The sequence below is a fragment of the Apis laboriosa genome, unplaced genomic scaffold (genome assembly GCF_014066325.1).
Source record: "Apis laboriosa isolate Shangri-la unplaced genomic scaffold, ASM1406632v1 scaffold5_cov152, whole genome shotgun sequence".
NCBI classification, from domain to species: domain Eukaryota; kingdom Metazoa; phylum Arthropoda; class Insecta; order Hymenoptera; family Apidae; genus Apis; species Apis laboriosa.
In genome coordinates, this window is record NW_025223857.1 from 4,551,120 (window position 1) to 4,623,208 (window position 72,089).

The 72,089-nt window shown below is 42.3% G+C and overlaps 1 protein-coding gene across 2 annotated transcripts; it reads left to right on the forward strand.

The window, feature by feature from the left end:
* The first annotated feature begins 2,609 nt into the window (after positions 1–2,609).
* On the forward strand, positions 2,610–53,549 carry LOC122718014 (protein apterous-like). 2 transcript variants are annotated; one of them, XM_043942645.1, is made up of 6 exons: positions 2,610–4,021; positions 18,183–18,474; positions 18,705–19,089; positions 42,031–42,560; positions 47,354–47,571; positions 51,713–53,549. In XM_043942645.1, the coding sequence occupies exons 1-6, from the start codon at positions 3,974–3,976 to the stop codon at positions 51,926–51,928; spliced, it is 1,689 nt and encodes a 562-aa protein (XP_043798580.1). In that variant the 5' UTR covers positions 2,610–3,973; the 3' UTR covers positions 51,929–53,549. The 2 variants fall into 2 exon arrangements, with proteins under 2 accessions (XP_043798580.1, XP_043798581.1); XM_043942646.1 differs by having other exon boundaries at positions 18,186–18,474.
* Positions 53,550–72,089: the final 18,540 nt, after the last annotated feature.

Consider the following 72,089-nt stretch of genomic DNA (forward strand, 5'->3'; position numbering starts at 1 on the left):
GTTAAAAATAAGAATTTTTATGGTTTAGCGAATTGTTGAAACTAATGAGCTGTTTAAGAAACACTTATGTTTTATGCCTCGCCTCGGTGAGGCACTTTACAGAAGAAGGTCTCGTTAGCCCGTTCTATTAATGTTTAAAGGATAGTTAGATTGCGAGAATTCGTTGTTGCTACCCCGTCCCCCGTGAAAATTCATTCTTCTTCTTCGTTCGGTCTAAAAAATGTAAACTGTTGAAATACACCTTTATTAATTTTATCATATTAATTTTAGTAGGAAAATTACTAGGAAACACGTTTAATTTAAAATTCACGATTTACACCGGGCGTTAAAATTTTTTGTTGGAAATAGATTTCTTCCAAGATTTTCAAGCAGAATCTATCCATCTATCCAAACGGCGGCATTTAAGGATTAATATCTCTTTTTACTGCTTTCCATGAGATTTTCTCGAACCGTTCGATGCATGTCTCTTCGATTATTATCCGCAAGATTGTAGTAAAAATCGTCGACGCGGGGCCATCATCGACGTATTCGCGAATTCCATCACCCAACGACGTTGGCAGCGGTTTCCGTCTACGTTGCAAATGAAACCGGTTCCTTTTTATGACGGAATATCGGACGGACGGTCGTCGTTCGGTTTCAGCTGGTCACTCCTCTCTTCTTTCCTTCTCTTTCTTTCTCTCTCTCTCTCTCTCTGTCTCCTCTCCTGTCCACCGACCGCCTCTATGTCGCCCTGCTCCTTCCTTGAAACCTGTCGTTTTTTCACCAACACGCAACACCGGACCAAGGAAGCGCTATACCTTGGCCAACGAGGAAAAACGATGAGAACCGGAAACTTTTTGTTGTATCGCTTCGATATATCGATCCCTTTTCGAGAGAATTCGGGTTACGGGAGAATTCGTGGCACGAATCGATAATTGTGGATGCTGAGGAAAATTAGGCTGAGGCGTGTTATTAGAGGATCGAAGTTGAGCATCGTCTTGAAATTTCGTCTTGAAATGAAAGTTTCCTTTTCTTTTTTTTTTTTTTTTTTTTTACACAATTATTTCTGTAATTATACGTAGTTTCGCTTTTGTGTTATATTTATTTCCGGTTTTGGGATCGAAGGTGAAGTTGAAGATATAGTCACGAAACTTTCACGGTTTGTCCAAATTCAGTTTCTGTCACTTTCTAATGGGACATTATATTTAATCTACGTAGAAAATCAGGAAAGAAATTATGATTTTTTTCTTAAAAAGGAATATTTGAAACGATATAGAAAATTTATTTAAAATACTTTCATTAAAATTCGAGGGAAGTCGTAATTTAATTATTATTGAGGATGACTCGGTTCTCGCACGATCTAATTTTGATATATTTATAAAAAAAAAATAAAATAGAGTGAAGAAATATGTTCTATACTTATTCATACCGTCGGAATATTTTAATAATTAATCTTGGGACATGATACATCTACAATGTTGCGTCTTGACAATATTCACACCTGTCTTCCCTCATTTATTCTCCTTCGATAATGAATGAAATATTCCACTTTGTTCGATCATGTAGATATTCGGTTCCTCATTCTTTAGATTTGCGACAACAGATATGTAATTCAACTTCATCAATATTCAAGTTATCACCATTATACACCTCCATAATTTTAACTTTCCATATCCTTGCTTCCATATTATTCCATACTTTCTCAAATATATTCAATATTTTGGAATTTAAAAGAGGTTGATTCGCCAAATGCAAAAGAGAATATATATATTTCATCGTCCAATGCATCATTGTTTCAGTGCATCATGGACACGAAGGACAAAGGCAACGAATATTAACTCAAGAATAAGAAAATTTGGTGAAAAAATGTCGAACAGAGTGACGAGCCAATTCTTCTGTTGCGCAGAAGAGGCTGCCATTATTTCGTCGAATCGACAAAATAAAAAAAGCCCAGATCCGTTGAAGACTATAGAAATTCGGATGCGACCGTTTCGTTGATTTTAGAATTCCTCGCGGATTCTTCGACCGAATTAAGCTCCATCTATCTTCGACTTCCTATTGCAAATGTTCTCGTGACAAAAAAAAAAAAAAAAAAAAATCACGGTTAAACGACGATCATTGGTATAAACGTCGCGTGACGAGAGGCAACGTGCAAATTGGTTGTTCATGCAAATGCCAGATGGTTGAGTGGATCGTTGGCCGAATGGTTACTGCCACCTTTTTTATCCCGAAATACGCGCAAAACGAGGGTAATGGCCCAGCGCGGACTTTCAATTTTGACGCGGAAACGAGGTGTCTCGGTTTCGGCTTGTTCAAGGTACTCCTGACACTTTGATCTCGTTCATTCCTACCACGAGGTTAATGGGCTCGTTGACAACGAGAACTTACTTTTTACCCTTCTCTTTGATCGATTACAGGTATGCGAGCGGAGGAAATTATAAGAGCATAAAACATTGGAATATTTAAGCCTATCATCCTCTACGATCTAACATTATTACCTTTCCGAAAGAACAATGATTCGATCGGCGAGCAACGTTCGGCATTACCCGTTCCGACATCCCCGATACATTCATTTCCGCGGTGACATAACAAAACGCCAAAGAACGCGGCCGTCCGAGCCACCAATTTAAAGTGTCTCTGTTCTACGAACCCGCGTATACGTAGCTGCCTACGCCACTGTGTGCCGCGCCAGAGTCGCTCTGTTCTCTCGCGCAGACGGTTCTTTGGAGCAGCGACGTGCGGCAAAGTAGTCGCTGTGCTCGAGACAAGGAGAGACGATGCATGGGCGAGGAACAGACAAGGAGGCGCGGTATCGAGTTTCGTGTCGGGGCGGGGCTTGTCGTTCCGCGTGAAAGCGGGAAGGGGTACCGATGGGCGGTCCTTCGTGGAACCGTGTCCGCCCCACCTTGTGACGCCGCTGTTTTCACGGTTCCACCGCGATGCGGCGCTGCCTATGGCTGGAACCAGTTGTAGCTGTGCCGGTTCCCTCACTCCGCATCGCGGCTTCGACACGGTAAACGGGCCTGTATTTACCGTGGCGCATCGTGCTCGCGCGTACCTCGTTTTCTGGCGTCGTTCTTCCCGACGTGTCGTCGTCGTCGCCGTCGTCGTCGTCGTCGTTGTCGTCGTCGTCGTGCTCGTCATCGTCGTATCTCGGTCCCGAATGTCACACGAGGGCACATGCGCCATGAAACGGGTCTGACGCGCGTTCTTTTCGTCCCGTCGAGAAAAAGAGCACGAAGTGGAGATCGATCCTCGCGCTGTCGATGCTCCAAGGACACCAGGACACCACGGTGGTAGTATTCGAGTGCAGGTGCGCGGACTAGCTGGGTGTCGCTTCTTCGTTCGTCCTAGTGCTTTGTGATCCCACGATGGAGCCAGGGATGAAGAAGGATCGTTCCAGGACTGCGTCCAATCGCCCCGACTCGCCGCGTCGATGAACCCTTCTTGCTTAGTGATTGTGTAACAGTGAGGGGTGTAACTTTTATACTGGGATAACGTGACTGTTTTGTACCGCGTTTTCGATCGTCAAGATATCGAGACGTAAGCCGTTGGTCCCGGGAGCGATACATTTCCACCGAGATGTGCCCGTGAGGGCGCGCTTACTTACCCTCTCAACCCCGGACGACGTAATAACAATCACAGTTCTGTCCAAGATCCTTTCGACCATACCGTACCTTGGAAATATACGATATTATACCGATATCGTAACCGAGCATTACGAGTGATAATAAGGAAAACTCGAAGAAAGAGTGGCGGAGTTGGCAGTGACGTTGTTGAGTGTTGAAAAGTTGTCGAGCCGAGGAAAGAACGAGAGGGTGAACCGAGCTGACGGTGGTGGTGGAGGAAGAAGAAGAGGAGGCAGAAGAAGGGAACTTGCGCAGCGGACGCCATCTCCGCGTTATCGGCAAGCGGATCCCCCGGGACTCCCCCCCAAGCAGCTTCGGCGTCGCGCACCCTCGGCGGGAACTACCCCGTGACAGCAGCCACCCTGATGGGAGTGTATGAGGAGCGCGCCCCTCCTACCACCGGCATGCACTGGGTGAGTGTCATCCCTCTGTTCCTTCTTTGCTTATTGGCCGTGTACGCATCACGGAACCATCGAGAGGGATCCTTTGTCACGCTGGGCCTCCATCATCACGATCCTTGCCCTTTCGATCCTTTCATCTCTCCTCCTCGACACTTACGCCTCGAGAGGAGGCGTTTTTTTTTACAATTTCCAGTAGAGGAGGTAAGGGGGTTTTTGTCGTTTGGACAATTGTTAAACTGAGATTTGAAGATGTATGGTCCGTCGATAATAGCCGGGCAAAATATTTACTTATTGAATTTCATGTTTTTCGGTATCTCGTTTACTAAGAAGATTGGTATCGTGCTACTACGTACAATTCTTCGAAATTCTATATCGTGCAATAATATACAATATCTATTACGTTCTTACTCGTCCAAATATCCTTGTCTCGAAATCACGACAGCGAACAACAACTCGTCGCTTTCTACATCAAACAGATCAATTAATCACTCCGCTTCGAAAATCACTCCTATATCCGAATATCCAATTTCCACCTGTCCCTTGAACATAAACTTTCCCTTTTCCCTATATCACTCTTACTTACCTCTACTCCGAATACCAATAAATCAATCCACGCCTTCGAAGATCGCCTCCAAGTTTCATTCAGCGTTCCGAGTTTTAAATCCTCTCTAATTAAAACCTCGAGTCGCGGAGGATAAGGGTGCCGCCCGATGGTAGTTCTCGGGTTACCTTGTTGCCGTTAATGGGTACAAATCCTAGCCGGATAATTCGATCCAACGATTTTATTGCCTCGGATTCCGTAATTGGAATATTGGCGAGTCGTGGACGAGTCCGACGCTTATCGGTATAACAGCCGGCTGATATATTCGCCGGCCGAGCGAGTGGAACGGGTTCCATGGATTCGCGACGTTGTAGATCGTCGCACGAACAGAAAAAAAAAAAAAAAAATAAAAGGAGAAAGAAAAGAAGAAAAACCCGGTTCGACGACAGATCTGCTCGCGTACACGCCGTGCCGTTTGACGGATCGCCGAGGTGAATTTTTCGAGTGTCACCTGCGTAATGGATCGCGACACGCGAATTCGAGTCGCGCCCCTGGTCCGTTTAATTGATATTCCTCTGAAAGGGGGTTGGAGATTCCGATCGGCTAAGAGGATTTTTCTTTCTTCGTCGAGGTCCAAGTATTTTGATATTTTCTTGGATTCAGAGGCGAAAGATTTTATCGGCATGGATGACATAAATTTCGGAGGTATATATACATATTTAGATATTTCAATGTAAGATATAGGTATAGTGAGATTTGGTAAGAGAATTAGTAAAGTGGTTAAGATGAACAGAGTAGATACGATTTTTTACTCGTGGAAATTCTTCGAGATATTGAATTGTCAGAATTAATTTTTTTTTTTTTTTTTTCAAGAAGGAATCATTATCGCGTTGTTCGTGACACTCGATTGGTTTCGATGATCGAGAAAAAAAATTATCGCGTCGCGTGTTCTGGCCATGATTTTTCAGTGAAGTTGTTATATATATTTTTTATACACGCGTATATCTTTCTTCTTTCGTGGCAGCAACGCGAATACGCGAACACTTTTTCCAAGCAAAAAATATGAATGAACGTCTTTATATTGTTTACTTCGAATAAAAAAGAAACGATAAAACGATGTTACACAGTGAAGTTGAACTCCGAAGCAAATATCTCGTATCTTGAAATTATCTTCTTAAACTTCACGTTTAATAAATTTCCACGGGTTATCGGATTGTACATGCGCGTACACCCGTATCTCGCACGATGATAGAGAAAATATTACCTAATCAATTTTTACAAATTTTTAGAAATAGAGAATCGAAATTTCTTTCTCTTCTACGCGAAATCCGTGAAACCGAAAGGGAGGAAAGGAAATGCGAAGGAGTGACGTCCGTTCCTTCAACTTACGACGGTTCGAAGCTGTGTCGAGCGAAATGTACGATCGGCGAAACCGGCGTTCATCTTCGAGGAATGTTAATTCCGTTTTAAACGACTGGTGAATGGCTGCGCCGTTAACGGGTACACCTTGTAAACAAACGTAATTGATTGTTCCGTGTCACCGCGATGCTCGCTAATTGAACCGATGCATTAACTCGTGGGTAACGCGGGCGAAACGAGGTGGATGTAAAACGCACGCTCCTCCCGTCCTTTCCTTCCTTATTTTCCTTTTTCCTCTTATTTTTTTTCCCCGAACGAAATTGAGTTTTAATCGAAACCGATATAAAACCGATCACCGAACCAGATTTCCGAACGAGACTTTCATTCATTCTCGAACTCCTTTCCATCTGAACTCGAATATGCGTCGGTTTCTTAGGAATTAAACCGCGAAATTCGCCACGAAATTCGCATCGAAAAGAAGGATATCGACAATTTGTTTTACGAGACGTGTTGCGCGTAAATTATTTTTATTTATATTTATTTTGGAAATCGTTAATCGAGGAAGAGATTGACGTTTATTTTTTCATCGAATTTTATTAACGCGATAACTCGTCTTGTACTAACATCGTCCTCTTTTTTTCTTTTTCTTCAATTTTCGTGGTAAACATTATGTTAATTCCAATTCTACAATATATATATATATATATATATTCATCCATAATCTCAGAAAATACATTATACGCCCGAAAACGAATTTCTTACTTCGTAACACGAAATTTTTTCCACGCGCGCCTACTCAATTTTAACGAGCCTGTATAATAACCTTCTTCTTCTTGCAAAAACTCATCTCGTAAAAATACTCCATCCTCGAAAATTCCGCCGTTCTGAACAAAATCGATCCTCTTTCACCCATCCCCTGAATTTCGTCAACCTCCGTCCATCCTCGAGACGAGACGAAATTCCTTCACCAAGTTTAGTTCAAACTTCATCTTCGGATCTTCTTCCTGCGAAATTTTCGAGGAGAGGGGTTCCAAGGGAGGAGGGAGGCAGGGGATACGTACGGCGGTAAATATTTTGTTGAACGAGGAATCGGTGGCCGATTAAAAGCGGAGGCGCCGCGTGCGTTAACCGTCCCCAATCTTGCTCGCAACGATTATTTTATCGCCGCGAATGGCGCAGCGTTTCTCGGGCCGCCCGATTTTCTGGTTGCGCAACCCGCGGATTTTCCTCCCTCTTTCGCGTCTGCGCGCGCGAGAATAATTCGATCTCGCGACGGGGGGGCTATACGGCGAAAATAAATAACAATTTCCGGGACAAGCGCGTGAATTACGAGCTCGACTTTTCACGCGTGTAACGGAATTATATACGTCGAATAATCTTGTTAGCCCGTCGACGTTTAACGGTCGATCGAGGTGGCGGCGAGGTTATATCATTGGATTGGAAAAAGTGATTGAAAGAGTTGGACAGAGTTTTACACGACGTTCTCTTTGACAAGTTGACGCGTTGGTTCGAGGAATTTGACAGCGTGTATAGATGGGTTGGTCTTTGATACTTTCGATTATTTATTTTATTATTGGCGTAAATTAGAATAGGAATAGTTAGGGGTTTTCTTCTTGTGCGAACAAGAGACTCGTTGAGGAGAGAGATTGAAAAATATTGGTCGAGTGCCGTTCCTACGTTGTGTCTATGTTATATCGCACAATTTCGATATTTCGACAATAATTGAATTGCAGGTTTACCAGCTTCAAAATTTCCTCGACGAGCTCGTTCAAACTTCCTTCGAACTCCTCCAATCCCCTCCCACAGAAATGACCACTTATCTCACTTTCTCTTTCCTCTTTTCAAATTTTTCAAAAATACTTCAGCTTCTTCGTTCTGAAACCGCTTCTTAAACCGTTCCAAACCAACACCCAAATCACTTTTTCACCGTTTCTCGTTTCCTTTTACTTTTCTCCAATTTTTTTTCGAAATCATTCCAATTTCTATCGGCCTCGTCAAATTACAATTGTCCCACCACAATTCTCTCCCCTCTTTTCGCAGAAATATCCAACTCCTTTCAACCTCTTCAAACTTTCTCAAACCTCAAATCTCTTTCCTCGAATAATTAAAAAAAAAAAAAAAAAATCTTTTCAATCAAAAAAGAAAAAAAAAGAGAAAAACGAAAGTTCTCGGCTTCTATCCTCGATAAGATTCCTCCCCGATTTTCACTGGAATTATATTGGATCGCCGTCGCGTATTCGGCGTCGTTTCGTCTCAGGACGCGTTCGATCTTTTTCAATGCACGCGGCCGGACGCGTGCGTCAGCGTGGAGCCGGACGAAGAGAGTGTGATTATTGTAACTTCGATGAGATAAGGGCGACGTGGCACGAACGTGTCTGCCCGTGATAGTGGTCCGTTTGTGTCGAGCGTAATTTATTAGCCGGCCCGGCCGAGATATATCCGCCGCGCCACGGCGGTCATCGCGGCCCGAATGTTTAATAAGCGCTCGCCCCGATCGATCTTTTGTTGTTTATTTACGGCATGCACGAACGATATGCACATACTTTGGCGAAACTGTCCACCAGACGTCCATCCTCCAACGAACTTTGTCGCATTTCTTCCGCGTTTCTTTTCCTTTCGTTGTCTTCTTTCGTTCGTTGAACGGAATTCTTCCAATTTTTTTTTCTTTTTTTCCTTTTTTCCTTTCTCTTTCTACAAAGATATTCCTCTCATTTAAATAATAAAAATGTTGGAAAGAAAGGGTAAGAAACTTTTTTTCAATCGGGATCATTTAATTTTTCCACGATTTTATTTCGAGGGCCACGGATTTTTGCGACAAAATTCGCGAAAAGTCGGGTCGGTCCAATTTATCGCACTTGTTAATCCTCCAAGAGCCTTGTTCACCGAAGATTCTCGGGAATAAAAAACCTGGCCGAGCACAATAGATCTTTTTAATCGCGGACTCCTAAATGAATTCGCTCCTCCACGCTCTTTCCCTCGCGATAAATTTATTATTCAACGAACAGGAAATTCGTTTCTCACCTCGTTCGACCTTCCGGGGAGGGGGCAGGGGGAAAAAATTTCTCTCCGCGTTTTCACTTTTTTTCAACGATATCGCAAAAAAAAAAAAACAAGTATAGTAAGCGTTACGTTTCCTTGCCGATTTTCTTCGAGGAGGAAGCCGACGAAAACGAAAAGAAGACCTTTTTTTTTTTTCGAAATTTCTCCGAGATGCATGAACGAGTGCGCGCAAAATGTCCGAGAAAATTCAATTTTCTCGTTTGTCGAGCCGAATGCGTCATTGTGTCGCGAAATTTTCGAAACCCGTCACGGCACGTCGCAACGTTTACTCATGCTTTCAGCGGCCCGATCACGGTTTTGCACGTGATTAATTGCGGTTGGATCGCGCGCCGTTTGGCAGAGAATACGCGATCTCTGAATTTTCGCGGAACGCCGCGAGGCCGAGAGAAAGAAAACGGTATCTCGGGGTCAGGTCGCGATTCTTGGCCTCCTCGACGTGTATCTCATTTATGACATGGACTCTCCGTCGAAGAAGACGCGTCTCTTCGTCGACCAATTTTTTCTTCTCCGCGTCTCCTCCATTCCTTCTCGTGATTTTTTGATCCTTCGCGCTCCAAGCAGCTTGGTAATACGTTCGCACGGTCAACTCCAAGGTTCTTTCTTTCTTCCATTATATAATTATTCGAGAGTAAAAACTTTATTTTTTTCATAAGGAGGGGGAAATCATTGTTGAGAATATGTTTGAAAGTAATGTAAAATTCACTCTCGACACGTTATATAGTATAGTTTCTCACTCTCGAATATATATATATATTCGTTTAAACGTTATAGTTTTACACGAGCGTGTCTTTCTTTAATATAAAGAAAGAACGTTCCACGTACATCGTAAGAAATAGAGTCCACGTTAAAAAACGTTAAAAAAGCAGATCCGTTCTCTCGTCGTCGTTAATTCGTATACTTCGTTTGAAAATTATTCGTGGTATCGGAATTGGACGCAATAAAAGAAAAAAATATCTTGTAGAGATTATCGATTTACCAGAGGAGTCGTCCAAATATTTTCATAATTTCTCGATTGTCGTTACGTACTCGTGGAATTGCATCGATACTCTTCTACGATTGTGCAACGATGCACCGGATGCGACGCAAGGACGACATTGTCGTATTTATAGGCAATGAAATATAATATTCCATCTTCGTTTTTTTTCCCTCTCTCTCTTTTATTGTTCTCCTCTTTTATAATATAATAATATATAATAATATGGAATATAATAATATATAATAATATTGATCGCAAAAAGGGGAAAAACGACTGATGGACGAAAAAGTTTTATCGGAGAGAAATTTGGAAATTCGTTTCGATCCTCGACGAGAGAAAGATCGAAGATCGAAAATACAAGGTGATTCATCGAAATTGCAAAATCGTTGAATGTTGCAATCCGCGCAATATTATTCGCATCGCGAATTAATATTCGTCGCGATCGGGATCGGCATGATGGAAAGGGAATGAGCGCCAGAAATGCGTGAAAATTCGAGCCAGATTGACGGTCGTGGTTGTGTTTCATAACGTAGATTAAAAGTCGGAAATGATAATTCGTTGTACGGGTTGAATGAAAATACTGTTTTCTGCACGATAACGTGGGAGGTCGAAGATTGATGATGATGGGTCGGTTTAAGTTTCGCTGGACACAGGGAATCGATTTATCTCGCTTGAAATTAGAATTTTTTTCTTTTTCTCTTTAGTCGAGCCTAACGCGCGATGTGATCTAAAAAAAAAAAAAAAAAGAAAAAATAATAGATATCAATAGTACAAAAAAGTATACTACATTTTATTAACACTTATATTCTATAAATTATTTAATGAGTTTATTAAATATGTATACATATATTGTATCCTCTTTTGGAATATTCCTCTCTACACTTACATTTATTATCTTTCACATATATATATAATTTCGCTCGAGAACATTAGATATAATTTTTCTCTATTACGCGACAAACATAAGATACAAACTTTCGTGAAAATTTACCGATATATACATATATATATATATATTTAAATTTATTTCTTCGCATCTCAAACCCAATCTCAAAGGGGTTGGAATCTATATTTAGGAGGTGGACCGGTGACTTGTTTCTCTCGATATTTTTTTCTCTTCTCTCTCTCTCTCTCTCTCTCTCTCTCTCTTTCTTCTCGGCCATCCCGGCCGAATAAACGTGGTGGCACAGTAGCACACACGAGCAGCCACGTTCTAATATTTTTTTCCCCTCGTGTCGCGAGTGGCATTCGGGTCCGGCCGGTTGGTAGCCGGTCGCCGCTGAGAAGTGCAGATAGCGAGCGGTTTATCGTTTTCTCTGCAGTGTTAAGCGTCGCCCACGCGTTTTAAGAGAGAAACCACAGGCTGCTGGTGCTGCAGCCCGAGTGGACGAGGCTGTTTATTGTTATCACTATCATGGCCGGCCAAGGGAAGCTGATACGCGGCAACACGGGACGCGCGTGTTTATAGAATCGACGGAGAGGGAAGGGAGGAAGAGAGAGAGAGAGAGAGAGAGTTGGATCGGACTCGGGCGAATTTCCTGGTTGATTTCTTGCGGTCTCGCAGTTTTAGCATCGATGGTCCCTGAAATGCCGAGACTCGTTGGGATTCGTGCCATCTACGCGTGCAGTCTGCCTGCCGCGATTTTTTTTTTTTTTAATTTTTACCTTTTACGGGATGCGTTTGTTGAGGAGGGCAATTTTTATTTTCGTTTCTTTTCTTTTTTTTTTTCTTTTTTTTTTTTGAGAATGTGTTTAGTTAGAATATATATTCACGAGTGGTGGAAAAAGGAAAGAAAATCAGATAATACGTACTTTATGCTTCGCTCGATTTTAAATATAATAAGTACGTTTTAATTCATATTTGATGTATTGGTAAATATTGGATATTTAATATGTAAATTGTATATTTTGTATAATATAAATCATGCAATTTATCGAATTATTGTTACGATCATATGTGTGTTATACATCAAAAATATGGGTCGTTTAGACTCGTTACTTGCAATGACAATGATATATCGTCCTATTTTCTTGGAACTATATTCGAATTGGATAATACTCGAGAAGAATTTCATAATCTGGGAGGTTGGTAGAAGAATTTTTCATGAAAGCGAACTTTATAAGTTGAATAAGATCAAGGCTGGTTCTCTACATTTTTTTTTTTTTTTTTTACATTTCTTCTTTTTCCTCTTGGAGACGACGGCCTCCTTCGTCACTCCTAAGCTTCTCTTCGATTATTTCGCAATCTGTTCTCGCTCGAGGAACGTTTCTTTTTTCTTTTTTTTTTTTCTTTCTTTTTGCTCCAATAAAATAATCGACTCGCCAACGAATCGTTCCACTCGAAGCGAAATCCGTTCCGAATAAATTTTACCAGTCCTCCAATACGACGTCCAATGCGACTTTTCCCGCCGCGCGGGGGACCCCCCACTCCCTCGTTTCCCATCCTCCTTAACGCGCGATCCGTTTTCGATCCGTTTTTCCCATGGCTCGAAGAGAGACGACCGCGAGCGACGATGGAAAGCCGGCCGTAAGAAAAATTCACGCCATCGTTCCCGATTCATACCGATGCCTTCTTGTAAATCATCGCGAGATCGTGTCGCGCGACAAAAAAAAAAAAAAAAAGAAGGAAAAAAGAATCGCGCTCCAATTACCCCGATCCGCGAAAACAAGGAAAAAGCCGAGGCTTGGGAAAAAGCGTCGCGCTCCGCGATTCGACTTTGTTGTTGCCCGCCGCGAGATAAACCACCGTGAAATAAAAGTTGGACACGGTTTCACGGCAGATATTTTTCGAGGAATCGCCGCATTCTTCTCGAGTTTAGGATCAAGATTATACGGCGAAATATAATTTTGGATAACTTCAACTTTCTTCTTTCCTTTCTTCTTGCGTTATATTTTCGTATTGTAACATTTTAATATTTTTTCGTTCTCGCGTTTCCAGTATAAGAATATTGAATTGCTTGCAACTTGAGAAACAAGCTTCCCTCGATGTTTAACGTTCCAATGTTTAAAATCGATCCTCCCAAAGGAAGCGCGACAAAAAAAATTAATCGATTTCGAATTTCGCCCAAATTTCTTCTTCCTCCCCTAGAAAATTTCAAAATTTTAATTACTCTACTCAACCGCATCCTCCCCGTAAAAAAATTTCCATTTCACTTGCCCGCATTCTGCCAACCGTAATCGTATCTCTCCTCCTCGATAACCGCTCGTTAACAGTTCCACGCAAGTTTTCCCGTCGGCAGAGCAGATGAATCATCGATATCACTTATCAATCCGAAAGTCGCGCCGCGAACTTTATAAATCACGCTCTTATCTCCCGAGCCGAGCTAGATCGCCGCCTCCTCTCTCGTCCTGGAAAAAAAAATGAATGAAATCAAAAAAGACAGAGAGAGAGAGAGAGAGAGAGAGAGAGAGAGAGAGAGAGAGAGAGAGAGAGAAGAAAGAAGCGGAAGAGAAACGATAAATGGGGACGCAAAGAGCGAAAAGAAAGAAAATGAAAGAATAATCAATAATGGCCGATATATAGCTGTTTCTCGTTCTGTCGCACGATTCGACGCTGCGTATCGTCGAGCCGGCATTTCTCGCGCAGGCATTCTACCGGCTTTCCGTGCCGGCATCCCGACGGATTCCGCGCTCGTTATTTACCTCACGTTTCGTGAAAATGAAAAAGGCGGAGCCTTGTGCAAGTCGAAGCCACGGGTGAAAGTCTGTCTGTACACAGTGGCACCGGCCTCCCGTGGCAGGTCCACTCTAAGAGATGGATAAGGATCTCCCCGCGGGCCCAGTGAAGATCGATCGACCGGTCGTGCCGTTTCGTGGGAAATTTATAGGATGCCCGTATCGATCTCTCCTGTTCTCCTTCGTCCTACGTACGCTCTTACGAAATCTAAGGTGGAAAATTCTACAAATGGAACTCGTCCGGCTTCGCCATCGGGGAGTTCCATCGGTTCGAGGAAATCTTTCAACCCGACTCTCTCGATCGAACCACCGTGTGACGGGTTCTTTCTATATGGCGAAAATACGGAAACGGAGAGAAGTGTGCAATGAGATCTTCTCACCTTTTTGGCTTCGTGGTTTGTTTCGAGATATATTCGACGAAGAGATATTCGAGTTTTGTTATTTTCTTTCTTTTTTTTTCTTTTTTTTTCTTTTTCTTTTTTTTTTTTTTGGTTTCTTTAGATTATTTACAAGATACGCAAGGCTTTCCAAGGATGTTGAATATTAACGTTTCAATTGAACTCGAATGAATATGGAATATTCACGGGGATCGTGGAAAAAGAATTTCGTAATAGTTTATACACGCTTCAAAAAGAAAAAAAAAAAAAAAAAAAAAAAAGAAAAAAAAAGAAAAAGAAAAAGAATTATACGTTTGAATAATAAAATTTCGCAATGTGCATCTATAAAAAAAAATATTTGCATATCGTTGTATTCATCGTGGCATTTAAATGTTAATTAATTAGATTCGAATATATTAAATTCCGTATCATTCGGATAGAAGAACTTTAATATAAACTAGAAAAAGAATTCGTTCCGTTAATAATGCCTATAAATACCAACGAGTTTTAGAAATGTAATAAAAAAGAAAAAAAGAAAATGTAAATATAATTAAATACGGAATTTAATTAAATATGGAATATTTACAGAAAGGAAGGATATTTTGTTGACATCGATGGATCATTCCTCCTCCGAGAACCAATAATCTGGATTAGTGGATTGGCAAAGGATTTAAATCGGTCGACCAACTTAATTAATTAATTCTCCACGAGTTAACTCTCACGAATCATGGTCATTAATGTTAATAACGCGTTACACATTTCTTTCTTTTATTTCTCTATTTACCGGTTCTCCGGTTAACCGTCTTCTTTCGCACAATCGTTAACATGTATGATCCATAAATCTTTCGTATGCGATTCCGTCTAAGAACGAGAACATTGTTCTTCCTGTTCACCTCTCGTTCTCCCCATATGCAACCATACCATACTTCCTCGACAACAACTAGTTCTCTCTTATTGTCCAAAGATCCTCGTTCGTCCATTCGTTGTTATCCCAACCGGGGATCCGGATTCCAAAGGAGAAGTTTGGAGGAGCAAGAAACCGCGGTGTCGGCTCGGTTTGGAAAAACGAGTTTCCAGCCCGAGTTTCTCCGTGGAAATATCTTTATTTGCATCCGCGCTTCTCCCGCCCCTACACGATGACACGAGTCGGTTGGGAAACACAGCGTCGAGGCGGTTCGAAGAAGAAAAACGGCGACCTATGCCTTCGTGCAACGAACATCTTTGCTTTCGAGCGCGAGCTCGGCACAATGGAGTGTTAAGAAATGCGGTGAAAAAAAAAGAAAAAAAGAAAGAAAAAACGTTTGCATTGTTCGAGCCGAGGTTAATAATGACATTAAGAGGGGAACAGCGTATGAAAACGGTGGTTGACTTCTTGCATCGATGCGCACTTGTGTTAACGGTGAACACGTTGTTTGACTAACAGAAAGGTCGAAGGATAATCTCGATGATACGATCCACTGCCTACGATGCAAACTCCACGAGAACGCTTCAACATTGATTGACTGGTACATAAATAATACTTGGTAACATGTACGCAGCGTTAACTCGATTCTTGGGGAAATTTATGGTTGTAAGTGCTCGATGCGACACCTCGGTTCTACAACTTGTCTCTCGACTTCATTCTCAATGTAATTAAACTTTGAATTATTTTTCTGGAAGATTATCTTCTAAGATAGAGGGTATCGTATCCGTATTCGCGTTCTGGTAAACGATGATCTTCGTTCCTTATAAAAATAATGGAGAAGAATACGAGCTACGTATTCGTCATCATCCTCCATTAATGTTCGGCTAATTGTAGCTGAATTCATCAACTCGTTCATCGAAACCAGCCGAAGAATCGAGTTCACCACTACGCGCAAGAAAAATTCGCCCAATCAAAGTTCCAATCGGAGGTTGATCAATGATCTTCGAAGGAAACGAGCCACGATTCTCGATAAGTTGCACGCCAGAAGCAGTTGGTCAGACACTTGGAAACTCGCGTTCCACGAATTCTTTCCGCGACCCGGTTTATTACATAAGAAACAACGGCCGCCGCGTAATCGTTACGTTCCACGGTGAAAATCCGCCGTGGAACAAACGAACGTGCCAATTTCTATTAGTTTTCCCTTGGCTGAGGAACGCGCAGCCCCGCGCATGCGCGCATTATCCGATCGATCTCTCCTCGCTGCTCCCTGGAACCATTATCGTTCGATGATCGAACGATCGACGATAAAAAAGAAAAGGAAGAGAACAAAGAAAGAAAGAAAGAAAGAAAGAAAAAGAAAAAAATAGAAAAGAAGCCAGAAACCGATCCGAAGAATCGGAATCTGTGTCGTAACTAGAATTTAATAAGAAGATCACGGAGATAATACTTGTTTCCTTCGCTATACGCTTGTTGCTAAATCACGTAGATTTATTAGAAAAGAAAAATGTTCGTCGAGGTATTATCGTTAAAATTCAATCGAGGTAACAAATCCTTAATTTTACGCGGTAAAAGAAATTAGATTAAGGAATGTAACAGGATTATTGCCTGAATCTCGCGGAGGTTAACAAAAATTCCCTAGACGTTCACCGAGCGATTCACCGTAAGAACTATGGACGAGGCTTAAATTCGTCACCAGAGGGCATCGTTATTCGCAGAGCAGTGATCTTTACGACTATTCTATACGCGCAGAAGTTAACCTCCCTTCGGGCCGCGATCGCTGCAAACGCGCCGCTTCGGCGGAGATGCAGTAAATACCGGTATCTGGTGTCGTAAAATGCGGCATCGGTTTTCCACAAGGAGGAGTGAGCCTGAAGAAGAGTGACTCTCTCTCTCTCTCTCTCTCTCTCTCTCTCTCTCTCTCTCTCTGACCTCTCTCTCGGGAAGGAGAAGGAAATGAGGGAAGAAAGGGTTCTCGGGGCGGAAAGCTGGAGAAGGACAGACGAGGAGTTTGTCGAAAGGGATCAAAAAGAGGGAGAGAAAGAGGGGGAGAAAGAGGGAGAGGAAAAAAAAGGGAGGCGGAAAGAGAGAGGGGCAAGGAGGAGAGGAGGACCAGGGCAGCTCGGCCACGTAATTTATGTCTCGAGCTTACCGCGGTACGCCGCAACCGCGTTGACAGTTGAAACACGGCGGCGGCTCGGATTGGTCGGCTCCGGGCGCCTTATAGGGTCGCGCGCATGCGCATACCGGCTTACGACATCCATCAGAGGCGACCGGCTACTGCCGTCAGCATGCCACTCTTTATCTTTCTCCTTTTCTCTAGCCCCCTTACCCTTTGCCGATGTCAACCGAGCCGTAATCCGCTGTCACTTTGGATACACAGTTTCCCCCGGTAGCCGTCTTGCTCTTCGTGCCTGTTAGGTTGTTGTCCTATTTCGCCTATTCCGGTTGTCGCGGCCTGACGGCAAACAGGAGAGGCCTATTCCACTGTGCGCGGTTCGCGACTGTCTTTCCGACCGATGTCCTTTACGGTCCCTCCTCGTTCACTTCGGTGGAAAGTGTCTTCGCCATCTTCGGATATGCGTTAGGTCGGTTACTTTTATCGATGAGCTGCTTCTTTCCCTCTCCCCCCCCTCCATCGCGTCTGTCGTTGGGAATTTATACGTTTTTCTTTTTTTTTTTTCCGGGGGAGCCGATCGTCGATGGCGCGCGCGTTGACGCGGCGTTTTTCGAACTCTTCTTTCACGATTCACCATCGATTCGTTTACTCTACGAATCTTTTATCCGCAGGGCTATCCTCCTTTCTTACTTTCACTTTGCGCGTCTCTCTCTCTCTCTCTCTCTCTCTCTCTCTCTCTCTCTCTCTCTCTCTCTCTTTTAATTTTTTATCTTCCATCTATATTCGTGTCTGTCTTTCTCTCTCTCTCTATCTCTCACTTTGCTAGGTGATTTCTCGCTAGTTTCTTTGTCTAAAACTGTTGACATAGTTTTTTTTTTGTCAACAGTCGTCTACGTTGGAGGTGTGAGAATTTCACTCGAGCGAATCGACCATGCTTCTTTTCAACGCGATCGCGGTTTCTTTTTTGGTTTTTTCGACGTAATACGAAAGATTACGAAATAGATGCGAGTGAAGAGAACGATCCAAAGTTATTATGGATCAACTTAATCCAGATCTCATTTCGAGAAGAAAATATTTCACTCGATCCTGTTCTCTTTCCTTTCCGCCATTTTATTGAATTTTCATCGTGGAAATTTTCTAATATTCCGGATGCGATTTGTTTCAGCAGCCGGCCAGCTCGCAGGAGCGTGGCAGCGGCTTGGCTGTGGGGCGTCAAGGGGGGCCCGGCAGTGCGGGGGGGCCCGGAGCAGTGGACCAGGCGAGGGACCTAAGTCCCTGCCTCCCTGCGTCTATGGGCGACGCTGCACGACCTACCACCTTACCGTGCAGTCCTCCTGCCGCCCACCATCACGGGCCCCATCATACACCCCTACATCAGACCCACTGCGGAACCAACAATAATTGCTACGACGGACCCACTACCCCCTACGACTCTAGAGACTACGATTCCCCCGGAGGTTAGTGTTTTCTATCCTTCTATTTTCTTCTTTTCTTGTTCTTTAGAATATCCACCGTAATACATTTAATTATTAATAATATCTTGCAAGATTTTTCAGATCGTTATTTATTCGGTTCAATTCAATTTCAACGTAATATACGATGGATAGATATTTTCTCGATAATTTATACGCGAAATTAACGGAAAAATTAATATAAAATTAATACAAATGAAATGGAAATACGTCAGGTGGGCAAGAGTACAGGAACAGCAGCAACTTTGAGAACCCAAGCGACCTGAGCATGCCCCCGCAAACGACCCACCACCACCATCACCACCATCACTCGCATCTGCATCCGCAGACTCACTCGCAGGAACAGCAGACCACCGAACACTTGCACGCTATCCCGAAACTGGAGCCGCCGCCCACCCCACCCGCGCAGTCCGACGATGTGCCGGGGGTGGTTTGCGCCGGATGCGGCCTCCGGATATCCGACAGGTTTTACCTTCAGGCGGTGGACAGGCGGTGGCACGCGGCCTGCCTTCAGTGCTCCCATTGCCGCCAGGGCCTCGACGGCGAAGTCACCTGTTTCAGCAGGGACGGAAACATTTACTGCAAGAAGGACTATTATCGGTGAGTCGAATGCAGACATTCATTCGTTACGGTGATTAACCCTCGACTGGTGGCCCAATCGTGGACGGTTACGTAAGCGGTCGAGGCCGATTTGATAGTGAAATGATAGTCGATGATATCTGGGGATAGTGATTGATAAGCTTCTCTTTTTTTTTGTTTTTTTTTTTTTTTAAATTGATATACGTAACTAGTCTAGGGTTTTTAGAGATTTTTTGTTAGGTGATATTTGTCGATTGTTCGATAGTTATTGTGTAGGATTTTTTTAATTTAAGTTGGGTAAGAAGAACATTTGATGATATCGAGGATTTTTAGATTAATGTTCAGAAATGTTTCGACAGAGGAGAATTTCGTTGAAAATGTTTGACGTGAAATTAAACGAGGGTTCTAATGGATTATTCTTCGCCGGGAAAATAAAAATTTGATAAAGGATTTATAACGATAATCGAAAAGAGGATCGTAAAAAAAAGTTTCGAATGTTCGGCTCTATCGTGAACCAATTGTCTAACGCTTCGGCCCAAATATTAAATAAATTACGCGTGTCGCATCGATAATAATAATTCTTTTACAACTGTATTTATATCTATATGAATCCTCGTGCAACCGCCTGGTGATATTCTCCGCTTAGGCAATTAAACGAAACCGCAGAGTACATTGTCTCTGTATATTTATCAGCGTTGCTTATCCCAAGGAAATTCGCAGTTCTGTGGTCGATTTCATATCGTTTCATTTATTTGATCTCAACTGCGTCGCCATATTTGAATTTCTCTTCTTTATTTTCGAATTCACAATCGCGATATTATTTACAAAAATTTGATAACTTTCTGAAGACAAAGAAGAATAGCTCGAGTCACGAGGGGCAAGTCAACCGCGAAGCGGCAATTTCTGTAATTCCAAATTGGCCATTCGAGGAGAGGCCATCCGTGATTCGAGAGCGCGCGTGATTTCAAAAAAAAAAAAAAAAAAAAAAATGACCGCGCTTGCGCAACGACCGAAGACCTCGAATCTCTTTAACGCCGCGACGATAAGGGCCCGTTTTATCGACGTGCACGCGATTGACAGTGAATTACCTTTGCACTCGGAGTGGCTCGGCTATGGAGAGACGAATCACGCACCGAGCAATAAAAAATTATCGCTACACAGCGGCTCGTGGAAAACAATGAGATACCGAGCGTTTATGTAAGTCGAGCTGCCTTTATTCGAAAACGCACGCCATTTCGAGAACATTTGGATTCCAAGGAAGAGCATTTCGTGTCGTGATTTTTATCATCGTATGAAACAATTAACTGATAAGAGCATTTTCACTTTCTAACCGAAAAGTTGGAAAATCAAAAACGATTCGAGAAGTTTTCTTCATTCGTCGAAATAAGATTATTCGATCTTTCGATCTTCTTTTGGAATAAAAAAAAAAAAAAAAAATTGTGAAAGATGAAATTTGTTACTTGGAAAGTGAAAATAAGAATACCTTCTACGTGTAGACAATTAATCGATCGTGCAGGATGATGGCAATAAATTGTGCAAGCCTATACGTCTTACCTAACAGCTATAATATCCCGAAACAGTGTTCGAACCAGGAAAACACTTGTTCGCGCGATCATCCTCTTCTCTCGGATGCACGAGACCTTTCCCTAGATTTCTATTCACCCGGTTCCTCAATTAGTCGACTTTCTCTATCGTATCTTATAAACGACGAATGCAAATTTGTAATAACTTACGCAACCTTGGCGATTTCTATACGGCAGAAAAAGTAGAAGTCGTGCACATTATCGGTTAACAATTTCTATCGAATTTCGCTACTTTCTCACGCGACGGGACGCGGACGAAATTCCCCAGATCGGCGTTCGGCACGCGCCAGAAACGAATTTGGCGAGGAATTCTTTCACGTCTCGTGCCGATGATTTCCATTCCGAGAAACAATTGCGCGCTCAGGAAATCACCCGTCTTGCCATATTTCGCGCATGTTTCAGACGCTAATCCTCTCCCTCTGACGCAGAGTTCACCGTGATTTCCCCTAGCTGCCGATCTTTCGGAACGAAAAATTGTTCGCGAGCCTTCTCCAAACAAGCTTTCGCGTCGCGATACATTTGGGAAAACGGCAGATTTCTCGGCGCAGGATGCTTGTGTACGGAGAAGTAAAAAAAAAATATGTTCGAACTCCAAGAACTGCACTTTGCCATACGGATTCGTAATAAAAAAATGGTGAGATTCCAAGAAATATACAATTCGAATTCGAATTAACACGGTCCCCGACGATAAAGAAGAAGAATTGTTCGTTCTGGAAAATAATTCGGATCGACTTTGTTCGCCTTTCACCAATCCATCATCGCCAAGCGTTCATCCTTCGAGCACCAACACGTCCCCAAAAACATTCGAGGCAACGAGTCCAAAGAAGTTCTTTCTTAAAAAAAAAAGATGAACACCAACAACTTCGATCATGGTTATCACCTTGGTTGGACGCTGATCCAACCACGAATCGACCAGCCCATAAATCATTTCCCCCGCGTATAAAGCGAAGCGCCATCAGAAATGAAAATATCAAGCAAGTAAGGCACACGGTATCGCGATCGGTCGTTCCCCCCTCGCGGCTCGATCGAAAAATAATTTAAAGGTTCATGCGAGGGAATATGGTCGGGGGGGATTCGTGGCCGAGAACATCGTGTTGGGCCGCGGCGGAGGCCTCACACGGCGCGGATATTAGCGTACTCCCTCGCTCGCCTCGATTCGCTGTCCTCTACAGCGCGGACTTGGCCAGTCCGTCGACTAATGGTCACGACTCGACCATTTACCTCCGGCGAAGCGTCGATTCTTGATAAGTAAATCACCGCCGATCTACATTTCACGAGCGACGGACGATATACAACGCGTGGTGGAACCGGGTGGACGTCATCGGTGGCGCAGCCACCGTCATCCCCCGGATCTGCACTTGCCCTTCCGCCTCTTTTTCTTTCTTCTTTCCTCTCTCTTTTTCGTTTCACGAAGAGAATCCTTCGATCTTCGACCCCTCTCTCTCTCTCTCTGCCACTGTTCTCTCTCGTATCGATCATACGCGAGACTTCTTCCCCTTCCTTCTTCGAACAGCTTCGTCTCCAATTTTTTTTCTACGGATCTCTGATTCCTAATGTTATTTCTCGGCCAAGTTGATTTATCGGTTTCAATTTTAATTGAAATTTTAATCCGGCGCGTGTCAATTTAAAGTCAAATCCCGTGTCGCGGGATAATTTATCCGGGCGCGGGTTCTAAATACGGATACGGCAACTTTACAGTTATCCACGGTTCAACGCATGGCCGCGAAGATCTTAGATAAACGTGATTCATTATTACATAAATCATTAAACGCGTGACAGAAGCGGCGCAGCTCGAGGCCGTGGCCAACCGTGTTGCAATTTCGGTAGCCGAGACGCGAGCCTCCTTTTGCTCTCGTCCTCTTTCGGCGTGCACTCTTTCTCGTGGACGCGGTGGTATGCCTCGAGAATCGCGCCAACCGATCTCTCAGCCCACGGTCGAGATCCCCCGGGATAAGGGGGCTGGTTTTATCGCGCGAACCGGGAGTGAAGACACCCTGTCGCAGCGACCAGATTAGAACGAAGAAGAGGGAGGGAAGAAGAAGTCGCGATGCTTCGTGCCGCGTTTCTTCCTCGCGATTTTAAGATTTTTTTTTTCGAAATCTGTAGAATGGCGGGCGACGACGATTATATCGATGAGATCGAGTCGTTCTTTACTAGATCGGATCAACGATCGAAATTTGGAATTATATCTTCGCGGAGTTGTTTCAATCAATTTTAGATTCCCAGTGATTTTATGCGGAATAAATATTGAAATTTTATACAGTAGAGTATCCGCGCTCTAATTATAACACGGTATTAATTTTGTTTTATTATCTTATGCCTCTTTGAAATTTTTCGAAAGCGGTTGACAGGCACATTTGATAATGCAATCAAGCACATACCGCTTTCGTATCTATTTTTCACTATCTCTTGATTAGTCAACGTTATCGAATGTTTCTCGATCTACGTGAAATCGATTTATCTTATCCCGATTGAATTTTTATAAAAGAGACCTCGCTTATCGACTGTATCGTGTTGACCGATACAGTGGCGCGTATGCAAAAGAGTAATACACGTATTGAACGTGTCCTCGAACGGCTATCAACCCAACAACGTTACAACGTTATCCCGGCAACGATTCCCGGCTCTTGAAAAGAGAGAGTGTACGTAAGTTTTCCATTGTCACCCTGTATAAGGACGTTATTTCCTCAGGGGATAGTGTGTCGGCGTTACGCGATATCCAGCGAGGAAAAGGAATAAATTTGTCGTTGGCGCGATGCTCGCCGCGATTCCCAGTGATTTACTCCCGCGGCACTCGTAAATTAAGCCTTGAAATTTGAGAACGTAGATTTCCCGTTGATGCGATTGTGTAAGACGAGAGTGAGCCGGCGGCCCTCCTCCGCCTCCCCCCCCCCCCCTTTTTTTTTCTTTTTCTCTTTGCACGCGCTCGGATCAACGTTGGATCCGTCGTTTCGTGCCCGAGATGCAAATGCCCCGCTCGCCGATTATGCGAGCGCACGGCGCGTATTCTCCACGAATCACCAGCAGATCGATCAACCGTCCGATAACAACGAGTCGTGTTTTTTTTTCCTTTCCAAAGTCGAGAAATTCTTTGAGATTTTCCTTCTTCAAGATCAAGTCTATCCGTGCATTGATAATTTTTGAAAAGGGGGATTCGTTTATTAGGGAAATTAATTGCGAAGTCTCTTGAACACAAATTACGGGTGTAAAGTGATGTTTTAACTTTTTTTCTAATAACGATTGCGAAACTGAAATTTCGTAGTAATTTTATGATAAAGAGATGATTGTTGGAATCGTTGGTAATTTGAATTATGGTAATTGTTATTATTACATGGAAGAGGTAATAACAATAATTATAAGGTTAAATTGCTATGAATTCCGCCAATCACGATTTAATAATCACTTCTAACTATTATTACGTGTAAAATAGATAATCTTTATTAAATATTCGCGATTCTCCGATGGCGAAAAATTTGGCGCCACGCGCCCATTTACCGGCTCTGATTCCCTTGAAAATTTCTCCATAATTCTCCAACCTATCGATTCTCCAAAATCGCTCAAAATCGACTGATCGAAATCTCGAAAAAAGCGAAAACCGAGAAACAATGAAACTTAATTCGTGTGTTCTGAGCACTTGCTTCGAATCCGACTCGTAAAAATCCTGGAGCAAAAATGGGGCGAACGAGAGAGCAATGAGATGGATTGGCCATCGTCGACCGATACGGACGCGCATTTTCCATACGCTCTCTCGAGGCGGGGCACACACGAGGCGCGTCATACGCGAGTGACAGGCAAGATGGAATAGCGCAGACATCCCGTCACGACACGACGACGGGGGCCCGAAACTCTCTTATCTCGGTGGCTCGCATGCACGATCTCTCCGTTGTCTGTCCGGCCTGTCGTTGCTGTTATTAGGCGACGCGCGTTCGCGTGTCCGTCCAGTGAACCCGGCTTTACGCGCGTGACACCCTTTCGCAACACCGCCGCGCGAGCTCTGCCCGAGATCGGAAGGAATTATTTCCAGCAGCGGGGCCCGGACTCGTTCGTCTGGCTCCGGGACCGAACGATCCACCGGCTCGTCGAACACGCTCCGATCCTTCGCCTTTCGATCCTCGCTTTCTACGATCGGGTTACGGGTTTCGTCGATGCGACCGATCGACAATGTTGAACCGAGACGGTAGACGAGTTCGAGTGTGATTCGGAAATTAATCGAACGTTGAACGGTTTAGAGTTTCGATTTTTGGTAGTTTGGAAGCGTTTAATAATCGATGTCGATGATTATTGGTGTCGAGAAGAGTTAAGAAAGAAGTATAGATGAGTTTCGGAAGGGAATTGATCGAAACGAGTTGTAAAGTAAAGTATTTATGCTTACGATTCTTTATATACGGATTGCAAATATATTTTAAAAACTGTATAGATTTTTCCATACTCTTCGATACTCACCAAATACTCATTCTTCCAAAAAGCAAAAAAGAAAGACACCTCTCGTCCATATCATGGTTAACCAGATCTTGATGTTTTGACACCGAACAGGATATAATTAGCAAAAAAAGAAGAAAGGGAAAGGATGGTCAAGACTTGGCGAAGCACAGGTGTAGTCGAAACATATCCATCTTATTCCTCCCGTTTTTGGACGAGCGTCGGCCGTTGCGTCGGCCGTCTTAACGAGCCACTTTCGAGCGGGATATGAGCGCAACGCACATTCGCCAGACGGTGGAACGTGGTCGAAAGTGGTTGGTCACCTCGCGTGTTAGCTCGGCCCGGCCCGGTGGCTCCGTCGTAAAAATTGCTTGCGCGTAAAGAGATCGTTGCTCTAAGAGCTTCCTCGATCTCTCTCTCTCTCTTTTCCACCGCTCCTCCTCTCTTCCTCCCGACAAAGGTCCCTCCCCCTGAAATTACTCTCTGCTTCTCCGCTCTCGCCGTTTCCTATTCTCGGGCCCACCATCTTTGCCGGGCCCGTGTCCGAGCCGTTAATACGAGGAACGAGTCGGTAATCGAAGCGTGTCCAGCCCCCTGATCGTTGATAAATTGCTCTAATGCGACTAATGAACTACCCGCAACAAGATTCAGACGCGAGCATGCTCGCGGATGCCTTCCAGCCGGGCATCCTTCGATGATTGCTCCCCGCCAGCACGCGCGCGCGTGTTCACGGCCAAGTTCAATGCCGGATGGTAATTAATTCGGGGGCCCCCGTCTCGCTTCGGGGACCGTTTGGAATTTCTTGCCCACGCCGAGCAAGAGGGGAATTCGTCCGCGGAGCTGCAGATCGGTTACGTGGGCGATTCGAATACGTTCGAATTCGTTCGGGGTTAAGGGCGGAGGGCGAGTACTTTGACGTCTCTGGATTGGAAGTTTGCGGACGGAAATCGCGGGATATTTGAAATTTTCGATTTTACTCTCTCGCTTTTGCCAAGGGGGATGAAAGTGGAGGAAAATCGACGTTTGAAAAATTTTTGTAATTTTTTTTCCAAGCGAATGAAAGAAATCGACAGAGGTCGAGGAGAATTGTAAATTGGATGGAAAGTTCGAATATTTCGAATTTTACTTTACTTAGACAATTTTTAAAATTTTTTCGAAGGAAGAAATATCCTTGCATAATAATTCGCAAAACTCGGTATTTATCATCCCTGTATCTCCACCTATGAATATTTTTTTACGGGAGAGGGGTTAAGCAAGGTGTCCAGGACCGGCGACTCATTATTTATCAAGCAAACTCGTAGCACCGGCCACGTGGGATGCTGGACACGCATAATTTATTGCCAACCTCTTTGCATACAGCGGAACGTATGAACTTCGACGAGCGGCCACGCGAACGTGTTCCGCGAATTGGACGAATTTTCGAGGCCCGTTCCAAATTGAACGACGATCATTGAAAATTGTAGTTCGTAAAAAACGCATGTTTATAATACTTTGTCCAGAATTTATAATAATTTGTTTCGTTAATTGCGTGCATATATATTTTTTTCGGTCGGATATTCGTGAGAAATTCGAACGAATATATTTTATACACGAGTTAATAAGATCAGAGCGATCGATTTAAAAGGCTTTCTATCGTTAATATATCGATACTTGTATTAAAATGTTAAATAAGATGACTCGTATATTTTTCACGATGAAAGATGATAACACGATCGTATAAAATTCACTTATTCGTCGTACAACGACGAGATATATATTTGAACCGGTTCAGAGGGGGGATATTCTGTGACCAGTTGTCGATGAATTCCGTTTCCTCGGGACTCGAACGATTTAATGTCATTTACCTCTCAGCCTTCATTTTATCATACTTGGACGCTTTCGAGTATCCTGTATAATTTTAATCTTTCTCCTGCGACCCGATTATTTTTCGATTTATTTCGATATCCTTCTCCTCGATCCTTCTCTCTCGGTCTTTCTGAATTATCGAAATCAGAAAGTTGAAGGATGTAAACATTCTCTCTGTATTCGTAATCGAGATACTCCTTCACTCTTGAGATTAAATTTTCGATTTTTCTTTAATTGGATCGTCGTTATTTGGCTCGATATTATCGATTTCGTACTTTGACAATTTTTCAGGTATTCAATCAAAAAACGACGATAAAAATAAACGAGGAGGATTAAATTGCGATTCTTGCAATCGTTTCTTCGATAACCAATAATATAGGGGGAAAAAGAAAGACGTACTTACTTTACCACCTTGGATACCACGAAGACGCGAATAGAAAAACTAACTTCCTCGACTTCTTTAAAATATAATTTTATTCAAACTTCGTACTCCATTCTTATACGAGATCCATCCATCATAAAATCTGCATATCTACCGCAAGATCGCCTCAAAACTCTTATAAAATTTGCCTCTTCTAAATGACGTTATTCCAGATCAGCTTGGATAAGAGGCAAGCATTACAACGTTCCTAATTATCACGCACGAAAAAAGAAAGGAACTGAAGAAAAAAAAGGAAAAAAAAAAAGAAAAGAAAAGGAAAAAAAAAAAAGAAAAAAGAAAGAGAAAGGAAAGGAAAAAAAAATGGGGGAAAAAAAGAAAACAAAGAGAGGGTTAAGGAAATCATCGCGGAATGAAGGTTGGCGAGCTCGACTTCCTGGATTTTCTGGAGGCTGGCCACCCGATTGGTGGTCATGCATCGTGGCCACGACTCGCATGTAAGCAAGCAAGGATTCATTCTCGCGCGATTCGCAGGCGCGTTCAAAGCGCATCTCCGCGTCGAGTATATTAGCAAACGTGGTTGTAGAGAAGAGGAAGAAGAGGGGTCGCGTGCGTGCCAACCACTTCGTGAATTCGATGAATTCTTGTCTCAGACATTGTCTTACCTCCGATCTAATTAACGAATCTCTCTCTCCTTTCCCGGATCATTTTCATTCTCTTCTTTGTTCTTGCGAACAACGAAGTTAAGAGATCATGGGAATCTTTGGAAAATGAGCTTTTACGACTCTTTTTAATGTTTGTTGCAGTTTTTAGTTAGGGGGATGTATAATTGGTCGACTAATTGGGCATGTTGGTACATTTGTGGGAAATTTATCTTTGTGAAAAAGATATGCAAAATGTAAAAAAAAAAAAATAATATCGTTAAAGGATAATACCAAAGATTCCATTTCTTTAGAATTCATAAAAAAACACGCATTAATACTAGAATTATCAAATATTTCGAATCGACAGGTTTAACACTTCTCCGATTTGAACCAATACTTTTAGAAAAATTAATATCGTTCTTTGTTGAAATATTGAGACGTTCATCCATCATCGTCAACATCCACGCGTTAAAATTACTTTTACGAGGAGAATAGAATTTTCGAAATAGATCCGTCCCCGATATTTTTTTCCAACGATTCTTTTTTTCAACGGAAAAATACACGTTCAAAAATTCACAGCATCTTTCCTCGCGCGTCAAAAATCTTTCGCGGCGATCGTAAGATTTTGGGCGAAGGTTGGAGCGAGGACAAGATCGCAGGGTTTAGATTACGATGCTAGGAAGAGAGTGCGTGCAGCCACTCTCTCGACACCGACCGACTATGTTTTACGATTTCCTCTCGATGGGACTACCGAAGTGGTCTGGCTGCAATTAACCCCTTATCTGATCGCATTAAATTTCGATTACGATCTCGCGTTTAAACGTCTCAATCCTTCGATGATGCGCTCGCGTGAAACCGCCGCCGCCGCCGTTGCAATTCGGCGGCTGTTGCACTCGGCAACTGTCGACACGATTATCCCTTATTATCTGATCCGTGAATCGTCGTCTGTCTCCTCGTGCAGCACCACGATGCGCACGTGTACATTGTTCTACGCGATCGTTTAGCCAAGTTGTGAATTTCCACCGTGAATTTTCGTTCCACGAATAGAAACTCGGACACGCGCGACGTGATTAAGGTGTGTTCTAACAGGTATGCTTGCGATTTGCATAACCGTAGTAAAGTTATGTACTCGTAAATTAGACGCGCATTCCTAACTAAACACGTGATTTTTTTCCATTAGACGATAATTCAGAAACCCTTCATAATTCTTATTTGCAACGAACTATTCGTTAGTAAGATCAATATCGTTATTTTTCGACCCGTGTAGAAAGTTTCGACTATGTAACTAATGAATAATATTCGTATATATTCGAAATTCGATTACAGGGGATGATAATTGGGATATATAATTTGAAAAATAAAAGTAGACGCGAATCGTCTGCGAGCAAATCTTTCTCGTTCGATTCTAAATTATTGGAAAGTTATATAAAATTATTTGAGAAAAAATTGAGAAGGGAAGGAAATGATGGGGTGTCGTTGAGATTTTCTACCGAACGGGAACGACGGAGGACGTCCTTTCGCGGGGCGCAGGAAGTGGCCGCCTTAAATCAACGGCTCGCAAAGGAAATAGCGAGTGGTAATTGAGCCATAACCCTCGGCCGGCGAACACACAAATATTTCAGCGCCGGGAGCTCGCTCATAATTTAGCCCTCATAATTAAGATGCGCCGCGCAGACTCCGGACCCGTTCGAACCCCCTGCTCGCGTCGCCGTACGCGCGAGAATCCTTGCTCGAAAAAGGAGGAGCACGACCCGAGTCGTCCCGAGAGAAACATCCTCACGAAAATAGATACGACGAAAACCACTCTCTTTCGGATACCACTTTTTCGGGAACCGATACGACACGAGCTCCACGAGTTTTTATTATTCAACGATTTCTTATCTTCCGATAAGAACGACTATCCAAATCTCTAGATTCGAGACACTTCTATCGAAAATTTATACATACCCTCGGTTAATTTAAAAATTCATCGATATATATATCTTTCGAATATCTATTTTTGTATTATTCACGATACGACGAAGGAAACTGAGTATAGCTAGTTAAAATTTTATTCTAACCAATAACCTTTGCTCGCAAATTTCTTTATTATTATTTTCCCGAGTTGCGACCGACAACGTATATTACTCCTCCCTGCGATGTTTCAACCTCGAACACCAAACACCGTCAATCGATCCCTCAAACATCGCGCTCCCTTTAGGGAGTAAAACTGAAAACACGTTTCCCGGTGTCACAATAAACCCGTCCAACGTAACGTGACAACCTCCTCGCCTGTATACACGTATACGTATGCGAACAATCGATACACAAAGGAAGGAGGAGGAAGCGAGCGCGTTCACAAAGCGAGCGCTCGAACTCGGGGGAAAAAGCGTTGCGTTCAACCAGGAGAGAGAGAGAGAGAGAGAGAGAGAGAGAGAGAGAGAGAGAGAGAGAGAGAGAGAGGGAAAGAGAGAGGCGTGCGCAACGATACAGGAGAGGTGGATGGCAGGCCACAGCGCAACGATAACGAGGCACGGGGGGACATAACTCGGTGCGTCCACCGTGTTACGATCTAAGAAAGGGGCCGAGAAATACTGCGACACCGGGACGGCTACCGATGATGCATGTCCCAGAAGTGGGCAAGAGAGGCTGTGCAAGCGTATTATGTTACCTGCCGCGACACACCACCACTCTCGTCCACCGGTACGTGCGTCCAGGTCGTGACTCTATCGTATTTATGTCCCTGGCCGGCCGTTCTCCTCCGCCGCCGGAGGAGGAAGAGACAGGGAAACGTCGAAATTCCGGGGGACAAGTATGGTTAGATGCGGGGCCCAGATAACAGAGGTGGAAGATCTTCGATGGACGTTCGGTTATCTCGTTCGTGATGCCTAATCAGTCCTCATCCCAGGGAACGTAGGGGGATGAGTGGCGATATTAGGAGGAGGAAAGAAAGGAACGGAAAGCCGCCTCGGCGTGCTTTAAGGGCCGATTTCGAAGATATCCTCGGGACACCGCATTCCAGCGCCAGTAATGGCAGCTGGTCTCACTTCTCTCGTCGAGTTTATCGAGGCGCTTCGTTGCCTCGTTAAACGACGTTTCTTTTTTTTTTTTTTTTCTCTCCCCACTTTTGGTGGGGATGGAGGGAAAGAGGGATCGATTTTTTTGGACAAGAACTTTTGAACTTTGGTTTCCTTCGGTGAAAGATATAGCGTGGAAGGGGTTTGAAACGAGATCGTCTGTTCGGATGTGAGTTGACGGATACGTAACAGGGGCGGTGGTCGAAGGAAGATGGAAAGGATGAACGACGCTCATTAGAGGTATTATTCGCGATTCAGATGAAGAAAGGAGAAAGGTAGAACTGGTAGAAAGTATGGAGGAAGTATTCGCGGGGAAGAGCAATAGTGACGATCTAACGTTGAGTCACGATCGTTCGATCCTATTGATTGGATTCGAATCAAAATATTTCTGTACGTATATTTTTTGATATCTATATATTTATCAACTAGGATTAGGATAGATAATGGATGCCAAGAGATTTGTAGACGTTCAGGAATTATTAAGGTAACCAAGAGATAAAAGATCTCTCGTTTCGAGAGTCAAGATGGGAGTGTCGCTTTTAAATCTTATCTCTTTTATCTGTAAATCTCTGTTGCTCCTTTCTTCCGAAAAACTTTTGGATATCAAAACTTTCTACTTCTGTCAACTTTCAATTTTCATTCCTCGACGGCATATCAAGGATTCGAATAACTTTTAACATGGAATCAATTTTCCATTAATTGATTCGTCATTAATTCACCTGGAATGATATGTAAACGTTTAGGATCTCGAATTACAACGAAAACAAAAAAAGAGAAAAGGGAGAACGAAAGATTTACGGTTTCATCCGACAAATCAGCAAAACGGATCGAGATATCGATAAGGATAAAGATATCCAACTCGATGCGAGCATACGCACGATACAAATAGATCATTGGTCGGCTCGAGATCGTTTGAAAAAAGAGACCGCCACGATATCTCGATGTCGTAGATCCCGCATGAGATACCTCGGCCAGCCGGTATTTGTCCAGCGACACCTGCACGCAGGACACTTCATGTATCAGCCGCAGGATGCGAACGGACGCAGCGAGAACACGAATGATAGCTTCTCCGAGCGACGATATACCTTCTCGCCATTATCAGATTCGCCAGCAATGGCGCCCCGCTAAGAGTCACTTGGCCGTTCGTGTTACAACTACCGTCACGTCGATTTTTTCTCACCTGTCCTTCCCGCCTGCGTATTAATTTTTTTCATAATCCTCCGTATCACACCGATCCTCCCCGCCGCGTTTAAATTTCCGCGTAAACCCCTCTAATATCGTTCGATAACGAATTCTCATCGCGCTCTGCCCTCCTCTCTTCGTTCATCTCCTTTTCTGGAGGAGACACAGCCTTCATCAACGTGGAATTAAGCGAGTCGAGAGAGAGAGAGAGAGATTTATCAATTTCGACGCCATAAATATTGAATATTGTCTCGCGAAAGTTAATCCTTTCCCTTTCTTTCCTTTTTAATTTTAACTTTTCGTTCAATTCCTTTCCCTCGCGTTTCCTTGTTGCTTATGAAGTAACTCGATTCTTTAATCCCTTCTCCGCGTAATTTAGAATCTCCGTGTATATAACAATAATATAAATTATGTAAAACTATGCAACGTATATCGACGATTTATGAAAATATTTGAAGCGATATATGATTTAAAGGGAAAAATTTCTCTCTCGCCCTCTCGTTTCGCGAGATTTCCCTCGTCGCGATTAAAAAATCTGGTCGTTGGAGCGATACGGCGTACGATCCGAGAGAGTGGTCGTTGGAGAAGTCGTTGTTCCCTCGTCGATATCCTCGGGCGGCCGTCCGGTCGAGGCTCTCGGTGGCCCTTAATTCGTACACGCATGCCGGGGACCGCGTTCCCGCGTATAAACTCGGCTGTGCAACACGGCTGTTGGTTCGTAGGCAGTTTTTACGAGTGGCACGGCCGTTGCTCATCGTTACTCCGTAAGAGGATTCGGCGTAGCCCGGCAGGGGGTCCATCTTGCGGGGCCCCGCAAGGTCACCGCGAGTCGTGTGTCTACCACGGAATTGCGAGTGTCACCACATAAACCATCCCCGCAAAAGTATCGGGTTACCGCGATACCCGGGGCCCTACGACTACCCTCTTTCTTCTTCCTGTTCCCTGTGTGGCGTCCCCGCCATCCTTGGACGTGTCCAGATGAACGGCTAGATTGTCCTCTCTTGCTCGTCGTGCTCGAGCTCTCCTAGTAATCGTTTCGTTACGACGCCTGTTTGCTATAATAATTTACAACTTTTATTCGATTTTAATAATTTTAATTATTTTTCTTTTCTTTCGAGGAATTTTTATCATTAAGAATTTTAGAGTTTTGAATATTATCATTAGGGGATGATAATTATTCTCCATCGCATTATTCGATCTTTAATTTTTGGAAAATTTTACAAGTCGCGCTAGATTGTCCTCTTTTGCTCATCGTATTCCTAGGTCTCCTAGTAACCGTTTCGTTACGATGCCTGCTTGCTATAATAATTTACAACTTTTATTCGATTTTAATAATTTTAATTATTTTTCTTTTCTTTCGAGAAATTTTTATCATTAAGAATTTTAGAGTTTTAAATATTATCATTAGGGGATGATAATTATTCTCCATCCACGCACTATTCGATCTTTAATTTTTGGAAAATTTTACAAGTCGCGCTAGATTGTCCTCTCTTGCTCGTCGTGCTCGAGGTCTCTTACTAACCGTTTCGTTACGACGCCTGTTTGCTATAATAATTTACAACTTTTATTCCGTTCGATTAAGGTTCGATAAATTTTAATTATTTTTCTTTTCTTTCCTTTTTTTCGAGGAATTTTTATCATTAAGAATTTTAGAGTTTTGAATATTATCATTAGGGGATGATAATTATTCTCCATCGTGGCACGATCGCACGATACGATCTTTAATTTTTGGAAAATTTTACAAGTCGCGGTGGATAGAAATAACGCGACGGGAATCGTATTTTGGTCGCGACACGGTTAAATCTTGGCAAATAAGAAGAATATGATATTTGATGTCCGTGCAAGTTTTGAGAACTGAGTCTGAGTAAAGGGGGGGCTCGGGCTCGGGCTCGTCATAAATTGCTGCGCTTACCGCTAGCGCGGCGGAGGCGCGGTTGAGTTACAGCCGCATAACATTGTAATCGTACGTATTTATTGCACCGGCGGAGATGAGCTACGTACCCTAAGGCTAGAGTAGGCCACATATCACGAGACGCGGCGCGTCTTCCCGCGCCAACTTTATATTTCCTCGGCCCGCCCCCCTTTTCCCTTTTTCCTGCGTCCTTCGTAGATCAATATTCCGATTAGACTGTTCGAGAGATAGGCACCGGTCCGCGAGTAATAATCGCGTGATTATTACATCGTGGTGGCGAACAAGATTTTATGCTCGATGGTCAAGGGTTGGCAACAGTTGCCAAGAGGAAGAAGACGAAGGAGAGGTCGAATTTCGACGAATATAAAAGAAATATATTACATTTTGAAAAAAGTAACATTATTATTATTTAAGATTATTACATTGAATTTCATATATATATATATATAAAAGTAACAAATTTTTAAGAATCGATATAGAGTAATTGGATAAAAAGAGAAAAGAGAACGACGACGATATATCATTTAACGAGGATACCATTCGTTCTCCAATATCTAATACACATTGAAGCATCTTGAAGACGGTCAAATATCAAAGACAAACGATGAGGAACAAACGAAAGGAAGCCCTCTCGATACATAATTTCTCTAGCTTCCCTTTCTCTGGCGATCACAGCCTTCGTACGAGATGATGGATGGTTAATCCAAGGCTGCTTCGACTGATCGTAAAAATCGTAGCGTACAGCCCTCTCGAGGCTAGCCCAACTCTCGAGGCTAATATTTCCTAAAACGAAAAGAAACCGTGGACATAAATTTTCCCCATAGGGCGTTGGATATATCTTAAATGGATAACACTGACCATTTTCGGCCGGGATCAATTCGTAATTCGCTCTTGTTCCACTTGTACCCTTAGAGTAACTAACGGTCGTGTGGTTCTCGCGTTCGATTCACGTTCGTTAGGCGAACGTAATCGGACTGTAAGCCGCGAAAGGCTGCGAAACGACAATCCGGATACAAATTCTCCATCAATGGTGTTTCTGCCCTTCTCTCTCTCTCTCTCTCTCTCTCCTCTTTTTTTTATCACAGTAATTCGAAAAACGTCGATGCTTCGAGGGATGAATTTCGAGAATGTTGAAATAAATTAAAAAAAAAAAAAAAAATATAATAGCATCTCGAGTATCCGACAACATTGATTGCACAACAATTGATAATTATAATCAGCTCTTGCATAGAATGTATTCGGAAATCTGTTTTACATTGAAATGAAAATAAAAATTGAAATCAAGTTTTTGCTTGAAAAATAAAAATCTCAATACTTGGCAGGATGAATCTGCACACTGAAGAAATAAATAAATAATATTACATTGTAGTATATATAATTGTACATTATTTGTATTATATTACTGTATTATGCAATTCGCACCGTTTTCTCAACGATTGTTTCATAAAATATCTATCTTGGCTGCTTGATTAACGTTGCCAACGCCAACGTTTTATCGATGCATCAGCGAAGTTTTCACGGTGCACGAGTACAAAGATGTTTTCCTTTTTGATTTCTTTGTTGCTCGCGGGGGCAAGATCGGAAGCGGCGATACGGGGGGAGGGGGGAGGGGAGGGGGCCGACTTGTCCGCTTTGTAGCATTATTGGCGTTGATATCGTCGAGTGTATGACATGTTTACGTCTAATCCGACAAACGATCTTCGCCATCGTGACGCCGATTGCCCTTGCAGAAATTTCTGCACGCCGTTGGAAATTTTCTTATCGAGAGAGTCTGAGAGCTTGTTACGATACGCTTCTGATACGGCACGACGGTGCTTCGAGTTCTGCCGCGTTTCCTGTCAGAAATGGAAGAAGATATTTTATCTATGAGAAGTCCCGTGTTCTCTCATTCTCACACAATAGCTTTCGATCCGTGTATTTCCATCTGTGTATCTCTTCGACATTGTTCTCCCAGTACAGTTTTTAAAGTATTATTCAACAAGTTTCTCGGACTCTTATTGCAATATTTTTCTCTCGAAATTTCCGAACAGATCCACTGGAATACACCGTTTCCATGGGATGAAAGTAACAAAAAAAAAAAAAAAAAAAATGGAAATTTGTAGCGATTTAAAGTCTCATTCTTTCGAAGATCAAAGCATATCTTAGTTAATTAGACGAGCAAGATGATTCGTATAATTCGTAAAACACGCTGGTGAAATTAAATTTGCGATCGAAGCAACAACTTACGATTCGAAATAATCTTTTGTCAGCCTAACTGCGCGAAAGAAGAAGAAATCGAACATTATTATCTATATTATCTTATTTGTCGAAACATCATCGATAATATTGATGGAGAGTCGCGAAAGAGTGGTCCTAATGTTCAAGAATCGAGCCCTCCACTTCCACGAGTGGCGCGTCCTCCACTTCCGTCGGGAGTAGATCCACGACGATATATCCTCGCGTTGCTACATTATTCATAAAAATAAAAGCGGGCGAGAAAATCAGCGAGAAAATGCAGCGAGCCGAGGCGGGCTTGAGCCGCTGTTACGAGAAGATTATTCAGCAGATCATTCAGCGGCCGTAGCCGCCACTTCCGCTTCAACCTCCTCCGTAATAAAGTGATACACGCTGCTTGTCAGCCTTCCGATGCTAACGAGACGCGCTCGAAAACGAGATTTTTCTTTTCCATATAAGTCTGACGGAAGGAAACCGATGGATGGATGGATGCAGGTAGATGAAGCTCGAATGTATAATTGTAAAAAAAGTGGATGGCGGGGGTCGAACAGATCGATCGATCGTAAAATTGGAAAAGATGGGATTGAGTTCTCGGGAATAAGATTTTCGACGCTGAGATTAAGGATAAGATTACGTTAAATTGATGGATAATTCGAGTCGAGTTTTACAATGTTTTCCAGTCTGAAAATTTAATTAAAGTATTTTTTTATACGATATAACGAGAGTTAAAAATTTTTTTTGAAAAATTTATAATCTATTTCTCTTCTCAACGAGAAAAAAAAAATATAAAAAAAATGATAGCTCGAACGTTACACGGTTTATATTTTAATTGAGAGTATCCCTAGATCTGGACACGTGAATTCTCCTTTCGAATATCTATAGATTGAAAAAAAATTGTTGGATACTTTTAAATAAATTTTTGCAGAATTATAAAATTATTTTATTAATTAGAAAAATATTGAATTAATAATTCAATAATTGCAAAAATAATGAATTAGAAAAATTATTTTAGATATTTAGAACATTAATAATATTTATCGAGCGAGGAGAACGGATCCAAAGGAGATTATCTCGCTCTCGAAGTACGTTTGTGTAATTAAACCAAAGCGAACAGAATTAAAAACAAACCGCCAATATACGTACGTACGTACGTACGTACGCAGATAAACATTCGTTCGCGATTCGTAGCAGACGCGTCTCGAAATCTCCTTTCATTCCCGTTTTCCCTTTCAACGACCCAAGTCACGTCTCGAGCGAGGACGGTAGCGGCGATCGTCGAATCTTCCCGATTAGATTCGCGATCCGCAGAAAGGACAGAAGCGGATCGTTTATCGGTGGGCTCATTAATTACGCCGGGGATTCCAGTCCGGGGAGGACAAGCTTTTATCTGCTCGAAATAATAATTTACAGCATCGCGGCTCCGCTTAATCCCGGCGCGGCTTGTCACCGGTCGCCGTTTTAATATATACGAGGATGCTGAACGAATAGAAGCTTTTTTCTTTTTTTTTCTTTTTTCGAACGTCCTCGAAGCTTGACAAATATTGACACAAGAATCTCGAGGGAGGGTTTCCCGAAAGATCTCTTTCCCGAAATTTTTGATTAATCGCGGGATCTTCGAATCGCGCGCAGATCTCGATGAGATCGATCGGGCAATTTTAACGCCCGAGGGAATTGTGAATCGTGACAATAATTGAATAATATTCCTAAGAGAATTCCTCGCACGATAATTATAATTTTTCAAGTGAAATTAATAATATTTTAAAATCGCAAGCATTCGTATTCCAAAGTAAATCCACTGCAAAAAGAAAAGTTCTCTCTTCAATGCGAAATCCTCAACCCCTTTACATGATTATTTCAAAAAGAAAAAGGAGGCGGAAAAAAGAAACACGGAATTTTACACGCTACGAAGAATCATCCCCAGAATAAGGAATAAAACTGCGGGGTTCAAGGATCGAGGATGAAGACGCGTGGATTCCGATTCGAGCGGCACGTGAGAAATCCTCTCGGGGGGCTCGTGTCCATATCTCGGACCCCGTACGAGCAAAGAAGAGGGGCCGAAAAGAAAGCAGTTCGCCAGGATTCGAGGCAGGAAAGAACCCGCGCAAAAGAAAAAGAAACGTGTATGAAAGAAAGAAAAAGAGAGATTCGCGTTAAAGGACTGGAAAACCTATGCAAAAAAGAGAGAGAAAGAGAGAGAGAGAGAGAGAGAGAGAGAGGATCCACGTGGTCGAAGGATGAAGCGAGTGTGCGAACGCGCGGCGAGTGGTCCGTCGCGCTTCATAAAAGATTTCCGACTCTTTGTGGCGGTTTCGGGTACGGATCCGTTTAGGCCACGCTTAGAATAACGCGGCAACTCGCATTGTGCAATAATGTATCGCATATGGCGCGTCTTGTAAAACTCTGCGGGCGTCCACCGTGCCCCGTGGAAGGACGGGTGGAAAAGGCCGGTGAATGAGGTTATTCCCGGTCGTGGAGCACGTTTCATTCATTCATCCATCGGTGGGCCAGCCCTCGTGGGGAGGCGGTGAAGACAGGCCCGGCCAACAAGGAATCGCCGAAACATCCTTGCTTCCCGGCCCCACTCACCTGGGGAGACGAGAGAATTTTTATCCTCGGTGTGTGAACATCTCGCCGGGTTTCTTCACGCTTTTGCCGAGGTGTTTGGACCTGGCGAAGATGTATGAGACCCTAAGGGGGCTAATGGGGTTAACGATGCTGAAAGCTTGGTTTTCTGGCTAGTTGCGTTCTGGATGATGGGTTCGTTGGGTCGTTCGATCGTGTAGATGGATTGGGAAATGGTATGAAAAATTTTGAGGAGATGTAGCTGAGCAAACAAATAATTGAATAAATGATAAAAAATATATACACATATACATATACTGCAAAGAAAATTTTTGGAATCGACGAAGAAACTACTTTTTTAGAGAATTCCTCAAGATCCTCGCATATTCACGAACATTGTGAACATACATGTAAACTCGACGCAACAAAGCCTCGTTGGACAACAAAAGCTCGGAAGAAAGGAAGAAAACAGCGATGCCTCGAAAGCGGGACGTTTTTATGGGTAAAAACGTTGTTGCGCAGGAATTCGAAAGAAGACCAGTCGATTACGCTCGAACGGATCCGATTAGGCGAAAATACGCATGGTTCGCCCGCTGGGCGAAAACCAGACTTACACGCACCAGCCATTGTCCTTGCTTGTGTAGCAGGATTGGTGGGTCCTGTCAATAGGATCAGGAACGATAACAATGTGTCTCGAGTCAAGAGACCCTCGAAGATCCGTGGATTCTCGTCTCGTGGCTAATCCATTAGATTAGGTTTAAGCTTTTGCCAGGGGGGCTCGAGATCCGAATCCCTTCGTCTCGAAGGGCTTTGGCAAACGTTCCATTCGTTGGAACGTTTGGCACCCATTGCGGGGACTGGGTGCCGAATGACTGGCTACTTTCGTCACGAGCCTCGCTCAGTGTCCCTGTGAAGAGGTGTTGACACGGCTTGACGCTAACTCCCGTCGACGTATGAATGGGACTTTGAATCGAGTCTACTTGTCGGCCTCGTTCCGGGGACCCAATATTTTTCTAACTCGATTCGAGGAGCCTGTTCAGTTGGATGTGAAATCGAGGAAGAGGATTAATTTGGTTCGAGGCAGAGGTTTTCGGGCAACGATGTTTTTGCGACGTTTTGTAGGGGTTAAGGAGGAAGATTGGGGAGGGGGTTAATTGGTTTGATGGATCCGTGACATGCGTTGAGAACAATTAACGATGTATTCTCGTATATAATAAGTGGAATTTCACTTTCGAACATCTTGATCGTCGAAACAATTTTTTAATGATCAATTTAGATGTATCTGAATAATTGTATAAAGGAGGAAAAAGAGAGATGAAGCTTTTCTCCTTTTTTGAAAATTAAGAACAAAATGAAAAAAATTTGAGGATACGAAGGATGGAAAAATTTCGTTTCATTGTTGTATACGAATAAGACCGGAATACATAATGCTCCCTTTCTGATACTTCAGAATACCGAACGGACCTAGTCGTGTGTTTCACGGAGAAACAACGAAACTCGTTACGCGGGGGTTCGTTGCTTGCTTTTCCATTATACGCGATATCTGATCGTTATTCCTCATTTTTTTTCGTTTTCCAATTGCCGAGACCGTTGCTCCACGATGCGTGCACGATTTCGCGTGGTCACATCCTCCTTTTGTTTTCCTCATGAATTTCCCCATTCAATTCCATCGATATCTGATGGATCTCTTAAAAAAATCATCGTGCAACTATTGATTCGAAAGGAGAAAAATATCAAAATTTCTCATACCATAATGATCCACACAATTTCCATTTTCAAAATCTGCACACCACTGTCACGATCTAATATAACACAATTTCTGATACTCGAAGAAATCTAAAAAAAAAAAAAAGAAAAGAAAAAAAGAAAACATGTTCAACATTCTTCTCAACAATTTACAATCCCTATTTTTCGTCGAGAAATTTCACGAATCGTCATCATCGTCTCTCCGCACACGTACGTGCGAAGAAAGAAAGAAAGAAAGAAAGAAAGAAAGAAAGAAAGAAAAAGGGACAGAAGAGGAACGGTCGCGCGTATACGTTGTTAAAGTAAAAGTTGTGGATCGCCGAGGCGGCATCGGGGTTATAAGATCGGCCACGTCTCTATCTAGGTTGTTTAGTACGGGCGCTGCTCGGGGGACGTAATATATTTGGGAGGAGGTGGAGAGTGAGATAGGTGGTTTAGGTAGGTAGCCGTGGTGGATGTCGGATAGATAGTCGGCCGGCTTCGGTAATGGAGACTGCAGGGTGCCGCTAATGCAGTAGCGATGTCACGGTGCCCGTTGCATCGGTATATCCCTTCTTCCCTTTCCGCCCTTTTGCTCCTCCGCGGTTTCACCGTGCCTCTCCCTCCCCTCCCCTCCCCCGCACGCACACCTCGGCGATATCAACCGAGTCTCTTCCTCCTCTTGCCGCGTGTGTGCCGCATCGGGTGTGCCCCGTGGATTCCACTTCGAATCCACGTTTCGTGCCGTGGACACTTCCCCTCGGCCGGTGGCTGCCGTTTATCTGAGTGGTCGCCTCACTTTTTTCTTCCTCCTCGCTTCTCCTCCTTCTCCCCCTCCCCCCCCTCCCCGCCTCCCGTCCGATTTAACGGAACCCTATCTACACGGGGACACGGGCGGATATCTGGATATGGGGGAGACGATGGGGAAACATTCCCCATCGCGGATGTGTTTGTATCGTTTAAAACGGAATGGAGAAATGGGCGCCGCCTGCATCCCGCAGTTACGATAATTTCTTGGTTATTTTTGTTATGGCCGCCGCCTCGTCCTCGCGATCCGACGATTTCAACTGTATCCGTTTTTGCACGGATGTCGCCCGATTTCTTCTTAATTGGTCAACTCCTCTTCTATCCCGGAGAGGAGATACGCTCCAAGGAGGAACGCGAAAATTTGGCGGATCGTCGCGTTTTGATTTCTACGATTCTTTGTCAATTGGAGTTTATCATGGATACGATAGTTCGCGTAGCTGGTATGACAGCAGGTTGACAGTATTTACAGGTTACGAGAATCGATTCGAAGTGGAATTTTAAAATTGAATAATATACAGAGAATATTTATTAACTTTGCGTAAAAACGAGTGGAAAATTGAAACAAATTCTTCTCGAATTTTCTTTTCTTTAATTTCCTCCGATCCATGTTCTTTTTTTTCTTCTTTCTTTCCAGGATGTTCGGCAGCATGAAGCGATGCGCCCGCTGCCACGCGGCGATCCTCGCCTCGGAGTTGGTGATGCGGGCCAGGGAACTGGTGTTCCACGTGCGTTGCTTCTCGTGCGCCGCTTGCGCGGTTCCACTGACCAAGGGCGATCACTTCGGGATGAGGGACGGCGCGGTGTTGTGCCGGTTGCACTACGAGATGGGCGCCGAGCTCCACCCCTCCCAGAGCCCTCCGGTCCCGGTTTATCCCCCCGGCCCCCACTACCCCGGCCAACCGTTCCCCTCGCCCGAATTCCTCCACCATCACCATCACCACCCCTCCCACCCACCGCACCCTCACCACTCGATGCACCCGCAACATCCCCACAGCCACGTGAGCCCGGTACCGCTCCAGCCGTCGACGCCGTCCGTCCCGGACGCGGGCTCACCACCCAAGGTACCCTACTTCAATGGCGCCGCCGTCGTCCCGCCGCCTAGACAAAAGGGCAGACCCAGGAAGAGGAAACCGAAGGATCTCGAAGCTATGACCGCCAACATAGGTGAGTACAGATTTGGGGGATTTGGGGGAGGGGTGTTGAAAGTGTTGAGGAGGGATCGCGAGGCACTTGTTCGATGTAACGTGGTATAGAGATATTTCGAGAATGCTTGATGAGAAGAAGAAGGATCGAAGATGTTGGAAAGATATGGATATAATTGTTTAATTCGTGAAAAAAGAAAAGTTTGTGTCGTTACGTTGGGTATATACTTGTGTTCTTCGCGAAGAAGGGTTTGTATTTCAGGGAAATGTTAGCTTAACTCTTAATATTATTATTTTCTCGAAATACATTTTGAGCTGTTGATCGTACGACCGAGACGTTGCCACGATTTCTTGAACATCGTTCTTGCTGCGAAGTGCTTGCTGATTCATTTGCTTTCTCGGTTGCGCGTGCCAGATTTATAAAAAGCGTTGCACGTTGTCGCGCGATGGATTCAAAAAGTTATTTTAGAAAAAAATTCTTCACGCGCGAATTAATATTCTGGCATTCGTGCACGTTTCAGTGATTCGATCGTGGCTCGAAGGTGAAACGTTTCGATAGAACATATGCAAATCGGAATAGAAACACGTTGCACGTGTTATTCTATACTAGAACGTATCACGCAATAATCGTGGCTCGCAATTAGAAAGCACCAGACGTGTAACTCCACCAATTTGCTGTATAGCTACGATTTTTGGACCGTGAATCGCTTCAACGTTTTTTTTTGCTTAATAGGAAAATTACTTTGTTAGCACGGAAGAAAGAGGTGCAAAGTATATCGTTGAACAAAAAAAAAAAAAAAAACAAAAAAATAAATCAATAGCAGGAAAAGTACGCGTATCATCAATAACTCGTTTAATTTAATGAACAACTCTATTGATCTTAAAATGATAAACGAAGACATCTTACTTGCATCTTTGTTTTGAATAATTCTTTCCGATATATATCGAACGTTCAAACTCCTTTCTCTTTTCATTTAACAATGTTCGTTGTAATTTATTCTTTGCCCATTTCCAAAAAATAATGTCAATTCAAATCAAATGTCCTTAAGGCGTTCTCTCTCTCTCTCTCTCTCTCTCTATCTGAAAATTAAAGCAAACCTAATTCCTCCATCTAAACCAAGACTAACTACCAGAAACGTTATCTATTTTCTTTTCATTCTACCTCACCGACATCTCCCCTAATTAACAGCGAGACAAGTTGTCCACCTAACCTCTTCTAATCGCTTCGATATAAACCCACCCCAATTACTCTACTCTTTCCAACCATTTCCTCTTTCATTCATTCGAGACAATTTCAATTTCGCGTCGAAGCAACAATCTCGATCGCGTGCACGAAAATTCTTAATCCTCTGAACGAGACAACTTGTCCATTCCAACCGAACCCATTCTAGTTCAACTTCTCCTACAATCAATCTACAATTAGAATAATTCCATCCATCGATTACATTTCCTCCTTCGTCCACGTTCTAAGAACCAAAAAAAAAAAAAAAAAAAAATCGTTAAAATACACGATAATTAAAACAAATTTCATTTATCATGCAGAAGGAATCATCAATTCCATTATCGTTGAACCCCAACCAATTCCTCTTTCATTCATCTTCTGAGAACGATTTCCAAGAGGTGCCTAGATCAAGGAACAAAACGATTTGAACCGCGTCGTAGCGAGAATCGCGATCGCGTGCACGAAAATTCTTTACAAGGGGTCCATCCTCGGGGGTCGGTCCACACGTAGTACGAGGCGCGCGGTCAGAGATCGCGCACGTAACACGACGACGAATCCTCCTCCTCCTCCTCCTCCTCCTCCTCCTTCGGAGGTGTGTGCCTCTCGTCGCCGTGATTTACGGCCCCGCGTGGGCGCGTGGTGTTTGCCACCGAACCCTGATAAAATTTGTCGCCGCGACATAAATTCACGAATCCAATCCCAACAAAGCGTGTACGTGTCGCGCGTGGGCAGCTCGCCGCGGCAGCTTCCTTCTCCGCCTTCGGAGAACTTAATTTCGATTGTTGACCGACCGTGGGAACAACGGACCGTGGACTAAGACGAAGACGAAGAAGAGGAGGAGGAGGAGGAGGAGGAAGAAGAAGAAGAAGAAGAAGAAGAAGTGGAAGTGGAAGTGGAAGTGGAAGTGGAAGGCGTTCGAGAGTCGCCACCACCGGCCGTGCGCCTTTACCCTGGGACCAGTTCCATCCTCTTTCCTCTCTGCCCTTCATTTTCTTCTCCTTTTTTCTATTCCACTTTTCTTTTTTTTGGGGAGAGGGGGATTCTCGGCCGTTTTCAGTGAAAAAGATCTCTCCAGCTTTGGAAGGTTCGTTCGGACGATGATGCCTCGGACACGCCGGGGACCCACGGATGACTGGGAATTATTTGTTTCGTCGGTTGGCTGGATATCTTTTGGCCGAGAAACGGGCGCGAGAATTTATCGACGGAAATAAAATAATTTGATAGAGGGAAAGATCCTTCCGAAGGTTGGATCTTTTTTGCCTGCACTGGCTCGCACCGGCCCGCTTCTTCTGCAAGGCCAGATTTTCTTCTCTCTCTTTTTAATCGTGCGTGGAACTGTAATAATTTAGAACGACGAGCTAAAATTTATACGAGAATAACCCTTTTTTCTTTTCCGATCTCTAATAAAGCGCGCAAAATTTTCTAAAAACAACTTTGCTTAAAAACAGCATAATATAATATATTCGAAATATCGCAATGAAATAAAAAATTCTACACGCAAGAAGAGCGAATACCACGAATATCTCAAATAATTCCAAATAATTCCAAATCCTCGCGGTAATTAGAAATTCTCTAGATCGTTTCTAAAAGTTTATCAAGTTTCGCGGAAGAAATCCAACGTGGGGAGGGAGAGCAAGAAAAAGGGGGAAAAAAAACGATGGAGATGGCCGTTCATCCTCGACGACGAGGTGAACGGTTTCGCAGATTTCCACGCGATAGAGGATCGATCTCGATCTTATCGATCCGGCATCTGGCCGGACGACTGTCGAGCGTCGCTTTATTCTCCTGTGGACGGCTCGGTCCCGGGGACAGGATAGATATACCGGAATGAGGTATCGTGCCTGCAAACTATTTGCTGCATAGAGTTGTAATTGGCCGTGTATCCACTGGTCTTTCGCATACGCTATCACCCTTCTTGTTTGCACTCGAGGAGCTAATGAGCTGTGATACACATCAAACAGCGCTAGAGTCGCGACCAGCCGCATTGCCGCTTCCGACGGTTCTTCGTATTGCCGACCGAGGCCCCCCGAGCAATTGTTGCCGCGATAACTTTATTCCCCGATCCACGAACCGGATTCCGCCAAATTCCCCTCCCCCACCTTTTATTATCTCACGGATAAATAGATGGAATTATCGAACACGAAGGTTATCGTATAATCGAAGAGCGAAGATAAAAGAATTCGATCGGCGAAGAAATAAGAAACGGAGAGGAATACTCGTGGAGGGGAAGATTATTTAAGAGCATTATATACAACTGACTATATTTTTTACCAAATATATAATTCGAACGGGACTCCACCAAATTTCCTTCCCTTTTATTATCTCACGGATAAATAAATGGAATTATCGAAGATTACGTTATATGTATAATCGAAGAGCGAAAATAAAAGAATTCGATCGGTGAAGAAATAAGAATGGAAACGGAGAGGAATACTAGTCGAGGGGAAGATTATTTAAGAGCATTATATATAACTGATTATATTTTTTAAATATATAATTCGAACCAGACTCCACCAAATTTCCTTATATAAAACTGACTATATTTTTTACCAAATATATAATTCGAACCGGACTCCACCAAATTTCCTTCCCTTTTATTATCTCACGGATAAATAAATGGAATTATCGAAGATTACGTTATATGTATAATCGAAGAGCGAAAATAAAAGAATTCGATCGGTGAAGAAATAAGAATGGAAACGGAGAGGAATACTAGTCGAGGGGAAGATTATTTAAGAGCATTATATATAACTGATTATATTTTTTAAATATATAATTCGAACCAGACTCCACCAAATTTCCTTATATAAAACTGACTATATTTTTTACCAAATATATAATTCGAACTCCACCAAATTTCCTTCCCCCATCTTTTATTATCTCATGGATAAATAAATGAAATTATCGAACACGAAGATTACATTATATCTATAATCGAAGAACGAAGATAAAAGGATTTGATCGGTGAAGAAATAAAAATGGAGACGAGAAAGAATACTTGTGGAGGGGAAGATTATTTAAGAGCATATATATAACTGACTATATTTTTTACCAAATATATAATTCGATCACATTAGAATGAACAATATATACGAAACCCGATACACCGATATACCATTAATCGATCGATCAAAAAAAAAAAAAAAAAAACAAAATAAAAATTTTCCTTCGAAAGAGACAAGACACGTATGTAACATTTCCACGAAGTATCTCTTAAGATATAAAGCGTAACAAGCAAAGTAATAACCCGATTTCCCGATCTCCATCGGCCATCCCGTCCCATCGATCCATTAACATGTTTTCGTTTAACCGCGAGAACAATTACTCCTCGCGCGATAAACGATCTTGGCAAAGTCACGAGCGATATTGACAGCGGTATCGGCGAGACGAACGGCGGCGGTGCCGGTACATAAATCCCCGGGGCCCCGGGGCCCCGGGTCCCAACCCTTGGCCGCGCGGCCAAGCCGTTCCGTCGCGGCGGAAAAAGATCCCCCCGGCCGATAGCGGCCGATACGGGCGGCTTCAAAAAATACCCCGCGACACCGGTGTTTAATTAAGACGCATAATCCGGATGTTGGGGATTTATGTTTCAGATTTGAACGCGGACTACATAGATATGCCCTTCGGTAGGGGGGGGCCGGCTACTCCCGGCATACCTGGTTCCAACAGCCGAACAAAAAGGATGAGAACGAGTTTCAAACACCACCAGTTGAGGACGATGAAGAGTTACTTCGCGATCAATCACAATCCGGACGCGAAGGATCTGAAGCAACTCTCGCAGAAAACTGGCTTGCCAAAAAGGGTGCTGCAGGTAAGCTAGCGATTCGTTTATTTATCGGCGCGTTATTTGTTCCGTCCCACCATTTTTTATCTCCTTGCCTTCTTATAGATCATTTGCTGCGGATGTTTATTCAATATGCAAAAGTAATATAGAAAATACGTATTCGTATTACAAATTTTCATTTGGTATAAATATCTAAAAGTCTTTTTATATATTCAATGTAGGTTTGTTTAGTTACGATTTTTGTAAAAAAAAAAAGAAAGGAAAGAAAAGTTTGTGCTATTTCTTCGGATTCTTTCCCATTTCATCGATCAAAGAATTCTTAAAAAGTTGAACGCTCGAAATATCGGTCGATTGGAGGAAAAACGAGAAAATGAAGGGAGATCGATCGAAGGCGAGATAATGGAAATGGCGCGAAAGGAAAGGTTGAAACGATCCATCGTTGATCGAGGAGCGGGCGAAAGATTCAGGAGGCGTGGAATCGTCTCGATGCGCAATTAAAACGAAATTTACAGGGTCGGCTCGCGGTAAAAGTATTCGCGGCGGGTTGCGCGCAGGCCTCCTCCAATTAGTGCGCGCAGTCAATGACGCATGACGCCCTTCATAGGCCAGCTAAAACTGTCCCCGGGGACCTTTTTCGGGTTACAGCCGTTCCGGACAGATTGTATCGTTGCCGCGCCTCCTCTCGTGTTGTTCGATCCGTGCGCGGTGTCTTTGGAATTTATGCGACCGTGTTACGTTTATTTCGGCGGCGCTCGAAAACGTGGGACACGCGGCGGTAGGTTAAAGATAGAAGAGATTGTTAGTAACGCGAAAAGAGAGACGAAGGAAAATCGTTTGCCCGACGACGTCTACCGACGTCCCCTCTTCCTCCCCGAGATCCCGCGTCTCGATTCGGAGACGAGACGGTGATTCATTTTTTGCGTCGATCGTCCCGTGAAGATAAATAGGCCGATTGTTTTCTCAACATCTCGTCTCGATAGGATCCCTTCGTTTTCCCTTCGCTTCGAACTTTGCGAGTTTTAAGTCGAGTTGGAGATTTTTCCTAGACGGATTTTTTCGCTTCCCGAAGCGAAGAGTTCGATAACTTTCCTGGTAAATCGACGAGTAAATAGATATATATAATTGGAATATAAGTTTTTTTGGATCGTAAATTAGGTGTCGATAACTTCTTAGACTCGAGAAATTATCGTGTAGCAATGTTAACGTTGGAAATTTCTATCGAAAGATATATCACGATTCCTTCGGTATTTAAAATTAAAGAGTACTCGTTTTAATCCAACCTTTATTTATACGTACCGGGATGCACACCATAGAAATAAGAATCGAACTTTCACGATTCTTCACAATTTAACAATAGAATTAAGGATTTAAAACTCCCTTACCAACCAACTTTCACTCTCACTTTCTCTCTCTGAAAATTTTCCTTTCTCCAAATCACCAAATCACCAAAAGCTCGAGGTTTAGCTTTTGTAAAGAAGTCTCGCGACGATGTTCATCCTCGACAGATATCCATCGCGTCGGTGGCCGCGGCAAGGGAGACCTGGGTCCCCATTTTCGAGAGGGCTCGTCGAGATTTTCAGAGGCGTGTAAAAGAGAGAGAGAGAGAGAGAGAGAGAGAGAAAAAGAAAAAAAAAGAGAGAAAGAAAGAAAGAAAAATGGAGAGAAAAACCGCGGTTGGAAGATGGATAGCCGGTGGTTCGATCGTTTTTCCTTCTTTTTCTCCCTTCTCCCCCGGCTGCGGTCGCCTCCTATAAAAATATTCACGCGCGGGCGAGCCGTACGCGCGCTGGAGACGTACGCGGCGCGCTTCTCCCAATTAGTGCGTGCTGCCGGCGGCGCGTTGAGGTAAAAGAACCACGCATGGGCCACGGTGATATTTCCGTCGACGAGGCCTCTGTGGCCTTTCCCCGTAATTATGGCCCTCCGTCAATCCGCCGCTACTCAAAATCCCCGGCCGGCCAAGTTTTGTCGTAACGAGCGCCGCGCTGCCCTCGTTAACCCACTACCGTTAAATTACACGGGCCAAAAATCTATTTCGTGAACCCCGGGGGCGGCCGGGAACCTGTACGAGCCTGTGTTTACCCTCTCGAGCGAACCCCTCCTTGATCGATATCCTCGGATCCCAATGATTCGGATCTCGAAGGATTTTAGTTGCCGTGCAGTCCAGTGGGAGCGATCTAATTGTCGGCTACTGGATAATTTTCGACCCATTCGCTTCTGGTTATTATATACGGGACACGGATTATTTCGCGATTATAGATCGGCGAAATCGTTTCCGCTTGTTTCGTCGACTCGCGGGTTTTTTTTTTTTTTATTTGGACAATTAATCGGATTCGGGAATGGTGGTTTTTCGACGGAAGATTTTTAAAAAGCGTTTATTTAAAAATATATTTTTCTTTTTTGGATAGATTTTTATAATGACAAAAGTCTTCGATACGATGAGTTTATAATATATCGAAGGCAGAAAAAAATCGATCGTCGAAAAGGATCGAGAAAGACTCATCCACCCATCCCTCCTTCTCCAATTTCTTTCAAAATCTCCATCGCGAATCGTCCCGACAAACAAACAAACAAACAAACAAACAAACAAACCGAACTTCTCGATCAATTCTTCACCACCTTCCATCCTCCATTCTCCTCGCTTCCTCGCCCGACCCAAACCCGACCCAACTTTCTCCTCCATCTTTCCCCTCGACTTCTCTATTCTCCAAAGAAGAACGAGACACTCGAAAATGCATCTCTATACACCCGTGAAGCAGCCACTTCACGTGGGATCTATCCAAGAGAGAGAGAGAGAGAGGAGCGGCGGCCGGTGACTCGATGGCGCCGGCACAGCAGCCGGCAGAAGATCTAGAGAAAGAGAAAAGGCCGGGGGGGTCGCCGGGTGGGTTAGGGGAGGAGGCGCGAGAGCCGGCCTATTGTATTCGGTGCGGCGTAGGGTTCTTGGTCGCCATCTTGCTTGATATTGATCGCGAAACGCACGAATACTCGCTCATTCGCCGCGGCTGCGTTCGTCGCCGCTCTCCTCTCGTCTCTCTCTCTCTCTCTCTCTCTCTCTCTCTGCTCTACTCGTTCTATGCACGAGCACACAGACACGAGCGATCGCGCACACAGGTGGGAAACGGCGTGATACACGCGTGCATAGAGGAAGGTTGTGCGCGCGGGAGTGCTCACCGCAGGAAGAGAAATATACGCTCGTACGCTAGTGTCGGCGCGGGTTCGACCGCTCGCGAAGGGGAGGCCCTGCTCGTTGTTGGAAGTTTCTCCGCCGCCGGTTTTCAGTCCGCGGGGGAGGAGACTATCTTGAAAATGGCGACGTCGATGCGAAGCGTGGATCGAGGCCGTCCTTTATCTATCGGGTACACACGAAGGGGGTTGTATGAGAGTGTGGCGTGGCGAAGGCGAAACAGGGGCCTCGAGGCGCTGTGTCGTGCCATTATATATTGTTGCATTGTGTCGAGGATGTGTAGCTATCCTAGCGGGGGCCCCACCTTCACGTGGCGGCCGTGCTTGCATTTAAATTGCGTTCTCCCTCTCCCTCCTCCCCCCCTCCTCTCTCCTCCTTACTGCCCCCTCGATGAAGATATATTGGAGGCGCGCGAGCTTTTTGGCTCCACTCCCGTCCCTCTTCCAACCGCCCCTCCTCCTTTTGTTCCGCGTTTCTTTTCGGATGTCAGGTGCAATGACGCGCGATCGAGAGCCGGCCGTGCAACCGGCCCCTCCCCCCTTCTTCTGGGATTGGTTCCTTTCGTAAAGAGAAGGTGCGTAGAAAAGGAGTTGGGCAGATGGAAATGAAAAGATTTTTTACGGGGTTCGCGCAATGCGTATTTTGTTTTTTCTTTTTTTTTTTGATTTTTCATAGATTTATTAGAATTTTCGTAGAATTTTTATAAGATTTAGTATATATTTTTATATATTTAGTATATTTAGCTTGAATCATGGTTTTTCCCATTTGCAATTTATTAAAAATTGTGTCACAATTAATTAATAATCGAAGAATGCGATCGAAGATTCGAGAATCTAATCGATATTAATTCGACCGATAAATGTTAATGTTAACCATTGACAAAAATGGTGGACTCTTGGATAAAATAATAATCCACTCTGAAGATCGCTGTTTCATTTATCCTAACGTACATTCAATCGTGGTGTCCCCGTGTGTTGGCAGGTCTGGTTCCAGAACGCCCGCGCAAAATGGCGGCGCATGGTGTTGAAGCAGGAGGGGAAGTCGGACAAGTGCGACGGGAGCGTGGACAGCGGTTCCCTTGGCGACCTTGAGCTTTATGGGAACAGCACCGGAAGCGGCGGACCTCCGATGAGCCCTCCATTCATGCTCGGCGGCCCGCACAGCCCCGCGTCCTTGGCGTCCTTGGACTGCGCGTGATCCCCGAAATTCCGTTTCCGGGACAGGCCGATCGAACGATTCGCGATCCACTCATCGATACCCTCTTCGTGGACGAGAACTCGAGGCCACGATGACACGTACGGAAACGAGGTACGACCGCTCGAGTACACGGCCGTCGGTGTCCACGACGGTGCACGAGACGACGTTGTGAATAATTTATTCGTCGAAGTAAGCGACGTTTAGAGAGAGAGAGAGAGAGAGAGAGAGAGAGAGAGAGAGAGAGAGAGAGAAGAGACAATCGAAGGCGACGATATTCGAGGCGATTTTCTCCGCGTCTGAGCATCGTTGAGATTGATTTATCATCTCAACATCGGGTGAAATATTTGTAGAGAGAGAGAGAGAGAGAGAGAGCGCATCCGAAGATAACGTTTTTCCTTCCGTAAGAATGATCGAGCGGCACTCGATCCAGGGAGGAAAATGGAGGCGGCGTACCATAGCGAAGGATCGATTAGCCGATTAGAAAGCGTTGTATTTATTGTAAGACGGGGCGAGGACAGTTTGATCTAGAACAAGTTCTCCGTTCTCTAACCGAATCGTCCGCACGCTTCGATTGCGCACGCACGATTTACACGCGCAGAAATCACGTCACACTCGTTCTATGAAAGTATACACCTCGATGGGTCAACTCCTCGAAGTCGATATAGACTCAAGTCGAAAGCGTTTGTAATTAGTTATCGATGTCTATTTATTATAAGTATATTTTGAGGTAAGCCTAGTTAAGGGTTACGAACTTTACCTGTGCTGTGTGAAAATCCAACGTTTCCATCACGATAGTGGATAGAGGAATACATGAGAAGAGCGTAATATAATATACTTGCGTCTGTTACGTATTATGATTCAAATGATCCCGAATGAATCAATGAATTGCATCGTGTCGTTGTCGTCGTCGCGCGAGCGAATTATCGGACGATGAAATGATTTTATCGATCGAGGATCGATACGAGATCGATTCGATTCGACTCGATCCATCGCGTTATTATCGACGACGAGTCATTGGCTGGGTGGCGTTGAAGCACTAGAGAAGTCATCGTGGTTGTTAATTACAAAAAAAGAAGAAAAAAAAAAAAAAAAAAAAAAAAAAAAAAAAAGAGCGAGCTGGTGGTGGTTCGCGCGAAACGTTGGATTTTAACGTCGAGTAAATACGAGTATATAGTATATAAATAAATAAATATATATTATTTATAAATGAATTCGGGCGCGCGGAGCTTGATTGACAAACGAGTGTGCGAGTGTTGTAATAATAATTATTGCTCAAAAAAGAATAAAGGGGGAAGAAGAAGAAGAAGAAGAAGAAGAAGAAAATTGAATTTGAAGGAAGAAGAATCGCGTTAAGAGTGGATTACAGCTCGTGTTCGCGCCCGATCCGCGAATCCTTGGCGGATAAAAAAAGTTTCACGTAATTGTTGTAAATAAAGGACGTTCCTCGAGTTTCTTAAGGCACCGCTATAGGTTGTAGGGATTCTAATTGCATTCGGTAGCGGTTCTGTGTTAGGCAAGGTAATAATGATGACGACGATTATTATTATTATCACTCCTATTATTATCATTGTAACGAATGGAACGATTGTCTAATTTTACAAGATGATTTTTTCATTGAATATATTTTGACAATATACACGCTGCCTCTCTCGACTTTTTTCATTTGAAAAGGAAACGAAACCTTTCCAAACCTATCCTAACCTATCCTCGTTCCTACCCTCCACGCTTATCCATTCTAAACGATTTTACAATTTTTCATTTTCGATATTGTAAAAATTGAAATTCATCACGATAAAAATTTGAAAGAAGACGCGTGCAATTTGGTTGGAAAAATAAAAATTGCTAACTAAAAATTACTTTTCCGCGAAATCTTGTCTATAAACGTAATTTAAACTATTCGTAAACGAAAACGAACGTTTTCCTTCTTTTTTTCATTTTTTTTTTTTTAACAAGTATATACACGATTTCATGTAACGTGCACAATAATATGGGAAAGGAGGGAAAAGCAGGGAACAGCGAGCCACGAAGCAACGACACCATAGTCTCCCGCTGTTGAACCACGATGCAGGAGATAGGGGCGAGGTTTTACAAGGTTGGCGGCCGATTTAACGACCCTGTTACGCGTAACTAGAGGAGCAACGCGCATCCCGTGAGTGGCGGACATTAAAATTAAAATTACACGTTGCACGCCAATCCGAATTACGCAAGGCTGGATCATCGTTCCGCGCAAATTATCTCGAACAAGCTGAAAGAAATTTCTCGTTAACTTTTGCGCGCAACGAGGATATTTTTTTCTCCTTTTTCTTTATTTTTTTATTTTTTTATTTTTTTTTTTTATTTTTTTTTAATTCACTGACTTTCTAACGGGGGTTTAATGACGGTGTGTTACCGCTACGATGCTCAAAGCCACGGTATATTATAGTTTCTTCTTTTGCTTGTTGCAATTTGAAATTTGTCGGACCATGAAGAAATATTTTTTTATAATACGATTGATGTTTAAATTGATTCAAATTGAAAGAATAAATTTTGAAATGAAACAAAATCTTTTATTCTATTGCCCAAATTTTTAATATTAAATTTCGAAAATGCTTCGATAACAACGATGAAAAAGTGAATTTTTTTGAAATATTTCATACATCGAAGAAATTGAAGTTGGTGTATCATTTTCAACGTGATTCAGACCAGAAATTTTTATTGTTTGTTTTATCGTTAATTTCACAGATTGGTTATGAGATTATTGGAAAGATTATTGCGAAACAATTAGTTGGACGAGTGTAATCAAGTTATGATAATTAAGTCGATCGATGAATGCCTATCATAAAAATAAGTTTTATATCCGAAATGGTCGTTGTTATTGTTGGAATATCCGAAAGGAATATAAAACTTCATATAAAAATGAAGTTAGATTGGATTTTTATGCAAATGTAAAAAATAAAAATTGTGCAATGCAAATTTGTCATTAGTTTTTTTGGTTAATGACAAATAAAAATCGACCAATATCCCTGAAGCACGAGCAAACTTTCGCGTAATTTAAAAACTCAATTAAAAGCGTATTAAAATTAGGAAATTTTAAATACCGCTGTAACTTCGAAGATAATAACTTCTGGACAACGAATGAACGATCATTAGAGGCGCTTAATCTTGCCCTTTAAAACTCTTTTTCGTTTATCGCAATATCACTTCCGAGATGTTGTATAAAGAGAAGAACGATTTTTCATCATAAAATCTAATTAAATCGTATTAAAAATAAGAAAACTTTGAACCGCTATAACTCGGAAGATAATGACTTTCAATCTACGAATCAACGATCATTAGAAGCGCATAACCTTTCTCTTTAAAACGCTTTTTCACTCATCCCGATACGACTTCCGGTTTTCGAGATATCGTCGTGTAAAGAAAAGGATAATTTTTATTCGGTTACTATTTTCATCCTTCTCTCTTACTCGCACCTCTCGCTCGCACTTCGTCTCACTGACCTTTCCCAAAGTCCAGACAAGCGACAGACGCGATTCTTGGAAAAACGTAGTACGCATTTCCACGAAAACACTCGAGTCGCGGGCCCATTCATAATTTTTACATCATCGAAACTTTGAATCCTTGTATCTCGGCAACCGATTGACATATCGGGATGAAACAAAAAGGGACTTCGACGGCATGGTTTCCTCTATTTTCTGACCGTGTTTCAAAGGCAAAATTTTTAAACTCTTTTCACGTGTTTTATAAAGGAAAATTAAAGTTTCATTTGCGATTTTTATGTGAATATAATAATCTGTTTTTATAATATAAAATATGCTAAAAGTCCATGAAAATATTCTTTCTTTAAAATTTTTTTAATATTACTAGAATTTCAATAATTCGAAAGCATTCGTTTCTTCAACGATAGAAGAAAATATTAATTATTCGTGCATCAGGAAGTTACAAGGATAACAGAAACGCAAAAAACTAAGATGTACAATAGGGAAGCGCAACGTGCATGCATTATGCAGCCGTTGAGTAAGCATGCATTAAAATTTCGAGAAAAAGATTATTGATTTGCAGTTTGTAATCGTTAAATACAGAATGTTAGAAAACACACTTGTTACATTTCTATTCAAATCTCATTTCTAAGGGATAGCAAGAAAAACCTTTCCCATTGACACATCAATGAAACACTTTGAACTTAACCAATATCCACTCATATTTAACAATACACTCTCGATATATTCTCTCCTGCAAAGAAACACTTCCCTGTTCGACAGAAATTCGAAAATTCCCACAAACGCCCAATTTCCTCCACCGAAAATATCCCCTTCCCCTCCGTTCCAATGGCACGTATGGGAACGTTTCAAGAATATTCCAAAAATACCGGAAAGCGAGTGCTCGTTTAACAAACGATCCGAGGACACGTTGGACGTTTGCCCACCGTGAACCGGTAAAAGATGTTCGGTGAGAGGGACTCGGCCAGAACTTACGAAGAAGTCACGATACATTTAACGAGCTAAATGAGACGTAGCCGAGCATCGGCACACACCGGTACGAACCACTGTCAACCCGGGTCCCCTTTCGGTGTCGTATACGCTCCCTGGCATCGATCATTCGCGTCTTATCGACATCTTCGAACCGGTCAGAGGACACGCCAGAGGCACACGGGATCGGCCCCAAGGATCTAGGAATCTCTCGTTCGTCCCTCGATCACGGCTGATCGGATACGAGAACGAACGGTCCCCGAATACGAACCGAACGGAGCTTGAGACGCGTGTCCCCTCGTTTCATCGTATCCGTTTTCGAACCGCCGACGAAACCGGCGCGACGCCACGTTCCCATTGTTTCCAACGTGAGAAGAAAATGCGAGAGCCCTTGCCTCGTCCCGAACTCGAACACTCGGCCTCCCCCCCACGCCTCTATTCCGTTAACCTTGGCCCGTCAATGGGTCGCGGTGCAACCAACGGTGCCTTGTAATTCCGACGTCGGCCATCTCGGATTTTGCTTTTTAATTAATACGGCCGGAACGCTCTCTGACGTTTATACCACGTCCCCTTCCTCTTTCCCTCGTCCGTATTAACCGCGTCGAAAATAAATAATATCGGGTAGTCGAGATATTAACGGTTTGTGGTGGTTGTTTCGGCTCGATACAAGGGATTCCTCTCGCTTTCGAAACGATTTGTCGTATGTCGAGGATCGAGCAGGTTTTCGATTAACTTGATGCGGCCGGTTCATGAGAGAAGAACCGCTCGATTTTTTTAAAATACGGGTCCGTGTAGGGGGAATTTGTGAAAACGAGTATCGATGCAAGCTGGTAATGGTAAAATCGAGATTAAAAGGAGATATGTCATATATATATATATATTTGTTCGATCGAAGATTGCTCGTTTATCAGTGATAATAAACATGTTTCTTCGACGTATGATATGGTCGGGAATGTACGAGTAAGTTGCAGGATCGTCCTGTCATTGGAATCTATTAAAAGAGGAGGGGGAGGAGAAAAAGGTGAAGAAGAGCTGCTTTATTAGCTCGTGTACCGTGATTGAAACATGGTTACATGGATCATTTCCATCCTTGTCTCGAGATTTGCATGCACTTTGTCTGGATGAGGGAACCAATTGCAAGTAACAAGTTGCACATGTTTGGATGTAAATTATGCGTAATTATAGGTTAAAGGGGAATAATGATCGTGAATACATGGGATAATATGATAGATAGGCAAAGATACATTTACATGTTACGAATAATTGCTTCGAGGTGTTAAAAGTTCACATAATTTGAACGTCGAATTATCCTGGACTCGATGTTCGATTTTTTTTTTTTATAACGATTGGTTCCACAATTACTGGAATTATAAATATTTAGATTAAAGATTTATTTTTCATCTCAAATTCGTATTATTTATGTACGTAACACATTACCGAATAACTTTTTCAAAATATTACGAAAAAGTATGAAAAGTTCTATCATTCGTTAATTAATTTTTATTCTTACTCTTAAATCCTATTAAATAATTAATTATCCAAAACATACAATTTTATAATTATCGACATACAATTTTTGTTGATTAGACTTATATATTTCATTAGATTTTAAAAAAAAAAAAATTAACGTATAATTCGAGTCTCTACAAATCCATCTCTCAAAACATTATACACAAAACGCGTAATCCTCGGTTCTCATAATAATAATTATACCCGCAAAAAAAAAAAAAAAAAAAAATACCTCAGCAGCGTGAAAGAAAAGATCTCTGAACAAGCCGACTGTCTCCATTCAAAATGAACCTCTTTCACCACCACCACCACGGTTCAACATCCACGCACGTAAATACGACACCCGAAAGAGCCAGCCAACGAAAACTATCGACAATTCCCATTTCAAGTCACTCGTACCTAGCCGCGCCGTTGGTTTGAAGATCCGCAAGGAGGCTCTCGACGACGGCAATTCCAACGACGTGCACTCTACTATTTCCAGTTGCGCCGGTGCGAAACGTAACGAAACGAGGAGAGCCTGCTCCCAATTTATCGAGGCCTTATTTCACCGTAAAAACGAAAATACGAAGCGCGACAACGCGAGTGCAGCCGCGTCTCTCTCTCTTCTTTTTTCCTTTTTCCTTTCTTTTTTTTTTTTTTTTTTTTTTTTTTTTTGTATATAAACCTCGTCACGTTATTATTTCTCGCCGCTACCCGCTCATTAAACTCCTCTCCTTGATTTTTTTAGTGCCTACGCGGGTCTCCGGAGTCTCCTTGTCCACGCCCCGATGCATATCCACCTCCCTTCCTGCCACCCTCTTTCCTGTCCTCTCCAAACGTCTCTTGCACTCGTTGAATCTCGACTTCACCGCATACACGCGCGGATCTACCGCGAGGAGTCACTCGTGTTCGTGTTGTACGTGTTCCTCTCTTCGAGGAAGGCTTCCTCTGAACGCGGCGGGCACCGCAACCCTTTGCCGGAGGAGGACTTTTGACGCCCTGCGACACGCTCGAATACCGTTCGACAAGAGGATTCGGGAGGCGACGAAGTTTTTTTCCCTTCCCTTCTTCTTCCACCGCTCCCCCGCAGTTTCCTTCCACGCTCTTTGCCCCCATTTCTTCTCTCCTGCGTAGATTTGCATTTTTTCTTTCTTTCTTTCTTTCTCTTTGTTTAACTTTTTTCTTTTTTTTTCTCGGTTCCCGACGAGGAGAAGACCGCGCAAGTGGAGGAAGTTGATGGATGAAGATTGGCGAAGAAGTGGTGGATGTCGAAGAGGAGAAGTGGTCTGGATAGAGATACGCTTGGGAACGGAATTAGTGTTAATTCGAAGTTGGAATATTGTATATGATTGAATTGTAATTTTGTAAACGTTTTGTAGATTAAAGAAATAAAAATTAGTTGATTTAAATGTTCGTGTTAATTTATTTTGTATGTAGTATAGTAATTTGAAATATCTCGTTTGTTTTTGAGAGAATTAAAAAATGTTTTAGATAAAAGTTGAATGGTTTTGAACGAAGTATGTACTGAAATTATTAATTTTCTCGTACATGAACCTACAAAGAAGATAGAAACATAAATTATATTTTTTTAATTCATATTTTTGATATAATGGAAGATGTAACATGTTATTTTTTACAAAAACCTACTAGTCCACTTATAAAAAAAAACCATTAGTTTATGAGATAATTAAAAATAATTAAATATCTTTTAAACTAAGGTTTTTGACAATGAGTGATCAGTAGTTTTATTTAAATATTAGAAATATTAAATTGCACCAATTCTAGAATAAAAAATATATGTATTTTAGTCAAAAAAAAATATATTAAACTTTATAACACAGTTACACTTCCAATCACAAAAAAATAAATGATATCCAAATATCATATTTTTAAAAACCATTCAACTTCTATCTAGAACATTTTTTAATAATAATAAAAATAATCGAGATATTTTAATCCCTACATTTTGAAAACAATTAAAAATAAAGAGAAGTTAAAAAAAAGAAAAAGGTAAGTATATCTAGTACTAAGGAAACTGATAAAAAAAATATTGAAAAAAAACAATAAATAGAAGCATTAAAAAGGTAAGTATAAAAGGTAAGTATGTAAGGTAAGTATATATTTCATATTTTAAATCATATTTTAATGAAAAATTGAAATTTTTTGCAGAAATTGACAAACAAACAATTTTATTAAAAATTTCACGTGCCACCTCCTCTGGAATTATATTCTCCTAATCAAAAGTCGGAATTTTTGGCAAAAATTTTCAGCTTTAGCCCTCGGCGAAAAATTTCGCGTGCCACCTCCTCTCGAATTATTTTCTCCTAATCAAAAGTCGGAATTTTTGGCAAAAATTTTCAGCTTTAGCCCTCGGCGAAAAATTTCGGGTGCCACCTCCTCTCGAATTATATTCTCCTAATCAAAAGTCGGAATTTTTGGCAAAAATTTTCAGCTTACCCCTCGGCGAAAAATTTCGCGTGCCACCTCCTCTGGAGTTATATTCTCCTAATCAAAAGTCGGAATTTTTGGCAAAAATTTTTTGAGCTTCGGCCCTCGGCGAAAAATTTCACGTGCCACCTCCTCTGAAGTTATATTCTCCTAATCAAAAGTCGGAATTTTTGTCAAAAATTTTCAGCTTAGCCCTCGGCGAAACATTTCGCGTGCCACCTCCTTTGGAGTTATATTCTCCTAATCAAAAGTCGGAATTTTTGTCAAAAATTTTCAGCTTAGCCCTCGGCGAAAAATTTCGCGTGCCATCTCCTCTGGAGTTATATTCTCCTAATCAAAAGTCGGAATTTTTGGCAAAAATTTTCAGCTTCGGCCCTCGGCGAAAAATTTCGCGTGCCACCTCCTTTAGAATTATATTCTCCTAATCAAAAGTCGGAATTTTTGGCAAAAATTTTCAGCTTCAGCTCTCGGCGAAAAATTTTGCGTGCCACCTCCTCTAGAATTATATTCTCCTAATCAAAAGTCGCAATTTCGTAACAATAAAATTTTTGTGTTAATTGTCAACTTTGTAACAGGAGAATATAATTTGAAAAGAGGTGTCATTTAAAAATCTGTCTTTTAGTTGCCTCTCTTATCTTTACCTTTTTTATACTTACTTTTTTAAGATTTTTTCAGGGAGCAGATATTTTTTTGATCATTTTATTTAATTTAAATAGTCAAAGGATGTACTTACCTATATCTACTTGTTTTATACTAATATTTTATATACTTACCCTTTTTAAGTTGTGTTTTTTAAAATTACTTGGAGTTGTGATAATAAGATCGTAAAAGTATGTATGACAAAATATATGTAAAGGTATTTAAATATATTAAATAAAATAAACAATATTATGTATTAAAAATTTTATTTTTCAACATATTGTACAATTTATAATATATACATATATGTAATACATAGAAATATAAAAATATTCATAAAATACATATAGAAACGTAAATTAAAACATAAAATATATATTATTTATATTTTATGTTTTAATTTTTTACATATATATGTGTATTTGTATAAGTCTAAGTATATATTTGTATATCTTTTGTTATAAATATTCGTATCAATATACAACATTTTTACTTAAACTTATACATTCTTAAAAAACTAATTCTAATTCTTAACCTAAGATTATAATCCCTCTTTTTTCATTTTTTTCTTCTTCATCCACTATTCAATTATTCGAAATCTCAAGAATAATTATCGAGTTGCACAATTAATAAACGTTATTGGCTTGAACAATTTCCAAGACTCTGTCGTCGTCGAGCCTCTCTTCTGAGGATGCGAAACCGTCCGTGGTCTCCGCGTTACTTCTACCGAGTCACCAAAAGCTCTCTTTGCCGCACTTTCGACGCCCCGCATCACGCTCGGATACCATTCGACAAGGGGTGCCGCTCTTCGCGGCCAATAATTCAAACTTCAAGGCGCGGGCGTGAAGATCGGTCTAAAGGAATATCAAAAGCTGGTGTGGCGCGCTTTCCGTTTCCCCTTCGCGTCTTCCGTTCCTCCGCATCTCAAAGAGGTCGTTCTTCGTCCTTTAGGGGAAGCCGGACGAGCAGGGAACAATATTCCATAGAACTTGTCGTCACGAAAAATTCCTGTACAGAAATAATTTGTTTTAAATTTGTGAGAAGTAAATGTATCTGTAAAGGTTAATTGAGTATCGGAAATGAAATTTTTCTTCAGATATTTCGTGAATAAAATATTTTCAAAGTTCGTGTATGATGTTATAAATTAAATATCTGGAATGTCTTTTTAAAATGCGAATAATTTCTATAAATTAAATAAAAAGATTTATCATCGTTTCAATCTCATAATATATATATATACTTTACTTTCTATATTTTTTTTTGTTTTTAATTAACATATGGATTTTGAAATAATTCATATATAAACTTGTGCAATTTATTTATATTCCAATATTTCCCAATCATCATCGAGCACCAACAAAACTTGCACGAAACAAACAAAATCCAACCAAATACAAATCCATCCAATCAATCCTCATTACTCATCTCTTAACAATATTCTTAAAATGTACACCTTACTATCTTCCTCTTATATACACAATATACAATCCCACGATCTTCGTATATAAAGAAAAAAAAAATCCTCTTTCCTCTACTCTTGGAAGAGGGAACAGTAATGTCGAAAAGTCTTGCGTTCGAGATCTAGTCGAAACGAAGGCAAAAGAAAGTGAGTGGAGGGGAAGGAGACGGAAGACGAGAAGGAAAGAAGGGTGGAAGGAGGGGTTCCTGCACGGGCTGGCGCGGGTGACAAACAACTGCACGGATTCCACGGATCCACGCGGCGCGCAAAGTCCGCGCTAATTAGCGGTTCACGAGCGTGCCGAAAAAGAGGCGAGGCGCGACGAACGCGCGGCTCTCTGCGGCGTAGGACAGAGGAGGTTGAAGGAGGAAAGAAAGGAATGGAAAGTAAAAACCGAATGAGAGGAGGAGAGCGTCTGGTGTGCGCGTAGACGTGAGGGGTGGGGGGGAAAAAAGAAGGATCGGTGCAAGATAGCGGCCCATTTGAATATATCGGCGGGGGACAGTGAGCGATGTTGCACCTGCCTCCTCGAGTCAGCGTAATAGCTGCGAGATGTCACGCCACGGTACATGTGCGAGCGAAATCCGTGATGCGTGCACGCCTCTTCTTCTTTTTCGGCTCGGCTCGGCTCGGCTCCGGCGTCGCGTCGCGAGCGAACGCGCCGCGCCGGATGGACGATTAGTTGGATGAGTTGCGTCGCGACTTGGGGTGGGTGGGCGAGCAGGGATGTCTTCCTCTTGCTTCGGCTCTGGCTCGAGTGATTTGTGCCGATTTGGTTGTCACCGTCGCCACGTGATCGGGGAGGGGGGGAAGGGGGGATTTCGAATTCGCGTTTGCGAATTACGTTCGAGATCGAGGCTGGCGTTTGATCGAAGACGCGTGTCACATTGTGTGTTAGAATTGCTGAGAATTTATGACGACGAGAGATGAGGTGGGGATTCCCTTTGAGTGGTGGAAGATTAAGACATTATAGGTTTTCAAGAAAATGAATGGAAGAAATTTTGGAGGAAATTGAAGAAAGATCTGTGGGTATTAATCCACAGTTGAAAAAGTATCTAGTTAAAAATTTCGAGTAAAGTTACTTTTTTAAGTAATTACTTATTAAAATGTTTGATTTTATTATTAGCTATTATAGTTAATTCGTTTTTCGTGTAATCTTTGGCATCACAATTATTTGTGATTATTATTGATATAATTTATCGAAGTAAATATAACTATTAAATTTTGTACTGATCTGTGAAGGATTTAAATTTTTAAGTTACTTTAAGTTAAGTTTCGATGATACGTTTGATTTATTATTTTGAAACTTCAGTAACTTCAGTATATTTTTTCCAATTTTTCATAACTGAATATTGAAATTCTTTCTAAAATTGATCAATAAAATATATAATAGGTTTATTCTGTATCCAAAGAATTTGTTTGTTCATGTAGCATTCACGATTATTCCATTCCTTTTGTATCAAATCCACTCTTTTCTTTCCGAACGAAGAACATCCATTACTAGAAAATAAATCTCCACGCTTTGAAGTATAAACAGGTAACCGAATAAGGTTTAATCGTCAATTACTTAACAAGATGCTGCTACATATGTAGTACATGGTCTCTTCTCTTTTCAAATCACTCCAGATAAAAGATTCTCTGGATACTCTCTAAAAAAAAAAAAAAAAACTCTCGTTGTTCCATTGGCGGAAATCCAATTTCTTCCAAAAAGAATACAAATATCAAACACTCTTAGACACTAAACATTCATCTAAAAAAAAAAAAAAAATAAAAATTATTATTTTTACAACGAGAGAAAAAAAGTAAAAAGAAAGAAAGAAAGAAAGAAAAAAAGATAAAAAGAAAAAAAATTTCAATGTATTTATCCTACCCCCATCAACACACTACGATCACGTTTTAATTGTTTTGCATAAAGCCCGGTGTCTGGTCGAAAGAGGGAGCCCCCTCTGAGTGCACCACTGTTCAATCCGATATCTTATCGAGCCGCTTTGTACCGGTTTAATTAACGATTAATAATATTCGCCGGACGTTACGTAAATACGGCGTTTTACGAGTGCTCGCGGGTCCTCGGCGATAAGCACGGGGCAATAGAAACGTATGAAAATCGAAATGGTTCCGTGGAGAAAAACCGGTCGGCGGATACCGAGATACCGTAACGGGGATTATAACAGGAACGCAAGAAAGCGGGGCGGTCTGTTCTCGTTCGTTTCTCCTTTATCACGGTCCCGGGGTTCAGCACGCCTCTGCCAGTCAAATTAACGTGTTAATTGCGGCAAAGGGAGAAAATGGAGTGGCCGGCACAACGCGCGGCCAGACCGCTTCGGGATTGTTTACTTATAAATTATATTGTACGAGTATATATATATATATACGTTTGCTCCTCTTCTCGGAGAAGAAATATTTCGTATTTTGAATATCGCGGAATTTTTCAACTTTTTTTTCAACTATCGCGAGATGTTTGTTTGTTTATGCAGATCTTCTTTGTTCGTCGAAAGAAGAAATTTTTGATATTTAAATCTGGAATACTTATGATTCCAAAGTTCTAATTTGTTTTTTCTCATTTTCAATTTTGTATATATATATATATCGGTAAATAAAGTAGAAAAATTATCCGAAAATTATCCTTAAATTCTATTCCAAAGGGTTGTTACAAAGTTAAACAATGATTTATTTCGCTTCGAATTATACATGTAATAAAAAATTTGGATCAAATGCTAAATTACACGTGTAATTTACAAAGCTTAAAAATAACGGGGGGATATTGTTAAGTGTGTGGTGTACCGTTGCCTTTCCGATCCGGGACCACGGAAGATTGATGCATAGGACGCGATCGAGCGCCACCAACGCCGCGGCCATTTATCTCTAACGAGGCGGCTTATTAGCTAATTAATTGAAACGCATTATATTGGCCCGACTGTCGCCGGCAAGGCGAGACCGTTCTTTTCTTTCGTTCACGCGTGACCAAGACAACGGTGACCTCCCGATAATTCAGCCGACGTAACCGTTCAAATATTCCATCTCGTTCCGCGATATAACGTCGAGGGATCGTGGGCGACGAGGAATGGCGGACGCCTGTTTTGTTCGCGATGATTGATGGGTGGTAAAGTTGAGAAATAAACGGCCTTTTAGTAACTCGTGTTACTCTACTCCATTCGAAGGGGATGATTCTCTTGTTTTTTTTTTTTTTTAATAATTGTAAATATTTTCTTTCTCCTCCTTCCCCTTTTTTTTAAGATTCATTCTTCTCTAAAAGAATGTAAAAGAGCGTAAAATGTGTAAGAGTGTAAAAGAAGAATGGAAATTTCGTTATACTATACTTACTTCTTATCATATTTGACGATATTTGACCAAGTAAAATAATTCTTGGCATATTTCGAATTAGCACCAAATCTCCATCGAAAGTATTACAAATTTCCAAAGGCGCAATTATTCTATTCCAATCCAATCAAATATTTTCTTCTCCTTCTCTTCTTTTTCTAAAATTCTTCTCCCATGTGAAAGAAGAATAAAAATTTATATTATACTTATATCTTTTTACCACGCTTATTCCTTATCCAATATCGGAGGATGAATCGTAAAATTATTCGACGATGTTTGATCAAGTGAAACAATTCTTGACGTACTTCGAATAACTAATCAACCAAATCTCCATCGAAAGTATAACAAATTTTCACGCTATTACAAATTATTCTATTCCAATCCGGATCCAATCAAACAAACATCCGACTCTCCCCGACGAGAGAGAGAGCCATCATCAGAGTCATCAATCGAACCGAGACGAGTTCCCTCTCTTCACACAACCACCTGTACCTCGTATATCGAACAATCTAAGCAACGAACGATACTCATCGACCAGCCCCCCACCCCCTCTCCTTCTGAGTGCGCTTAAATGCACGGCCACCTGCGAGTCCTGTCCTTCGATCGACACAGGGGGTACACAACACCGGTTGGACGTTTCAAAGAGGGTGGACGAATCGAGAGCTCGCAAATACACGGAGGGAGGGAGAGAGAGAGAGAGAGAGAGAAAGAAAGAGAGAGAAAGAGAGAGAGCAGAATGTAAATTAATTGATAGCCAATCTCGTCCGCGACTCATAGCCTGTTAATTGGCAGCTTATAGATGAGCGGAGGCTCGTTAGCGACGCGGGCGCACGCGGATCGTGTGCGTGCGCGGCCGCACGTGGTGTGTTTTCGGATGCGTGTTATTTCAGGCGGACGGGGTACACGGATCGACAAAGCGGGGATAACAACGATGACACAGGTGCAACTACCGGGAACGGGTGTCACGCGTCGCGTACACACGAGCCGCGCCCGATTCTGGATGACAGTTCGGTGAACCGTGGCCGCTTTAATGACATAATCCCACCCCCTCGCCTCGTGGCCCCCTTTCCGCTTTCGTGCACCCGCGACCTTTTCCATTTTGCGAGGGATCCTCCTAATTGAGAGATCGTTGATCAGGTGTTTCTTTTTTTCCTTTTCCTTCTCTTCTCTTCTCTTTTTTTTTTTCCTTTCTTCTTCTTTGATCCATTGACCCTCGACGATTTTTGCGCGTGGGTGGTTGTTGATGACCGGTGTTCATGGATTTTTGAGGAAATTTTAAGACAGATTGATGAATTCTACGCTTGACGAAGCAATAATTTGCGATCGTTTTCCAAAATCGCTGTTATTATTTTATTCTACGAGAATTTATTTTGTTTGGCGAGTTTTTTGCAATTTTCTTTCTTTCTTTTGACAGAGAATCGTTTCGAACGATAATAACGATATGAATAAAGTGGGAACGAGAACGAAACTTGGTGACTAGTTGTTGAGTGACGCTCTATTTTTTACTCTTTGTAATTTAATAAGGAGTCCTTGTTTATATTTAGAAGTTTTGGATAAATAATGAAGTACACGAGCGAAGATAATTTGTTATTTGAAGTATAATCGAACCTATCTTTATAATATTCTATATTTCAACAACATTCTACCACAGTATCGAGTATTAACAAGTATCGGAAATATCGTCTGCGTTACACGAGGAAAACGTGTCGAGAGTTTTTTACCACAAAACATAAGTACTTTGATGTATGGTAATTATACGCATTTTAGGACAAATCTGGAATAATACTCGACAACCATTCAACTGCAAATATCTTTAAAATTATCGTAATGAAGCTACTCTTTATTCGCTTTGATTTCAACTATCTGGCAATAATACAGTATACAAACAATAATAATTTATCGTGTTCAAATAATTGATTAAAAGTAAAGTTTCAATTACCGATCTCCAAAGATGAAAAAAATCCATACGAAAAATCCTTATGAAAAGAATCCTAGACAAAGAGAATGGAATCCGAGAAATAAAACGGAAAAATACCTCTCTTGCAAGATACCTTTCTTTAAGCAAATTAGAAAGAACAGCCACGTTGATCTCGTCATGCGTTGTTCCTCCCCCTCCCCCTCCAAAAAAACATCTACACATCCCTGTGGTTCACCGGGGGTCACGAATGCCTATCGGGAATGTTTAATTTAAGAAAACGAAGCGTGTTCGGCTCGGCCGTAGGCTCGCGGAATCGGAGTGCAAATCCAATTGCTTTCTCGCTCGTTCCCCGGCTATCTTCTTCGTGTTCCGGCAATAAATTCAACGGAATGGTAAACACAACGGACCGGCGAGTGCATCGAAACCCGAAACCCTAAATCACGGCGTAGATCTGCAACCAAAAAGAAAGAAAAAGGAAAAGAGAAAAAAAGAAAGAAAGAAAGAAAGAAAGAAAGAAAGAAAGGAAGGAAAAGAAAAGAAAAGGGGAAAAAAGTGGGAAGAAGAAAATGGTTAGAGAAGCGGCGAAGGATTCTGCGAAGAGAGAGAAAGAGAGAGAGAGGAGAGAGAGAAGAGGCTCGTCTCGGGAGAGTGTTTGGCTAAATAAACAAATACAGATTAGTTCCACGGGAGGACGTAAATCATCGCGAAACTCGTTACACACTGCATACATATACATATGCAAACGGGCCAGCCGCTCGATTTGTTGTCCGAGGAACGGACCGCACGGAAGATCCTTGAAAATCGAACAAAACCCACGGAATTATTGCCTTAACCCGGCTCGCGCGTTTATTGTTTCGTTCTGGACTGACAGCCGTTTTAACCCTTTCCCCCGTTTTAACACTCTCCCCTTTGCCCTCGTTTCTTTTCCATCCTCAGCACGCGACGATTGCTTGCGGTTCGAGGTCGGTATTGCGGTAACGAATGTGCCTTCGGGTTCTCAACTGGCGAATTTGGCCAATCGTTTTATTTACTGGTAATAAATTGTTGTTCAAAAATAATAGATTGTCGTTATTTTATTGAAATTTTAGCGAAGAACAATCGTTATGCCCAATATTTGATAGCATCAAATATTTCCATTTATCTATACATAAGAAAAATATATTTTATGTTTTATGTATTCATAAATAATGAATAAATACTCATCGATTTGAGAATGATTTGTCTTTCTTTGCATTCACCTTGCCATTAACTATCCTCAATATCAATTTATAATATTATACTCCTTAACTTGCTCTCATTTCCTAATCCGTTCAACCCCTTCGACACTTCCATATACAACAAACTCCAAACTTAAGAATCGAAAACTCCAAAGAAATCGGTCCACTGTCGAACGAAACATCAACGAAACCAAATTCAGCTTGCAATTAACTTTACAACTTCGTCTCTCATCCCTTAACCTGTTCAACCTCTTCGACACTTCCATATACAACAAACGGCAAAAATCGAAAATTCCAAAGAAATCGGTCCACTGTCGAACGAAACGTCATCGAGACCGAATTCAATTTGCCACCAACTTTACAACTTCGTCTCTCATCCCCTAACCTATTCCACATTTTTCCACGTACAACAAATGTAAAAAATCGAAAACTCCAAAGAAATCGGTCCACTATCGAACGAAACGAGACCGACTTCACCTTTACGATTGTCGTCTCTCATCCCTTAACCTATTCAACCTCTTCGACACTTTTCCACGTACAAACGTCAAAAATTAAAAACTCCAAAGAAATCGGTCCACTATCGAACGAAACGAGACCGAATTCACCAACTTTACGATTGTCGTCTCTCATCCCTTAACCTGTTCAACCTCTTCGACACTTCCATATACAACAAACTCCAAACTTAAGAAGAAACTCCAAAGAAATCGCTTCACTATTGAACGAAACATCAACGAAATGTTAAACCAAATTCAGCTTGCAACTTGGACACTTTTCCACGTACAACAAACGAAAACTCAAAAATCGAAAACTCCAAAGAAATCGGTCCCCAATTATCGAGACCCAATTCATCAACTTTACTCTCATCATTGTCGTCTCTCATCCCTTAACCTGTTCAACCTCTTCGACATGAACGACAAACCCGAGATCTGCGAAGCACAGGATGATCAGAAATCGGCCGATCGTCGAACGAAACGTCGCCGAATCTGGCCCGATGCTCCCGTTCCAGGAAGCGGGCCGGATCATTAATTCTCGAGGTACATTAATTTCCCGTAAGCACGGGCAACGCCAGCGTCGTAGGCGATGCCTGGTGGCCATATGGCAGCGGGTTCGTTGCTCATTAGGTCGTCACCGGACCTTCGCACTTCGCTGTTAGACGCGGTCGCGCCTACTACATCCGAAATCCGACGATGGCCCCGAAAACGCGACATGCCCCGCTACGCGAGGAGCCGCTCCATTGAGGAGGAAGTTATTACAGGAATACACGCGTTCTGGGGGACCACCCAGTTCGGCCGATCGCGTCGGTTGCCCGATAATCAGGCCACAAGGGGGCGGATAGAGTGTCTCGTTCCCTCGTTATTTTAGGATGACGCGAGATTCGTTTCAATTTTATCGTGCAAATACTACATCTATCCGCTATCTTTTTATTTTTAAGTAAAAATTGATCCATTGCGAATTAAACGAATTAAAGTGCCGATCCGGAGTGAATTAATTTTGCTTCTCGATGTGTCCAATTTATTGAATCGAAATTAATAGTGTTATTTTTTTTTTAGTAGAGCTACAAAAAATTCATAATTCCTTCTCTGTAACGATCTAATACGCTTCGATTAAATATATTTGCACATGTTAGGTTCCTATATATAAAAGATCTCTTAACTCTAAAAAATCTAAAAAAAAAAAAGTATTACTTTTACTTAAGGAAATATAGTAACATCTAAATGTCACCGAATTGATGTTGAATTGGTTTCATAATGGGCGCGAAACGAGCCATTACAAGAACAATCGGATCCGAGAGCAGGCTGCTGTCGATCGAGTGAGACGATGACCGGGATTCGGGCGTTCGATCGACGACACGAATTCCTGTTGAAATTTGCGTGAAAAGTCGGGGGTAGCCCTGACGAAATTGGAAAGGTGGCGGGCCATTTCTGCACACCCACTCGTCGCGAAGCGTGGGCCCGAGACAATCGCCACCTACGAGGCCCATTCTCTCGCTGTGGGCCCGCATACGCGAGAGATCGAAGATTTACGGTTTTCCTGAGTTATGGCCAATTAATTAAACCGAGACGAAGAAGAATCGGCCGACTCGCGCCATAATGATCCCCAAACACGGTTTCCAGAGCTCTCCCCGCGTTCTCGATGATGGAGGGAAGGCCCCGCAATCTTGCGGCGATTTGAGGGATCGAAATTGAAAGATTCTGTATTTGAAAAAGACAGAATCCTTGCCGATTATTCGTTCTTCTAAAGATTCAATCTATTTCAAATCTACCGTAGAATGTATACGCTTTGAATGATATCGTTTTGCTGCGTATTTTTGTATTTATTGTATTATTACAAAAATTATGGATTATATTCAGTTTCATATGAAAAAAATTCCTATCTCCATTTTTCTTTCTACACTCCCTTAATAAAATCAAAAGCAAGCTTTCTTCTGGCGCTGTTCTGGCGCTTCTGAAAACCCCTCGCTTCGAACCCGGAACATAGCGAAATCGGGAATGCTTGGGTTGCGTGTGGTCCTCCGTGCCCCGTCTCTTTCTTGCAAATTTCTCCGTAGGAGAGTAGCGCCGGGTCGGTTACTACCCGACCGACCATTCATATTCACTGGCCCGTGATCGATGATCTTCCGTCGCTTCCCGGCGACACAAAGCGCTATCGTACCCGATCTGCTCCTTATCATCCCTCGTGTGCTGCCCACACGAGCCCCTCGTTCCTCGTGTCCGATCCATCGAGTGGGTGGTGGGATTTGGGGGGGGAAAAAGGAAAGAAAAAAGAATTCGACGATGCTTGTAATTGGACAGATACTCGCAAGTACAAAAATAAAATCGTTGCATCGTTTTTCAATTCTACGTATATCCCTTGTAATAATAGAATTTTTACTATAAAGTTGAGATGAAGTAAAAAGTTTGTGTCAACAAAATGATTTTTAAACTTAATTTCAAACTTCACAAACCTCTTTACATTATTTCGATCGGGGCCATAAATCGGTTTTTAAGAGATTGCCTTTATAAAAGTACAACTATATCCTGTCTCGTGAAAATTATTATCAATATAAATGAATTATATAATGGATTATAAATAATTGTCATTTACCACTTAAAATTATCGATCTATAGGGCCCCTCAATTTTATTACAACGTCCCAAACCACCACCGTACTCGGAACAGGAAGTCACAAACTAAAAATAATGGTCCAAGGGTCAGTCCATCAACCTCCTCGAAACCTATATAACCTATAA

Excerpts from the sequence above, each read along its gene's own strand:
- LOC122718014 (XM_043942645.1), top strand. The coding sequence starts at position 3,974 with ATGGGAGTGTATGAGGAGCGCGCCCCTCCTACCACCGGCATGCACTGG. Across the intron at positions 18,475-18,704 it reads AGACTACGATTCCCCCGGAG|GTGGGCAAGAGTACAGGAAC; the intron begins GTTAGTGTTTTC and ends GAAATACGTCAG. Across the intron at positions 47,572-51,712 it reads TGCCAAAAAGGGTGCTGCAG|GTCTGGTTCCAGAACGCCCG; the intron begins GTAAGCTAGCGA and ends GTGTGTTGGCAG.